Source organism: Protopterus annectens, chromosome 8.part0, assembly GCF_019279795.1.
Source record: "Protopterus annectens isolate FY-2018-M chromosome 8.part0, PAN1.0, whole genome shotgun sequence".
NCBI classification, from domain to species: Eukaryota; Metazoa; Chordata; order Ceratodontiformes; family Protopteridae; genus Protopterus; species Protopterus annectens.
This window is the reverse complement of record NC_056741.1, coordinates 440,979,564-441,051,652: the sequence shown is the minus strand read 5'-3', so window position 1 is coordinate 441,051,652 and position 72,089 is coordinate 440,979,564.

The following is a 72,089-nucleotide window of genomic DNA, read 5'->3' as shown; positions in this document are numbered from 1 at the left end:
ACTTAAAATTGACTTTTTTATTTTCGGCATGATCACATTTGCACGGCGCTGCCCTAAGCTTAAACAGCCATGATCAGCCAAAAAATAAAAAGTTTAATTTAAAAAAAAAATAAACTGTTATTAATGCCAATGGCCTTATATCTTGCCACTGGCATGTGTGTTTGACTGTAATACATGCTTTCCATGAGCTGTCCTGCCTCTGTGTGTTCAGATGCAAAAATTTATTCAGTTACTAACTGAATATATTTCTGCTCTGACACTGTTCCTGCACAGAGTCTGGCCAGCTTCATGGATCGCAAAATCACCTAATTTGTATGTTTTTTACTAGCAGATGAGGTGATTTGCATCGAGCCGCTCGTGCACGTGAAAAAGGCACTTTCCTGTATCACTCGGTGGCCATTTTCCATGCAGGAGCTCCTACACTATTCCCGCATGGAAATCAGCCATTTGTGAATTCTGAGGCTTGTGTTATGAGTCAAATGACTTAACTATTATACCAACATCCAATCATTCACTGTATATATACAGTATACAGTATACAGTGGGTGTAGCCCCCACATAATTGCAATGTAGTCACTATTATATACTTGTGTATCCATTACAAATACATTGAAACATATAACATCAGTAAAAACTAGTTGCAAAATGTGGGGGGATATGCCCCCCACCCCCCAACTTTATATTCTCACTCCAGGGTTGCACTGTAGTGGGGCAGGGGCTATACTCCATTTTCGACCAAATGGAATATGTCCAGATGAGCTTTCAATCAAATGAGCTTTCAGTGAAGTGGGCAGGCTGAAATCATTTTCAACCAAATGGAATTCGACCAAAAGCAATAGACCTATATATATATATATATATATATATATATATATATATATATATATATATATATATATATATCTATATAAACCAAACAGCTGAACTAAAAATGAAAATACCAAGCAGCAGCAACCAGATGAAAAACAGCACGGACTGTTTATTCCAAATAAAAGTGAGCGCTTTCGTCTGCAATAATATACAGCCTTCCTCAGACAAAGTACAAAGCCCCAGCATTACACTGGACTTAAATAATACATCAATCCACTTCAGCTGACTCAAACAATTAACAAATTAAACAAATTAGTAAATTAGCAAACATCTAAAACTTTACAAGATTCATATTACCCCTACACATTTCATATATAATTATATAACTATATAAAAATTAGTATAAATATCATATAAAATAGAATAGAATAAAACACATTGATTTAAATTTAATATATGACATTTAAGAACCTCTCAACATGTATATAAGTATAAATATATATGTGTGTGTATGTTATACTTATATTTAAATTTAAATTTAAATGTAGATATGACTGTAAAAAACCACCAACCATATAATTTAATAACCTTGCTAAGAAGGCATTATTGCCTACTAATTTATCTACGTAAGGCTTTTAACTTTAAAATACACTTAATGAAGGCAACATCATTTAGCCCGGGTGGAAACTGTGCAGATGTTCTAACTTGCCAGAACAGCTCCTGCTCTTCTAAATGTAGCTGCCAGGGTCCACCTCTAATCTCATTATTTACCTGATGTATAACAGAAAATAGGAAACTATGTTCTGGATATTCAAGAATATGCCTAGCTAATGCGTTTGTCAAGTCATTCCTTCCTATGGCATATAAATGTTCATAAATTCGCTTTCTCAGTTTCCTCTCTGTTTTGCCAATGTAAAAGGAAGGACATTTTTCACAAACAGCGACATAAACCACCCCACTTGACTCACAGTTAAAGTTTCCTTGGATGGAAATATTTAATTTATTAATATTGATTTTACTACAAGCTAAAACATATTTACACTGGCTACACATTCCACATTTTCACATACCAAATATTTTTTGTTTACTAGGATTCCTACTTTTTTCCACAATTGCCTTTAAGTTGGGACCCCTTCTATATGTAAACGTTGGATGCGTTCCCAAAGTTTTAGCTAATGCTCTATCTTCCAAAATGATATTCCAATTTTTGGTCAATATATCCCTAATCACCTGGAAGTCAATGCTATACGTGAACAAAAAAGCAATATTGTTTGATACCAAATCATTATTATTGTTTGTGCCCAACTTAGTCGACCTATCCAATAATGCACCTCTCAACAATGGCCTAAAGTGACCATTTTGTCTTTTGGTCTGCACTTCCTCTTGTAACTGTTTTATTAGATTATATGGATAGCCTCTACATAGGAACATTTTGCCTATATTATCACATTCTCTAAGAAAGTCAGCCTCCTCTGATATCATCTTGGCAGCCCTAACAAGCTGTCCTTTAACCACACTTCTTTTTTGATGGATAGGGTGACAACTTGAAAAGTGAAGGTAACTATTAGAATGAGTTGGTTTTCTATGGATGGAAGATTTAAACTTGTTGTTAACCCTATCCTTAGATATAGTTACATCTAAGAAATGCATTTCTTCCATACTCATAGAATATGTCAACTCCAAAAAGTCAGTCATCATTGAAATGCTGTCTATGAAGTCAGAAATTAGATCTGGTGAACCATTCCAAATAAAACACATATCATCTTGGTATCTTGTATACCAAGAGACATGTTGTTGATATAATTCATTATTAAACAAAAATTCATGTTCCCAGGATGCCATTACGCTATTAGCAAAACTACATCCGCATGGTGACCCCATGGCAATTCCAGTTTTTTGTAAATAAAATTGATTCTTAAACATTAAAAAATTATTTGATAAAACAATATCCAGGAGGGTCTCCACAACATACATCTGTGCAGAAATAGCATTTTTAGTAATCATAAAATTCCTGGTCCAATCTATACCAAGTTGGTGTGGAATTACCATGTATAGGTCTTTTACATCTACTACCAGAAACACATACTCTGAATTATATCCAATTTTACTAAAATTTTCCAAGTAGTCCCAGGAATCTTTACATATCTGGGGTTCCCCTTGTAACATTGGCTTAAGTATCCCTTCCACAAACTTTGCACAAGCATAAGTAATAGATCCTCTCCCATCAACTATAGGCCAAAATGGGGGATCTACTAAATTTTTATGAATTTTTGGTGTGCCAAATATAGTGGGAATTTTTGGAGCTGGCATGGATAGAAAGTGAAAGATGTTACAATCAATACTTCCTTCCAAAAATAAATCATCCAAGACACCCCTAATTTTCCTATAGGCTCCATTTATCTCATTAAGACTGGAAATCAAGTATATATCAGACTGCAGGTGATTTATCATCTTTTTATCATATAAATATTCGTCCATGAACACCAGCCCCCCTCCCTTGTCTGGTTTCATGACTCTAGCCTTACAGTCAGATAACAAAGCAATAAATTCCAGTTCATTCCAAGAGATGTTACTTATTTTTTTGTTGTTACTTACAGCAGAACGATTATTAATAAGCTTACATCTTAAATCAATTTCACAAACTTTTTCAAATAAATTCAAAATGCAATTCAATGGCGGATTGAACACACTTGATACTCTCAAAGTGTTACAAAGGGCAGGTGTATTGCCTAAAGAAACTGCTAAGTTCAGTTTCCTAACAAATAATTTTAGGTCTATGATAGTTTTAACCAAATCGCCCCTTCTGTCAGGGACAAAAGACAGCCCTTTCGAAAAAAATTCAACAACTGGTTGGTCAACAGTCAAAACCGTGTAGTTGTAAATTTTAAAATCACAGTTTTGGCTTGTAAGAACTGTAGGTCCCATTATTGGAGGAAGCATCATCTCCTCAGTTGATTCCGTCTCTTCCTCCTCTGTGGTTGACCCCCGTAGTTGGACCTGGTGTTGTTGTTCATATGTCTGTTGTTGTCCCTGAAAAAATCCTGATTACTGTCATTTTGTTCATGTGTATAGTTCAGATTTTGGTTATTCGTATTATTGTTACCACTGTTAGTGTTGGAGTTATTGTTGGTTTGGTTGCGAATACGTTCGCTCCTACCAACTACTGTTTGCTCTTGATTTTTTAATGTTATCAGTAGGGGTAACTACCTCATTATCAGCCTCTCTATTAAATGGATCAATGTATTTTATTCTATTCTATTTTATATGATATTTATACTAATTTTTATATAGTTATATAATTATATATGAAATGTGTATGGGTAATATGAATCTTGTAAAGTTTTAGATGTTTGCTAATTTACTAATTTGTTTAAGTTGTTAATTGTTTGGGTCAGCTGAAGTGGATTGATGTATTATTTAAGCCCAGTGTAATGCTGGGGCTTTGTACTTTGTCTGAGGAAGGCTGTATATTATTGCAGCCGAAAGTGCTCACTTTTATTTGGAATAAACAGTCCGTGCCGTTTTTCATCTGGTTGCTGCTGCTTGGTATTTTCATTTTTAGTTCAGCTGTTTGGTTTTTCATTTGTTGGTTTCACTTCGATATGCCTAGCAGCAACGCTATGCCTTGCATGGAGAATGGGCATAATAGGACTGCTACACCATCGCTTTTCTCGCAGGATGAAGAGCGAGACACTTGTTCATCTAATATAATCAACGCTACTAGTAAAGCGGATGAAGGAAAAGAGATGGGTAACCTTACTACCCTGATTAATCTTCTACTAACAAGAGTAGAGGATTTATCACAAAAAGTGGAGGCTAATGCCTCCAGGATTGCTTCTAGAGACCCCGATGATGTTAGGGGGGATTCTGTTGTAGCTGCACTTCCTGTAACACGTCAAGGAAATCCGTTGCCACTTCAGCTCAGTAATAGAGCACCTGAACATCCCATTATTAATGCTAGCGTTCGTAGGGCTAGTGGGGAAGTTATACATGAACAAGGACATCAGTCGCCAAGGATTTTAAACAAAGGCAATACTATAACCACCATACCTTCTATGGCATCCTTTTTGAGTAAGAAAGATTTTTTTGGAGTTTAAGTTAACCATAATGGAAACATAGTAGACCAAGAAAGAGCGGTGAGTAACTTTGTGGACAAACTTAATTTGTTTGATCAAAAACTGTTTAGATGCAAGAAACTGCAACTAGAAGTCACCTATTTGCAAGAATGTATATCCAAAAAAGTGGTTCCTAAGGGACTACGTCAATGGTGCTATCCTGCAGGGTTAGTGAACAATTCAGTATTTCACAAAGAGCTGTTAGCCCTTTTTGATACACAGGGCTTCAACTTTCTGTCATCTTTAATTAATTTCTATAACTGTGAAATTACAATACTTATAGATGAACTTGAAGTACTTGAGACTGGATTAACGCAAGATAGTGACTTTCCACGGTATAAATATGATTATTTAAGGATTTTTTCTAGTATAGAGGCATCTATGAGTAAAATGGCTAGTAATAAAAAACGTAAAATGGACAGAGACCTCTATGACTATAAAAATAACAAAGCCTACCCCCTTCCACCATCAATAGGGAATAATTCATTTAATAGAGAGGCAGATAATCAGGTAGTTACCCCTACTGATAACATTGAAAATCAAGAGCAAACTGTAGTTCGTAGGAGCGAACGTATTCACAACCAAACCAACAATAACTCCAACACTAACAGCGGTAACAATAATACCAATAACCAAAATCTGAACTATACACATGAACAAAATGACAGTAATCAGGATTTTTTCAGGGACAACAACAGACATATGAACAACAACACCAGGTCCAACTACGGGGGTCAACCACAGAGGAGGAAGAGACGGAATCAACGGAGGAGATGATGCTTCCTCCAATAATGGGACCTACAGTTCTTACAAGCCAAAACTGTGATTTTAAAATTTACAACTACACAGTTTTGACTGTTGACCAACCAGTTGTTGAATTTTTTTCGAAAGGGCTGTCTTTTGTTCCTGACAGAAGGGGCGATTTGGTTAAAACTATCATAGACCTAAAATTATTTGTTAGGAAACTGAACTTAGCAGTTTCTTTAGGCAATACACCTGCCCTTTGTAACACTTTGAGAGTATCAAGTGTGTTCAATCCGCCATTGAATTGCATTTTGAATTTATTTGAAAAAGTTTGTGAAATTGATTTAAGATCTAAGCTTATTAATAATCATTTTGCTGTAAGTAACAACAAAAAAATAAGTAACATCTCTAGGAATGAACTGGAATTTATTGCTTTGTTATCTGACTGTAAGGTTAGAGTCATGAAACCAGACAAGGGAGGGGGGCTGGTGTTCATGGACAAATATTTATATGATAAAACGATGTTAAATCACCTGTAATCTGATATATACTCGATTTCCAGTCTTAATGAGATAAATGGAGCCTATAGGAAAATTAGGGGTGTCTTGGATGATTTATTTTTGGAAGGAAGTATTGATTGTAACATCTTTCACTTTCTATCCATGCCAGCTCCAAAAATTCCCACTATATTTGGCACACCAAAAATTCATAAAAATTTAGTAGATCCCCCATTTCGGCCTATAGTTGATGGGAGAGGATCTATTACTTATGCTTGTGTGAAGTTTGTGGATGGGTTACTTAAGCCGATGTTACAAGGGGAACCCCAGATATGCAAAGATTCCTGGGACTACTTGGAAAATTTTAGTAAAATTGGATATAATTCAGAGTATGTGTTTCTGGTAGTAAATGTAAAATACCTGTACACGGTAATTCCACACCAACTTGGTATAGATTGGACCAGGAATTTTATGCTTACTAAAAATGCTACTTCTGCACAGATGTATGTTGTGGAGACCTTCCTGGATATTGTTTTATCAAGTATTTTTTTAATGTTTAAGAATCAATTTTATTTACAAAAAACTGGAATTGCCATGGGGTCACCATGCGGATGTAGTTTTGCTAATAGCGTAATGGCATCCTGGGAACATGAATTTTTGTTTAATAATGAATTATATCAACAACATGTCTCTTGGTATACAAGATACCAAGATGATATGTGTTTTATTTGGAATGGTTCACCAGATCTAATTTCTGACTTCATAGACAGCATTTCAATGATGACTGACTTTTTGGAGTTTACATATTCTATGAGTATGGAAGAAATGCATTTCTTAGATGTAACTATATCTAAGGATAGGGTTAACAACAAGTTTAAATCTTCCATCCATAGAAAACCAACTCATTCTAATAGTTACCTTCACTTTTCAAGTTGTCACCCTATCCATCAAAAAAGAAGTGTGGTTAAAGGACAGCTTGTTAGGGCTGCCAGGATGATATCAGAGGAGGCTGACTTTCTTAGAGAATGTGATAATATAGGCAAAATGTTCCTATGTAGAGGCTATCCATATAATCTAATAAAACAGTTACAAGAGGAAGTGCAGACCAAAAGACAAAATGGTCACTTTAGGCCATTGTTGGGAGGTGCATTATTGGATAGGTCAAATAAGTTGGGCACAAACAATAATAATGATTTGGTATCAAACAATGTTGCTTTTTTGTTCACGTATAGCATTGACTTCCAGGTGATTAGGGATATATTGACCAAAAACTGAAACATCATTTTGGAAGATAGTGTATTAGCTAAAACTTTAGGCATGCATCCGAAGTTTACATATAGAAGGGGTCCCAACTTAAAGGCAATTGTGGAAAAAAGTAGGAATCCTAGTAAACAAAAAATATTTGGTATGCGAAAATGTGGAATGTGTAGCCAGTGTAAATATGTGTTAGCTTGTAGTAAAATCAATATTAATAAATTAAATATTTCCATTCAAGGAAGCTTTAACTGTGAGTCAAGTGGGGTGGTTTATGTCGCTGTTTGTGAAAAATGTCCTTCCTTTTACATTGGCAAAACAGAGAGGAAACTGAGAAAGCGAATTTATGAACATTTATATGCCATAGGAAGGAATGACTTGACAAACGCATTAGCTAGGCATATTCTTGAATATCCAGAACATAGTTTCCTATTTTCTGTTATACATCAGGTAAATAATGAGATTAGAGGTGGGCCCTGGCAGCTACATTTAGAAGAGCAGGAGCTGTTCTGGCAAGTTAGAACATCTGCCCAGTTTCCACCAGGGCTAAATGATGTTGCCTCCATTAAGTGTATTTTAAAGTTAAAAGCCTTACGTAGATAAATTAGTAGGCAATAATGCCTTCTTAGCAAGGTTATTGAATTATATGGTTGGTGTTTTTTTACAGTCATATCTAAATTTAAATTTAAATTTAAATATAAGTATAATATACACACACATATATATTTATACTTATATGCATGTTGAGTGGTTCTTAAATGTCATATATTAAATTGAAATCAATGTGTTTTATTCTATTCTATTTTATATGATATTTATACTAATTCTTTATATAGTTATATAATTATATACGAAATGTGTAGGGGTAATATGAATCTTGTATAATTTTAGATGTTTGCTAATTTACTAATTTGTTTAATTTGTTAATTGTTTGGGTCAGCTGAAGTGGATTGATGTATTATTTAAGGCCAGTGTAATGCTGGGGCTTTGTACTTTGTCTGAGGAAGGCTGTATATTAATGCAGCCGAAAGCGCTCACTTTTATTTGGAATAAACAGTCCGTGCTGTTTACTATCTCCCAATTTATGTCTTCTCATTATTTATTTCGGAACCTTCTTCTATGTCCTCTTTATTTTTTTCTTCTATTTTGACTACTTCTAAAATGTCTTCTCTGTTCATTTTCTTCTTTCTTTTTCTTTTTCCTTACTCTTTCATGTTTGCAATCCATACATAAATGTCCAATTCTATTACATGTATAACATTTCAATTCACATTTTTTGCATCATGTCCTGTTCCCCCACACATATAACATTCTCTTTGTCACAGTTACTTATCAAATGTCCTGCTTTTCCACAACAAACAAAAAACATGTTTTGTTTATCCTCTCCACATTTTTCATGCTTGGTATATGTATTATTTTGTCTCTTTCTATTTTTAACACACATTATAATCCAAGCCACCAGTCCATAAACCTCTTCTATCAAAAACATTTGCAATGTCAAGTACTTCTTTACATAAAGTTTTCAAATGTCCTTTCAAAGTCTGTTTTTCTACCTGTGTTTAAAATTGTACATTAATTTTCTTTTTTTTTATTTCCCTATTAAATGCTTGTATCACATATAGATTCCACGGGTTGCAGTTTTTCTTTTTTTTTCATATTCTCCAAGAACATTTTCCATTGATAAATCACTCTCAGATATAATGCCACAAAATGTCTCTTTGTTAATAAAAAGAAATGTTCTTACCTCACGTGCTTTTACATACTAAGAAATTACTAAATTGTCTCACACTTCATACCTATCCATCTCTTTGTCTTCTTTACTTTGAAGCCTTACCACATACTTCCATTTTTCATTTTCTTCTTTCTTCTTTTCTGCTACTCCCCTTCTGACTTTATTTACTTTCTCTGCATATGTTTTCTTTTCCATCTCACCACTATCTTCAAGATTGTTTCTGTATCATTCTTTTGTATTTGCTCTATGATATACCCCCCAGGAAATATTTTCTTCATTTTCTGGCTCACTCAGCATCACTATTTCTTCAAGTAAATCATCCTGCAACACTCCTTACTGGGGGGTTGTAATTATACATCCATCATTTGCTGACTCATCTCCATCAAACATGATTCTTTGAAACATCTCCTCAGAATTCTGCCCACCTTCTCTGGTCTCAATATTTGCTTTCTCCTCCATTTCTCTCACCTCTCCATCATTCCTTTCCCTCTCCATCTGCCTCCCTGTTTCTCCAGACAGCCTGTGCACCTGGAATGGAAATTGGAAGTGCTCCTCCAAAATGGGTCACACTTACAACAATCATGAGTAGAAAAAGTTGCCAGGTGTCCTGGCCAAATTTCCACTAGTTAGTATGAACACCACCTCAGGTATCTCCTGAAAAGAGGCCACCTGGCTTAGTGGAACTAACCTGGTCAGCAAAAAGTAAAATAAATAAATTATGGTTTCCACTGTTATTTCATCATATCGTTGTGCTGTTTTTTATTGAAACAGAATGATTACATGAGTATGGTTTATGTATCTCAATGGTCCTGCTTCTGTAAAGTGCTCTGGGAGATTTTTTCTCCCAGAATCCACTTTAGGCCCTGTTTATATGAGTCATGCTAGATGCAAGGAAGTCATTTTGTAACTTCCATGTAAATAGAATGGCAGTATTCTGAGTCAAAGGCATCTTGGACATGTTCTGAAACCTGTTTTAATTTTCACTTTGCTTGAATTACTCTACTTTGTGTTCTCATAGCATCTGCTACCTCTTTCACAGTAGCTGTAAATGCTCAACAAACTAAACTCGCTGAACTGTATGTTTTAAGACTTCTAGTTTTTTTTTTTTTAATTCAAGTGCTGACAGACCCTCTTCCATATTATTCCTGAGGTGTCAAAACTGTTATTGTAATCCAGGAGCTGTTAACTGGCCACTCTTACTTCTACTTCAAAGAACTTTTAACAGACATTTAAACTTGAGTTGCTATTCAATAGTGTCTGCAGTAGGAATATGTGTGTTTTATATTGTGTTGTCAAAATGTGCCATGTTTGTTTAAATATTTTCCTTGCAATGCAGCACAGAACAAAATAAGTCTGACTTTATGTTCTTGAATTTGGGTTAATGATATTTTTTTCTTTCTAATGAGTCAAACATGTCTTTGTGCCTTGATATTTTTCTACCTCTGTGGTATTGGTAGCTTCATCTTTGACTTGGTAGACTGCTGCACACCAACACTTCATCCAAACCATAACCCTTAAGCATGACAAATTAGTAGGTTTTTCTTCTGTGTTGTGGACATTGCTATGACTGACAGAATTATGGCATTTACTGTTATTTTGTAGGGAAATGGTCTTTCGTTTTTAACAATGGATTATGGGTGAGTTGTTATCAAGTATCATGTACTTTATTTGTATATTTTCTCACATGTCCTATGTGTCCCACCAGCTACCTACTGTATCCCTCTTTTTTTTCTGGAACATTGTCTTCAGCTTTTGCATTCTACTACCTTTATTCACCATAGCTTGCTGTAAGTCAGAGATGCTGATTGATGTGTCATAGACATTTCTTTCCTGCAGTGCTGTTAGAGTTAATCTGACCCATTAAACATTTAGCCTTAATAATATTAATTGCATGCAGGTCAAAATTTCATTTAGGGATTTCAGCTGGACTCAGCAGACTGAGTGGAAAATCACAGAGTCAAGAGGTCATGTGGTCCTGGATGAAAGTAAACTTTTTCTATATGTACATTTATTTTGTGATCTGGATTCTTGGTTACCTCCCTAGGCATACCCAATGTGGTGCCAATGTCACGAAGTTTCACTTTATTCTCAAAATGTGTTAATTTATCTGAAGCCTGTACTTGAGATCAATTTCTTCTACAGTCATATAACTAGATGTTCCTCAGTTCCTATCAGAATAAATAGCTGTCTTTCTAATTAAATATATTATATACCAGTGAGGAGATGATGAAAGCCATCCAAGACCTCCTTACAGACTTCTTTCTGCTTCACCATGAGTACTAGCACAGGTCCAGCCTTCAGCATCCATATCACTACTGTGATTCTCCATCAGAGCATGCCTAAATGCTGGAGGTATCCTCCATCACAGCTTAAATATATCACATCTTAATGCTATTAATACTGCTAATAAAACAGGCATAAAGAAAATATGGGCAAAGCAACACATTCTAGTTGTACTTTCCATTTCTAAATCAAGGTTCAACCCACATAGCCTCCTCTATTCATGGCTGCTTCATCAGTTTATAAAGTCCAATAAATACAGATCAGCACTTCACATTTGGTAGGTAACAGAAGTTGAAAAACTCTTCATCATCTGTTCAGACAGGATCTTCTGTATTTTCAGAAAGAAATCTTTATCAGAACTGGTTACATTTCTCCACTTGCGACCACTTTCATGCAAAAGAAACCTTAGTGGCAATATCATTGCATAGCAATAAATCACAATAAAAGAGGTGTGTTGGGAGATTATGCATCTTTTGATTTATGATTTATTTTCTCATTAACTGTTAGAACAGTCTCTTAAATGTAGGGAGATTACACTTCTCTTGTGTTATGATGTATTTTCTTTTATTTTCTCATTAACTGTCAAAGCAGTCTCAAGCTGTTATCTTCTCTGCTAAATGAACACTGACTCTAAGGTAACATGCTGAAGTATTTTTGTTTTTTATGACAGGCCATGACCTGATCTTCTAAAATTTCACATACGCGCACACACACACACACACACACACACACACACACACACACACACACACACACACACACACACACACACACACACACACACACACACACACACACACACACACACACACACACACTCTGTATCTGGCTCTGTGGTGTAATTGTTACTGAGCATCTGAGATACAGATTTTTTCCACAAAGGCATTTTCAAGTGTCTCTCTTTAGTCAATAAGAGATGTTCTTCCTTTTCTAAGCACAAGGTTTATTTCAGTAAGTTCATAGCTCCCAATGAAGGTTTCTTACTAACTTGAACATCTGAATAACTTCAAAATATATGTCTGTTCAATAAGTTATTACATTGTGTCTATGTTCCAGTATCTAACGCAGTATTAATTATTTTTTTCTGCTGTGTCTGACCTAGTCAAGATTAGGGGATCTAATAGGTGAACGGCACCACTGTGAAGGTGACCAAGTAGATGCCAGACCAAACAACTGAATCTATGACCGTGTTTGAGGCGACCTCGCTTAGCTGAAATATCTTCTCAAGTGAATACCCCTTTTTATGATTATCAGTGGTAATAAACTGAATCAATGTTTATGTGTAGCAGTAGTACTAAACTTAGCAATCCCACAGGGCTCGTTCCTGGGCCCTCTCCTGTTTGGCATTAACTTCTCAGAAGTCCAGGCCAACACAGAAGACTCTGGCTGACCACATTTGGTGATGACAGCAAGCTAGGAGTCATTATCAACTCCCCAAGTGATACAGACATCCTACAAAAGGGCTTCTCTGAGACCAATGACTGGTGTCGGAACCAAGGCCTGAAGCTTAACGCCAAAAAATGCATTATCATCTGCTTTGGAAAAAACTCATTTCCCAAGAATTACCACATTGATGGGAGCCCACTGAACACTGAAGGGGCCATAAGAGATCGGGGCACCCAGGTCGACACCCACCTCATCTCGATCACCACATTGCCACTGTGGTCAGAAAGTCCTTCTACATGGCACATCTTATAACCAAAGGTTTCGCATTCAGAAAGACAGAGGTCATCATCCCTCTCTACTCATCCCTCATTAGACCAATCATCGAATATAACGCCCTGTTTGGCATGTACCTGACCAGACACCTACAACAGCTGGAGAGGCCACAAAAGTACCTCACAAAAAGGATCCTCGGCCTTAAACACATGTCCTACATGGACAGACTCAAGAAACTTCAGCTGTTCTCAGTCTCTTATCATCTACTTAGAGGTGATCTCTGCTTATCTTACAAAGCTATGTCTGACCCAGCCCTACTTGGATGCTACACCTAAAGAAATCCCAATCCCCCTCACCACACACTCCAGAGATCACAACCTCATTACCACAATTAACAGAACATGCTGGATGGACCAGTTCATCTCCCAAAGACTGCCCATACTCTGGAATAAGCTTTCCATTAATGTCAAGCAGAGCACCTCACTGGCCTTCTTCCATCGGGTGGCACTGTGCCTAGGCAATTTTATTGGGCTAGGCTTGTAAAGGCTCCAGGGCCATTAGCCTGGTACACACTTATGAACCTATGAACCTAAACCATTACAACTGAGAGGAATTCCTTAGTCAGAATGAATAACTTGCCATTGACCTCAATGCTGAAATCACAAGAATCAAATAATGGGGATGTTACAGCATTAATGCAATAAGGAATTCACTGAATTTGTATCATTGTTGGCTTTGTGTCACTGATGGGTAAATACACATGGCTTTGGTTTGATTAGGGGTTCAGGTGCTGAGGAAGCTTTCAGAAGGTATGTAAGTCAGCTGCCACTTCCCACTTTTTCATCCTGGGAGAGTAATAGCAGTTTGGTTCACAACAGGACTGATGCCTAGCAGAGGTTGGGTTTACCAGCAAGTAGCATACAAGGCTGAACATGTAAGCCCACAAAACAGCCTACAGGCTGCATGTGAGGAATATGCATTTTATCAGGGGCAGGCAAAGTACTGAACTCAGTTTGTGTGGGATCTCTGTACGTCCAAGTTACTGAGATGATGGTGGCTAGGGCAAGTAAGAGAAATATGGTGGCTGCCTGACTGACATTCCATATTAGAGTGCAGATGTACAGCAGGCAGTGTAGACAAAAAGATGGAAACATGCTTTCATCATTGGGTGGATGGTATATGAGAAGGAATCACCTGATCTTGTTCCTAAGAAATGTTTAGATGAGTTTGTCGAGATGCTGAATCTTAAGCTACTTTCAGAATACACCTAATTCAACTGCAATACACTTTGTGTCATTTACACTGACACATGTAGTTCCTGCTCAGCATATTACTTTGGGAAAACCCAGTCTAAAGTAAAGAAGACAATACAGAAACATTATTATTATTATTATTATTATTATTATTATTATTATTATTATTATTATCATCATCATTACATTTTATTTATTATTTATTTATTTTATTTTATATTTGTTGACCGGGCTAGTCTAACTGGATATATGTCCATTTTCAGTAGAGGCCCGGGGAGATAAGCTCCAAGACAGATAAATGAAAAACTTAGTAAACAATAAACAAAAATGACTAAATAAAAACATTCATAATAAGCAATGCAGATTCTAGGTTACAACAGAAAAAAATGACTAAATAGCAACATTCATTATATACAATGCACATTCCAGGTTACAACAGAAAATTCTGTGAAGACAAAAAAGGAGTACTTATAGTGCAAGAATGCATATACTATACAACATACAGGTATAATACATAAAAAGAATGACTAAAGTCAAAAGAGAAGACAGGTTAATTATATAAAAATAAAGAAATTCTTCAGTAGGAAGTATTTACAGAGATTGGACACAGTGTAGTTTAGGAGGGAATCTGTATTTATAGTTAAAAGGAATATATAACAGTTCATGAGTAATCTGGGATAGGCAGAGCTAAGGTTAAATAGATGGATAGATGCCTAGTCAGGTTTAGCACAGGGGCACAGCCAGTGTGTTCTAAGGTAGAGTTTCAGTCTGTTTTTGAAGAGTGATAAAGAGGGAAGAGAGGAAATGTCACTGGGGAGAAGATTCCATGTTTTCCCGACAGCATTGGAGAAGAGAGATTCCCCAGCCTTGTTGTTAGGTTTAGAGGTGTATAGAAGATTTTGTGTGAGGAACATAAGGATTTCAGATTTGTATATGGGGTGATGAGGGTAGATAGAATAGGAGTACTGGAAGGTTTATAAAGAGTTTTATGGGCAATGGTTAATTGATGGAATTTAATCACATTTTGTAGTTCCAGCCATCCAAGCTGCTTTATATTTATGCAATGGTGGGTTCTGTAAGGGTTTCCTGTTGCAAATCTAGCGATGTTATTGTAGGAAGTGTCTAGTTTCCTGAGGTTATTTTTAGATAGGTTAGTAAAAATGGGTGAGGCATAGAGGAGTGTTGAGATTAGATGAGTGTGGGCTATGGTTGTTCTAGCTGTGGGGGAAAGGTAGGGTTTAATCCTACAGAGGGAGTCAAGTTTTTTGTTGACAGTTTTTATAGTACTGTTGATATGGATGTCAAAGTTCAGATTGTTATCAATGGTGATACTTAATAGTTTGGTGGTTGGGTCTGGTGATATAATGGTACCATTGGTGGATGTAACTGAGAAATCAAACGGAAAGGACTTGTGAGTAGGATTGAAGAGGAAAAGTTTAGTTTTTTTGAGGTTCAAAAGAAGGCAACGCTGTGTGGACCCTTGTTCAACTGTGTTAAATGCCTTCTGGGTAACAGAGAGAAGTTCAGATGTGGATTTGGCTGAGCATATAAATGTGGAGTTAGCATATTGTATGCATGTGGCTTGGGGGGGTGGCTAGATGGAGGTCATTAATAAATATTGAGAAGAGGAGAGGTCCTAGTATAGACCCTTGAGGGACACCTAGGGTAACTGGTTGGAGGGTAGAAAGAGTCTTATGCAAAAGTACTGCCTGTTGTCTTTTATCTAGGTAGGACTGGAACCATTTTATGGAAGGTGCATCTAATGATAGGGATTCAAGTATGTTGATGAGAATCTGATGATTAACCATGTCAAATGCTTTGGACAGGTCAATAAATAGTGCTGAGTAAAGGTTATTAAGGTTGCAGTTTTTGTTTATGCAATCTGTAAAGGAAAGGAGGGCAGTGGTAGTGCTGTGTGTGGGTCTGAAACCATGTTGACAGCTGAAAAGTAAGTTATTTTGGGTTAAGTGGTCAAGTAATTGCCTGTGGATGCATTTCTCCATGATCTTTGACAAAGGTGAAAGAAGGGCAATGGGGCGGTAGTTGGAGAGTTAAATGGAGTGTCCACCTTTATGTAGGGGGATAATATGAGAGACTTTCCATAAGCTAGGTATGTGACCTTCAGTAATAGTCCTATTGATCAGAATGGAAATGGGATATGCTATAGCTTTGGCTGATAGCTGTAGAAAACAGCAGGTAGTTAGTCTGCTGAGGGAGAGCATGGTTTTAGTTTTTGTATGAGGGTTAGAATATATGTAGTTGGGACAGGTTGCAAAGGAAAAGGAGGGGGTGAGGTAGAGTTATAGAAAGGTAAAGAGAAGCTATTAGGTGATAGCTGACTAGCTAGTGTTTGGATAGTATTAGAAAAGAAGGTATTGAATGTTTTGGCTGTATCCATGGGATTATTATGGTCAGTATTTTGAGGGTTAGGTGTGGTGGATTGACCTGGGTGGAGTAATTGGTTAATGCTAGTCCAGAATTTTTGGGGGTTGTTTTGGTGAGTTTGTTGAAATTGTAGGTAGTAATTTCTTTTATCAGAGAGTATAGCTTTCTTAGTATCATTTCTTAACTGTCTAAAGGTTTGTTGGTCAACAGGATTTTTAGTCATTCTCCATTTGGCCCAATATTTATTTCTAAGGTGCATTTTGTGTTTGGTTACTTTTGAAAGCCATGGGGCAGACTTGGTTTTAATTCTAATTAATCTGGTTGGAACATGCTGGTTGAGAATGGCAAGGAAGTTAGAGTTAAAGTAACTGATGGCTTCTTCTAAAGGGAGGTGTTTTAAGGGAGACCAATTGCAAGCTCTTAGTTCTTTTTTGAATAGCTCAGGGTTAAAGTTCTTTTTGGATCTGATATTTCTGATAGATGTTGGATTGGGAGTATGGGTTTTATGCCTGATAATATAGGTAAGTGAGTGGTCACTTATATCATCAGGGAGAGTTCCAGAATCATAATTATGAGGGTGATGGTTTATGAGAATCCAGTCTAATATGCTTGCTTTCTGGTTAGCTTTATTGATCCTTGTGGGGGATGTAATGGTTTGAGAAAAGCCATATAGGTTAATGTGGGTTGTGAGGAGGTTGCTACAATAGCAGTTCCAATCAATGTTTATATCTCCTAGGATTATGGTTTCTTGGGCAGGTGTTGGGATAGCCAGCAAAGAATATTTTCCATGGTGGCTATGTTATTACCAGCAGGAAGATACATGCAGATGATATAGATGGATTTGGCATTGTTAATATGAAGTTTGGAGATGAGAATTTCTGCATTGGAATCAAGAGGTATTTTACAGTCATAGGTGATTAACTGTAAATCTGATTTAAATAGAATAGCTACCACTCCTCCCTTCTTGGCTACTCAGTCGAGTCTTAGTATGTTATATCCAGGTGTAAGGATTTCATTGTCTTTGGTAGCAGGTTTTAACCAAGTTTCTGTTAAGCAGAGGATATCAAAGGAATATACTTCTACTAGAGCTTGGAGTTGATACTTTGTTGTTTATGCTACATATATTAAGATGGGCTACTTGGAGGGAGTTGGATGTTTTACTAAGGGAATCAACAGGGTAGTGATTTTGGCTATTGAGAGTACTAGGAGTTTTTGTTGGGCCTGGGTTAGGGTGGATGTCACCATCTTTTAATGAGAGTAGTAATCTTATATAGCTTGGGTTAGGGAATTTGTTGTATAGAAATAGATTTTTCCTGAGATTAAGTGTGTTATATTTAATATGTAGTATTCTATTATACTTTGCAAGTCGGTAGTTGGGTAAAGATGTTATATTAGCATGGTTAAAAGGGAGTGGTAGAGATAGAACATCGGTTTCCTTATTAGGATAGTGATGGTTTGGAAGTAGTGGGTATTCATAGGAGGTGAGTAAGTAGGCAAAGGTTAGAGGAAGAAGTAGTAATAGTGTGAATAAAAGTAGGACATATACTGGGGTGGGTGGTTTATACATTGTACAAATGAATGTGTGTAGGTAGAATTTGGAAGTATAAAGGGTGAGGATGGAGAAGTGTGAAGGTTGTGGTACGATAGAAGGGAGTGTTAAGAGAAGGTAGATATGAGAGAAGATAAAAAGTGGTAAAGTGTTCAGGGAGTAATGGGAAGAGGAAGAGGTGTGTCTAGTAATTTCTAAAAGTAATTGGAAGATGTGTGGTTAAGTAAGTATGAGAGTAGGACCCCTGGGGTGGGTGGGAATTGGGGGTAGGGAAGGGAGCAAAGTGAGCCCACAGGGTAAACAGAGCGGGTTGAGACAGCTACAGATGCAGTTATAAAAAAAAAGCAATCAGCAGGACTGACTCCAGAAGGTAAGTTTGAAAAGACAGATGTGGGAAAAGGACAGTGAGAATTGAGCCTAGAAGAGGTGGATGTGGACAGTAGAAGTAGATGGTAAAGTGAGAAGACTGAAAAGCAGTTAAGGAACAGCAGGAGAAATTAATGCAAGTATCTGGGCATAAGAGATAAGAAAGAGAAAATGGGTGGGGTAAGGGAGCCACCTAGTGGACAGGTCTGATATTGCAAGGCTGATAAGAGAGGGAGTTAGAGTACAATAAGGAAAAGGTTGCTAGACAAAGGGAGTTTTAAAAAGAGGATGGGGGAGAGAGTGTGTGAGGTACAGCGGGGGGTAGAGGCTACTGGCTGTCCTAGCTCAGGACTTTCTCTAATCCTGTAGTATAGGTATAATAGTAGAAAGTCTTTCTGGCAGGAATTATTCCACAAACATACTTTAACTGGTGTCTTTGAGAGAGGGATTGTAGGGTTGTTATTCAGTGAGGTGAGCCACCGATAATTGGAGAGGGTCCTTTATGCTCCTATAGACTAGTGCAGGAAGCACAAGATGAGCAGGTAACTTAAGGAGGCAAGAGAGAGAAGGTAGGGATGAGAAACAGTAGTTATCACATAGCAAGGTAAGCGTGCTCATAAATTAAACTAATCAATCAGATACACATACATTTATAGCAAGTTACATTTCCAAAAACCCAAACTTTACAAAGTGGGCTAATCATTCACAGAAACAATATCAATAGATAGCAAGTATGCTTTTCCAAAACCTTGTTAGCAACAATGTATTACTCTATAGTGCTATAGTTCAGTACACTTTTGTAGTAGCAGTGAAATTAAATGTAGCAATTAAAACATTTCGACCTACTTATCTGCAGTATTAGTAAATCATGTTAAACAATTTCTATAAGTACTATGCTAGAAATGCAGCATTAGTAAAACATGTTAAGCATTTACTTCAAATACTATGCTAACACATACGCGGTACAAGGTTGGTCTGTGGGGAGAAGTCAAGCATCAGGGTAATAAACTATTTAGTGTTGCACAAAAGCCTTAACTATATTACATTGTCTAAAGATATGGAAATGTTCTATTGTTTGTGATAAGGAATTTTCTTTTTTAATTTTAGATAAAGTTTCACGTGCTGTGATTGGAGGGGATTGGGAAACAAACTTGCTATGCAAAGAGTTGCTTTGGCAGATTTTGCTGAGCAAAGGTGTTGCACCTGGGTTGAATGGTTACATTTCCACTGCACCACTGCTCAGCAAACAAAATAACAGGCTGACAATGATTGACAGCCTTTCCACCCTCCTTTCTTCCTTTATAATTTTGATTTACTAGGGAATGATATTATTCTGAAGATATTCATACTCTTGTGAATGAAATAGCTAAATAAATTGTTGACCTTGATCCTGTGAGGTTTTGGGAGACCTTATATGGTGACTCATTTCTTCATTTGCTATCATAAACTTATGACAACAGAACTGAATTGCACCATTGTAATAGGTAATATTTGGTCTATAGGCTACAAGTCCAGTCCCAAGCAAAAGACGTTATCAAAACTATGGTAAGTTTCATATTTAACACTAATCTTCTGGTAGCACTAAAAAAAGAATGAACCCAAGAGACGTACATTATTTATTGTCATGAGTTAAAATTTACATTTTCAGTCTCAGTCAGATCAGTAAGCAAAAATGAAAAGATTGCGTTAGACATGTACCCTTGAAGTCCAAACCCAGCCAGGCAAAAATGTGATCCATAGCCTTCACCACTAACAGTGGAAGAGGCAAGACACCAGTCTTGTAAATATAAATCTAAAACCATCAGCTGTGTGCCAATGAATAAAAAAGAAAAAAAAGTAAATCAAGCATGTAGAGACAGGTATTCTGAAGAGTGGCAAGTGAAATGTTTAAACAACTCAGCCAATCTACAGACCAAACCTGTAGAAATAAAAAACATGTAGCACCCAGTGAAAGTTCAGTCAGACAAAAAACATACAGCAAATCTTTAATGCAAATATTGTCAGCCAGCTGACATCATCTAATTTTGTTTTATTTGTTGACCATGTACGTGGGTTGGTTTTAGGATCCTTTTTGGCCATGGCCAGGGTACAGTGGGAGAAATATAGTTAACTTCAGGAACACAGTATTGAGGAGCATTAGCACAAATGTTTGAAGTTACTTATTACAGGTATAGTACAATGCAATGCTAGTACTTACTTAAATAGCTACAATGCGCGCAGAAGATGTACATATATTATACACACAGTATAGGTTAGGTTAAAGAGTTAAGACTACAATAAGAGTTGTTACTCTGTATAACAAACAGCTGATACCATGTGACCTAAAACTTACTCACACTCGGTTACTATAAACTAAATGTAAGGTACCCTGAAATGTAAAGTCTTAGAGTGGTATTCATAATCATATACTGCTTGAGTGTGCCAGATGAATCTGTGAACAATTGTGTTTCTCTGATATGCTACTGCATGATCTGTACACCAGCAGTGTTTTCAGCATGTTTGAAGCCAACAAAGACCTGCCAAGGCAAACTGCGAAGAGATGTAAGGAGGTTAAAATTAATTAAGGTTTGCAGGTAATATGAGCACATGTACATACAGACTAAACAAATTTGGATGTCTTCTGTAATTTAATACATTTTCAAAGTTAGTCAACCAAGTATGGCTTTGTATGAATATCACAAAGCTTTACTGAAAAAACTGCACATACCCCTCCCTCCAAGAGAATAAATGCCATTTTCCAAGCAACCATCAGCATGGTTCTGAAGAATTCCTTTATACCCTGGACGAAAGTGCTTAGCAAAGGTACATTGGGATGCTGGTTTGCATTCTTCATTCCTGTTTTTGTTTACCCTTTACCAAGCAGCATGACTCTTCAAGTGTCCACTGATTGACATTAGTTTATTTCATTTATATGGTTGGAAAGAAGTTGATAGTAAAGTTGGAAAAAGGAGGAAGAGAAGACAAGGGAAACATAGTAGATAACAAAAGAAGGTTGTGCTGGAGGAGGTGTGAGAAGAGGGTATATTAATATTTTTGATGGGGATAGACCACCTCTTTTAGAAATATATAAGGAAAGAGGAGGAAGGATATAGGAAAGCAAGGGCAGCTATGATAGGCAGGGAAGCAATAAGTGTTTCTGTCCAAACAATAAATAAATGAATAAATAAAAAAGACAGACAAGACAGTCAAGGGTGGAAGATCGCACACTAGGCAGGGTACACAAATTAAGGAAAGACAGATGATGGACAACTGTTGATTGGTGTGGATGTAGAACAATTCAGACCAAGTGGGTATGAAGCAATAGGGTAGGTGAACAGATGATGGAGGATGGGGACACATGGGACTGGAACACCCCTAGACCAGTATCGAGAATTTCAATGAGAGACCTATCCAGGGGTGCCCAGTGCTTTGAATGTCAAAGTGAAGGAATTCAATGAAGCACAGGTAAATGGCGGGAGTAACTATGACTCTCTTAGGGTAGCCAAATGGCTCGTCATCTAATTAGTGACATGCATGAATGGATGAAAAATATTCTTACAGTCCCTATCTACTATCTAAAGAAACCACAGCCAAGGGAATGGGCTTGACAGAATCAGCAGGGAAAGAAGACCCTATTGAGCTTAACTCTAGTCTGGACAGACAGTCCTTGATGTTCAGTGGGTTGGCCTCCAGATGCTTGATGTCCAGAGCCTGACAGTTCGGCAAGTTTTCTTTTTGCAGCAGGGGGCACTGGCATGGATACCACTGCCTTTCCATTACCCTTTCAACTATAGCCTCTACCACAGCATCCAGCTGATGCAGCTTGTGCTAGTGACTACAATGACCTGAACTGTCCAGAGGGCAGGAACCACCACTTCTCTCTGATGAGCGAGACCTGATCTCTCCCTCACTGTAGTGGACAGGTGCCCTGGGATATTCTGGACCTGAAGATCATGAAATATTGTAAACTGACTGAGAAGTTAGTAAATTAAAGGAGAGGCATGTACCCAACAGTATCACATTACAAAGCTGGTGGTAAAGCAGTATCAGTATAGAAAACTACCCATCTTACAACTACTGAATTGCACTACTAAAAACAAAAGAAACATGCTAACTGAATGACTCTAAGCATTTTTGCTCAACTTCTGCCTTCTGCTGGGTAAGCTGTTGGGACTGCCTTCCCTGGAAGTCATCAAAGTGGTGACAGTATTGTTTCCCAGTTCTAGAGACTCCTGTTTCAAATTGATTAATTGATCTAACAGTTCCACCCAATTTTTTATTTTTTAAATGGGCAACCTAAGGTCCATATGGCCTATCACTGTACATGATGTAGTACAGAAAGAGAAAGATTTTATTCTCCTTGGCACACCAGCTTGGGGTACTTCTCTGAGCATGCAAATAGGCTATCTTTGCTTTTTAAAGTCAAGAAGCAAAATGGTGGCTATTGTGTGACAGTGAGACTGGCAGAGTATGAATCAAGCCTAGAGCAAAGTAATTATATGCAGCTCAGGTGAAATAGAGCCAAGCACATGCACAAGTCAGACAGGTGCACGTTCATGAACCACATAGCACTTGTCCATGACTGTGTAAGCTTGCTTATAAATTCAGAAAGAGGTGCATATCTGTGCAATAATGTGATTCATAGAGCAGTGTGCAAAAATGTCTCATTTACATAAGAACTTTGTAAACGTAGTTAATTTTGCTGAAACATTGTGCACATTGCCATTTATGTGCAACTGGTTACCATGTTCCTATGGAGATCATTGGAAAGCTGAAATAAAAGCCAAAAAATGAAATTCAAGTTACAGAGTATAATTGCTTTGCAATTAAGGAATTGTAACCAATTCTTCCTTAGATGAGACAGTTAATATTCTGAACATTTCCTTGCATTACTACTACTAGCAACTGACGTTAAGTCAACAATTCCAACATCAGGTTCAAAAGTTCAAACCTTAGCCACAAACGCCACCAGACATTATTAATGGCCTCTCTCCACTTACATGATGACCAATATATCTTTTCTCCAAATCACAGATCCACTTTATTTTTAAACTTATTGGTACTATCTACTACTCTGATTTCCAGAGGTAATGAGCTCCAGTGTTCTCCTACTCTATATTGAAAGTATTTATTGCCTAATTTTCTATGTTCACCTTAATATCCACTAAAAGATTATTTTTAGTATATTTCCCATGCTGAAGAAAATTAATCCCCATTATACAAATGAGGTCAAGATGGTTTAAACATTTATAAATCCATATAATATCTCCCATGAATGTTCTATATTAAATGGAAAGAAACACCAAATATTTCACATTGGTGTACACCCAACGGTCTCCCAAAAGTAAAGCCCATAAGGCAAACATATACTTTATTTAATACTTTTGTTGTTAGGGATTTCATTGTGCAACACACAGAGGCCTACCTCACCAGGTTAGACAAAAAGAAGATAATGGTTAGTTGCCTATCTGGAGCCAGGATCTGCAATATCACGCACTCACTCATGTCAATGCACCCCAGTTACCAATATAAGTCTATGTGGTTGTAAATAACCAAAGACATACCTCACTGGACTATATGAAAATACACCTAATGGATCTCTTGGAATGTGTGCCATAGACAGGTATGAGCTTTGCATTAAACAGAATTCTACCTTCACCAATGATGACACCACCATATGAACATAAAATGATTGATTTTAATAACTGGCTTAGTTTCTGGTGTCACTCCAGGGGACCCAATAGCTGTCAACATTGGACGACATGGTCAGCAGACCACATTGCTTTGCCAAGGATGGGCTGTGCCTAACTGCCCTAGGATTTTGGATACTGGATAAAACTTTATCCATACCCTTAGAGCCTTTTTAGGCAATAATAAAAGGACAAAACTGCCAACATAGTGAAAAAGTCTCCAAGCAACCTTAAGGTGATACTGCTTAATGCTAGGAGCCTAAACAAAAAACTTCACTTCCTTCAAAGAATCCTCATTCCAGAGAATGTAGATATCTGTGCCATGACATAGACTTTGTTTAAAGCTATATAAAGTACATTAGCAGTGCAAAGCTCCAGTGACTTCCATACATTTGGACCAACAACAGCACAGACTAGGGCTAAAGGTGGAGGTGTGTTGATCTATGTTAGCAACAAACATGTCACCATGTTGATTAAACAGTATATTATCATGGAGTTCATCCATGTCCAAGTAACCAGAGGTAAGGTCCCTCACCATATCATGGCTAGCTAGAGGTCACTATCTATGCCCTAAGAGACTCATGACTCTTACCTAAATGGACTAGAGGTGCTCACCATCCAAATAAGCACCCTATTCATGGGTCACTTTAACTACCCCACTATAGATTGGGAAACTTATACTACTGCATCAATCTCACAGGCACAACTTCTCCTGGACTTCATTAAGACAAACAGCCTAGAGCAGATAGCACATGCCCTGAGGATGAAACATACTGGATCTGGTTCTCACAAATATGGGAGAGCTCTGGATCCCCTCCCCACCCTCAATGTCATGTCCCTCACCAGTGAGGTGAATTACAAAGTTTTCTCCTTTAAAGTAAAAATCACCCTGGAAAACCTTGCTAAGCCAGTAACAGGAACTTTTTTAACGCAAACTATATCTTATTAAGTAACAGTTTCTCAAAATTCATGGTTCTCCCAACCCTGAGAACACAATTACTTATGCAGAATTGTTCACAGAGTCTCTGTACAAACATGTGAATGGCTGCATAGAGGTTTTCACACTTACCAGAAGTATACTCAAAACAAACACTAAAAACAAATCCCACTAGTGGAATCCTCACCTAAAAAGGGTATATAATAAAAGCAGAAAACTCATTGCCAAAATCAGGAAGAGTAACTCTCTTAAAAACAAGTGCTCTTTTTTGCAACTAAACAAGAAACAACGAAGTCTAATTAAGTTAAACAAGGCCAGCTACAAGGTCAGGGTAGCCTCACAGACTAAGGACAATCACAAGGCTTTCTTCAGCTATGACCAGAACTTGAAAGGTAACACACAAAGGTGCGTTGAACTGGTGGTAAATAGTACTAGCTTTACTGATGAGGGTGACAAAGCAAATCTACTGTCTGATAAATTCAAGTTAAACTTCATCCCCTACTACCCCCATCTTCACCAAGTAAATCCCTTCCAACATACTTCTCACTACTATTAGCAGAGACCATCACTCGCTAAAGACAAAAACACATCCTATATAGGTTCCAACAGTATCACCAGTTGCCTTCTGAACTATCTAACATACAAACTATCAGGACCACTTCAGACAGTCTCCAATTACAGAATACAACAAGAGACAAACATTCTGCACAGCAGGGTCATGCTGAACAGCTCACCAGAATCATTCAAGAAGAAGAAACTGTATTTAAGCAAACTGAACAGTCACACAATGACAGTCTGTGTCTGAGACAGGGTGGTGCTGAAGCACTTCTCAGCAGCAACATGTGGATTATGAACTGGTCTCTTTAGCTAAAATGTAAGTGATTGAAAGCAAAATGGGGAGAGGAGACACTTGAAGACAGGGTGGTTAATTATTAAACAGTACTTACTCTATATAAAAATAGTTATGGAGGTATCAATTGATTTATTCTGCATGTACCCATTTGGTGTCTATGTGGTATCCCACCCTGCAGGGAAGTGGCAGTATAGAGAACATGTGTGCCAAATGTGTGAATCATGGACACTTTATGATGCTGGGCCAATTGCATAGGTGATAAAGAAGCATAGATCATGTACTACCTTGTAGATTATAGAATGATAGCCCTTACTGATATGGTACTGCTTCCTCTGAGGACCAGGTAGGGCCTGATAGTCACACAGGTACACTCTAGTGCATTAAGCACTTCAGGAAAACATAGTAGGCTGTTGGAGGCATATATGAGGGTAACCCACTCCTGTGGTAACTGTAGAAAATAGATATGCTAATCGACATAGGCTAGAATAACATTGATTAACAGATACAGTATCCTCAAGGCTGAAGCCTATGAGATACTTAATGTGTCCCCAGTCTGTCTCTGAAAGGTCTCCATGGCATGTTTGGTGAGGGTTATTCTTATCTTGGTATCAACAGGAATAGGAAGGTTAAGCATTCCCCAGTTCCAGTTTGTGGGCTATACAAGTTTACCAAGTCCCTGATAATGTCTCTGCCCACACAAAAGCAAAATTGCATTGCATTAACCATTGCTGATTATGACTCCACCTTGGGCACCAAGTACCACGCCACTCACTGGATTGCAGTAGTACAGAAAAAGGCATCTCAAAAACAAAACTTGCAGACACACCAAGTACCTTCACTGATTGCAAAGTGACTAGAAATAAGTACTTGCCTTTTTATAATCTATGTGCATACAGTTATCTCTGTGATGGCTCACACACTGCACATATGTGCAGCACACATTACTGCATCTTCCTTTATCTGCCTATGTCTGTAACTTGCCCAAGTGCACACTGGCTATGATTACCACACTTAGTTTCTCTCTCCTTCTCTTATTAGTTTATATATAATTGGCACACAGAAACACACACACACACACACACACACACACACACACACACACACACACACACACACACACACACACACACACACACACACACACACACACACACACACACACACACACACACACTTGTATCTGCCACACAATGCTTCATCTTCGTTCTGATGAAGTCTCACCTGAAAGGTGAAAGCACTTACCGATTAAACTTGTTTTGCTTTATTTTTAAGTTGCAGTTTATTTATAAGTTTTTTCTACAACTAGCTTAGCTTTAAGTTTTGGTTTGCATTCTATTTACTACTGTTTGAATGTTTTGGATGGTTTAGGTCCACCAACAGGAAGGGACATCTGAATATGTTTTCTGTATCAAGAGCACTGTCTGAGTATCTAATCCTAAAGCAGTCCAGCTTAGATCAGCACTGACAAATGATTGTATGACTGTCTATGTAGACTGCATATCTGCAGTCAATACTCCCTCCCTCTGTTGCTAATAATTGGTTGATCTCACTAGCAAGAATTAAACTTTGAAAGGTGCAAAACTGAAGTTTTGGGACTGCAGTAGATGTCATTGGCTTGCATGAGAAGTGACAAGAGGAATGAGATAAACTGATGTGCATAAAATTTACTAAAGTATCAAATCAACTTATATTGGAACAATCAGCCCAAACTACAATACAAACACTGAATGAAAAAATGAAAATGTGTATTTAACTTTAACTCATTTAATGCTGGCTTGTTCTCTCTGAGTTCTGACAGTTCATTTCTTGATACAAATACAATCTAGTGGTTCTAGGACCTGTCAGTGGTATGCTTATATAATCCTTAATATAAAGGTAGCAAGCACTCCAGTTTCTTGAAATAGTTTTTTTGAAATAAAGCTATAGGAACTCTCACAAGTATGAGGCACCCACACCTAACATAAACCTAATACATTTACAGCTGACACATTAACCATAACTGGAATATGTAAATAATTAAATGAAGCAGGTTGTTCATTTTGGTAAAATAAATGCACACCTTGGGAATACTGGCACAAGTTTCAGGTGAATGCCATTGTGTTAACTGCAACAAGTATGTTTCACTACTAAGCATCTTACTGCTGTCATAAAAGGGTGTCTCATATATGACAGATGGTTAACATAAATGCCAAAAAATGCTAACACACATAAAACAGCGAAAAGGGGGTTAGACAGTTGGACAAAAATGTATTTTGTCTTAGCATATATTCCTCAGTAAACACAAATACTAAAACTATGTCCTGTTCTGAGATGTTTGCACTTATTTGATATCATGAACCCCTATCACTGACTATGCATCACAGATTTCTATCTGATTCTCATTCTATATATCTGAACCACATGGAATGATTTAAGGATTTTTACTGCCATTAAATAAAGTAGTATACTATAAACTAGTCACAATATGTATAATTTTTACAATGTTTCCTTGTGCAAGGAGGAAAAAAAAGATACCCAATACTAACTGTAATTTACAGGAGGATTTAAAAAGGTCACCAAAATATGTGCAAATGTTTTATTTTGGACTTAATGCAGAAAAGTACAAGGTTAGATATTTTAGCCACAGAAATCTAATGGTTATTTCTTTTAAATTCTAGATCTGGTGGAGGAGTGTGTGTGCGTGTGCGTGCGTGTGTGCATGTGTGCGTGTGTGTGTGCGTGTGTGCGTGTGCGTGTGTGTGTGTGTGTGTGTGTGTGTGTGTGTGTGTGATTTTTTTTATTTATGTAGAAGTTACTATTATAAAATAGTGGTCTCTACAAAGGATAACAATAATCATTTCACTGAACATTCACACCAGTTGGATAGCCTCTAAGCCTGAAATTTTCAAACTGATCAACTTTTAAGAACATATGGCATACTAAAGACATTGCACACAAAAATGCAATTTGTGAGGAAGGTACACACACAAAAGGCTGTCTGCTCTAAGTTAAGAGGAAATGAGCTGTCATGATATGTGTTTTAAACTAAATGTAGCCTCACTTCTTTTCTGCATGCAATCTCTCTCATTTCTGCAAGTGCTGATTGAAGATGAGTCAGTGAGATGTCTAGATGTAAACGCAGCAGAAAAGAGGTAGACAGTTTCTTGTCAATCTTTATTAAGCCAAAAGGACATATTAAGAAATTGCTTATCAAAAGATCTGTTTTTAATCTGTTACAGTTTCATAACTTTGACTTTGCTAACTATTTCGTTCTTTTCACCCTGTAGACATGAACAAGTTGGAATATATAATGTTTTTTCTCCACTTGCTTTCATCACTGAAAACATTGTTAGCAAGGAGGATGATGTTGTACTGTAAATTGTTTAAGCTTTCCTATAGATTCTTGAAAGGAAGTATGTTATAGTGGGCTTGGTTATTTACAGATATTACTTGTCATTGCATATTGGCAGTTCCACACCACTTCTTATGTACAGATGTCACATTAGCATGATTCATGAAAGTGAACTGTGTAAATGGTACCCCACCAGCAGATAGGTGATCGTGGTGTCAGTAGCAGACAACGTTACTGCACAGAGATTCAGATGGGGATATGGGTTTTAAATTGCAATGGCTCATTAGAGGTGACATATCTACCTCTCAGTACTGCAGCAACAGGACTTTGTTTATACAAATGATAATTTCACACACAGGAGCAGAGGAGTTGATGGTAACTTCTTCAGTGTACTGAAAACCAATGAGATGCTACATTTGCCATACATTCTTCTTTATGTCAGCTCCCAATAACAGCCAAAGGATATTTCTGCAGCAAAGTTTCAGTTTTGGTTTGTCAGACAAACTTGAGCTAGATGCTACTCCAAGAAAAATGACCATCAGGGACAGGGACTATCTAACCAGTCTGGCTTGCACAGCTTTAGAAGCTCTTGCTTGATATGATGACATATTCTGCCCTACATTTTAATTATGTGAACCATCTGACTGTCAATGAACTACATGTTACTCATAGACTTGTTTGCCATTCAGTTATTTATCTGCACAGTTCTGTCTTACACTGTCTTGTTACAGTCTTAGGTTCATACGTTTATAGGTTGGTACTAGGCTATTGGCTCTAGGACCTATGCAAGCCTAGCCATAACAATTCCCTGGATATTACTTCCCACAATATTTACTTCTCTGGACCCCTGTCTAGCAGGGTGACTGACATGATCCCCGTAGTGAATTTCCTATCTCCCATCCAATCATCAAGGTTCCTTTCGAATAGGGCCAATGAGGCTTTCTACTTGACATGTATGGGCAGTCTATTCCTGAGTATGGGGAGTCTCTGGGTCAGAAACCTATCCCTCCAGCATGTTTTGTTCATTGTGATGATGATGTTTAGATTCCTGGAATGTGCGGCTCTGAGGGATTGGGATTTCTTTAAGTGGAGCATGTCCAACAGCTCAGGGTTTGACATGGCCTTGAATGTTAAGCAGAGATTGCCTCTGCGTAGATGATATGCCACAGAGTATAGCTGGAGTTTTTTTAGTCAGTCAGCATATGGAATCTGCTTTAGGCCTGCGATTCTTTTAGTGAGGTATTTCTGTGGCCTTTCCAGCTGTTGCAGATGTCTTGTGAGGTACATACCAAATGGGGCATTATACTCTATAATAGGTCTAATAAGGGATGAGTACAATGGGACAATGACCTCCTTTTATCTGGATGAAAAGCCCTTAGTGATGAGGTGTGCCACATAGAAGGATTTCCTGACTGTTGTGGTGATGTGGTTATCAAAATTGAGACCACTGTCCACCTATGTCTCTAAGTCTCTCATCATACTTTCAATGTTTAGTGTCCTGCCACCTATGCGGTAATTCATGGGAACATGTTTTTTTTCCAAAGGGGATAACTATACATTTCTTGGCATTAAGCTTGAGCCCATGGCTGTGGCACCAGGCATCTGTTTCTGTAAGGCCCTTTTGTAGAATATCCACATCATTTGGAGATTCAATAATGGCTCCCAGTTTGCAGTCATCTGCAAACTTTGTTAGCCAGAGTCCCTTAGTGTTGGCCTATACTTCAGAGAAGTAGATGCCAAACAAGAGTGGTCCCAGGTCTGAACCCTGAGGTAGTCCACTTGTCACTTGTCTGGAGCTGGATTTGGAGTCGGCTACTTTTACAGTGTGGGTTCTGCCAGTTGGCAACCCATCGAGTGACGTAGGGATTTATGCCCAGCTTAGTAAGTTTATCTATGATTCCAGAGTGGGGGATGGTGTCGAAGGCCTTGGCAAGGTCCAGATAGGCTGTGTGGACCGCCTTATCCTTGTCCACAGCTCCGGAGACTGATTCGAAGAAGTCAATCAGATTCAGGAGGCAAGATTGGCCCTTCACAAACCCAAACTGGGGGGGGGGGGTCCAGTGTTTGAAGGGTGCCAATGTCTTTGTTTATAAGTTCCATGATAATGCGTTCCATGCCCTTGCAGATCAGGCTTGTCAGACTGATGGGAGAGTAGTTCCCGGGATCCAAGGTGGATCCTCCCTTGTGGAGTGGGATAACTGTAGCTGTGCACCACTCAGTGGGCACAAAGCCTGAGGTGAGGCTATGATTAAACATGACACTTAGGTGAGGTGCCAGTTCATTTTGTAGTTCATGTAGTACACAGCCTGGGATGTCATCTGGTCCCATGGATGCTGTATTCTTAGCTTTGGAGACTGTGGTTTCTACCTGTGTGGCTGTGATTACCAGAATTTGGCAATCTTTTGGTATTGAGATGGGCTCTTTAGGGGGTGAGAGGGGGTTAAGTTGGCACTAAATCGATCTGCCAGGATATTGGCAATATCCTTGGGATCAGTATATTTAATGCCATTCTGTTGTAGCTCAGAGCAGATCTGAGCATTGCCATTTAGATTCTTGACATAACTATAGAATGCCTTGTGGTTGCCTTTGGAATCTTTGGCAATTTTATTTTCGTAACTAGCCTTTGAGAATTTTATGAGGGATCTCAGCTTCTTACTGAGGCTGGTGAGGGAGTTTTTTGCATCCTGGGATTTTCCTCTTTTCTGCAACAGTTTCTTCCTTCTGTTGTATAGTTTGTTTATAGCAGGGGACCACCAGATTGGCTTCCTTTTTTTGGAGAAGAGCATCTTGGTTCTATTTGGGATGGCACAATTCATGCACGAGTGGATGTGCTCGTACAGTGCCTTAGTGTAGGATTCTACAATCGAACTTCCAGATCCCGTCTGCATGGGTGTCATGAAGTTTGTCACTTCTGACTTCAGTAGCATGAAGTTGGCTTTGGAGAATTTTTTAAGGAGGTTTCCTTACTGGGGGTGGGGGTGGGATGTGGATGTCAAGGGTGATTTGCTTATGGTCAGACCTGACCAATGAGGGGGTGACCACTGGTGTGGAGCATCTATCTCCCATGTTGGTAATGACCAGGTCTAGGATATTGGTGCCCCTGGTGGGACAATGGATTAGTTGATCCAGGGCGTTGGAATTCCAAGAACCATTGGGAAAAGGAGTTGGTACCCGAGTAGTTTTCCCAGTTAATGGCAGGGTAGTTGAAATCACCCATTTTTAGGGTGTTTGGTTGTATCTTAATATTTTCCAGTATGTTTAGAAAGGTGTAGTGAGAATCTTGGGCATGGTGGGGGATCTGTAGCAAGCTACAATTTGGATTGCAGTCTTACCTAGTGTTAGTTGCACCTGGAGAATTTCAGATGCATTGTGTTGGGCAACTAGCCTAGGGGTGTGAATATCCTTGGTGAATATGGACACTCCTCCACCTTTAGTGTTTCGGTCTTGGTTTTGTGGCTGAAAAGTGTGGTAAGAATTGTAGCCTGGTATTGCAGGGTGCTCTCTAGAGCCTTGAACCAGGTCTCAGTTACTGCACAGATATCAATGTTCTCCATTTTTAGGAGTGCCTCGAGAGAGTGCACTTTGAGGTTTAGACTTCTAGCATTGAGCAGCATTACCTTCAGATTTTGCATGCTTGTATCTGTTACGGTGGTGGTTTTATCCTTTGAACCTTGCCTAAAAAAGGGACTATAGTGTTGGCAAGAGCTTTAGCAAGTAACATGAATTCCAGGGGTGACAGATGCAGACCATCTCTGGCAAAGCATCGTGGTTTGTCGATCATGTCTTCCCAGGCAGACAAATACTGGATACCCTTTGAATGACACCAGAAGCTTAGCCAATTGTTGAAGTCAATCATTTTGTCCTTATACTGTGGTATCATTCTGGGCGAAGGCAGGATGCTACTCAGGGCTAGGGTCATACCTTCCTGGGTCACATGATCCAAGAGATCTTCAAAGTCTCTTTCCATGTAGTCCAGGGAGGTACGTCTCAAGTAATTCACTCCAGCATGGACAATGACAGAGTCGTATTTGTACTTGTTGTAGAGTGACTTGAGTGCATGCGTTATGTGGTGGATCTTGGCACCCGACATGCAGCTGACTGTAATTTTCTCCTTGTTCAGCCTGGTGAGTGGGACATCAGTGTGCTTGACTATAGAGTCACCTATGACTTAAGTGTTGGGTACATTGTCTTGCCTTAGGGGAGGGGCTGTTGTTGGGTGGCACACTGGTGTTGTGAGCCATGTGTCACTTTGGTTGTGACTGGTGTTTGTTTGCGTTTCAGCTTCAGAGGTCCTTGTTGCTTGGGCATGTTAATGTTAAGGGCCTCCTCATATGTGGGTTTAGTGTTGCTATGTGTGGGTGTTGATAGTGTGGGTTTTGAAGGGCTATGAGTTGCCTGAGGTGTAATGCAGGGGTTAACCTTCTCCTCTTGACTGTTTAGCACAATCTTGGCTGAAGAGAGCTTTACTTCCAGTTTTGCTATGTAAGTGCATCTCTCGCAGGTTGCAGTGTTGGGTGGTAGGAGGAGAGGATTGTCTGTGTACATGAGGCAGTTGCCGCATTGCCCCAGTATGCCCAGATTCATCAGGTGGACAGGAGAAATCACCGGAAGCTGACCCTTGGACATGCCTGTTTAGGTGCTTTTTTGTAAAGTTTAAGAGCTGTTTTCCCTTACCTTTGCAAGATACTTTGCAATTATCAGCTGTTTAGTGCCTATGATTAACTTCTCCTTATTGACAAGGAGAGGTGAGTGCTTGCATCAGTTTCAGGCTTCCTAGTGCTTTCCAGCAGGTTCTTGAGCAAGTGCTAGTCACAGGGGTTCAGATTTTAGTGCTACTATGGAGAAACCAGCTAGTTCTAAGGGAAAATTTGAAGAATAGACTTTCTGGCACCTGGAATAGTTTAACTGTAGCCTCTCAGTGCTGCACAATGTGAAAAATGTGCAAACACATGCATTTTTAAGCCAGAAAGTTGAAAGGGATAGAAATCAGCCCAAAAAGGCTAATAAAATTACAATTTCAGAGTTGGAAACCACTCCTCTAGTGTTAGATAGGCAGTACAATGCTCACCAGTCTAATCCCACTGGTAAGCAGTAGGACTTCCTTCTACCACAGCAAGGTCTGGATAGCTCTGAACACAGAAAATAAAGTCCTGAGACAAGCAATGCCTGGGATATGGACTGGCTAGGAAAGGTGGGAAATGAGCAAACAAGATAGTATTTTTTTGTTGAAACAGGCTAAACAATGCAATAATACAGTAAATAAACACAGAAAAGGCTAACACACTTGCGTGTGTAGTCCTAAACAGTAAATGCAATTAAAACTCTACTAAATTAAAACTTTTTATTTAAATGAAGCAAGGCAAGAGCACAACTGAAAAACGATTTAAGAGGCAGTAATACAGCAGAATAAGTAGCTAGTCTACATATACAGAGAAGTCTATATACACAGAAAAGCAGCTAAAACACACAAACAATTCAGATGCAGTGCGACCTAGAGCACTTGAGTTGTAGCAATATTAAGGCAATTACAGTTATAATAAATACTCTAAAATATACTCTATATTTCCAAAATGTTTGAGAAGCACAGTCAGAATACAAGGAGATTCAGGCATTTTTTTTTTGAAAGGGAAAAATGAGAAACAGAAGGCCTTATCAAATCTTTTCTCTGTATTAGGTAGAATGAGCTAATGACACTAGACTGGGAGGAGTGTCCCAGATCAGATTTACAATACAAAAGCTATTAGCCTACAGACAGTAAGCACTACAGAAAGCCACAAAATGAGAGTTTTTAAACACAAAAAGGAGCAATGAGACTTTACAGAATGCTTTTTACTGCAAACAAACCAGTTACCCGTGCAGATTAGTTAATAGCAATAAAATCCACTAAAAGACTATGCAGCAGGCGATAAAAAGTGCTATATATAAATTGCTAGAAACAATAATCAGTATAAATAATCCAAAAAAGGATACTTATATATCTCAGCTCAGAGTTGTAGTCAACAACTTTACTCCACTCTGCTCAGTGTGTATAGACAGAAATCCTCTGAAAGTTAAGACTTAAATACCAGAAGATACAATCTTAGACAACTTTTTTTTTTACAAAAACACAAAAGAACCAGTCCCCACTAGCCAGCAGCCAAATAACACAATCTAGCCAAGGTAAAGAAAGTGGAACAGCAACTCTCATTGACAAATTCTGTGTATAGCATATCACTGCTATATATTGTAATGAGGGGCCAGTTATATGAGCATTCCAGCTAATCACAATATTGCAGCAACACTGCTGTATGCGAGGAGGGAATATTAATATGAACGCAGGTTTTGCAACCTATTGCAACAAAGTTAGTTCCTTTTCCTTTTTAAGTTGCATTCATATTCATTCTGCTGCTTAGCTAATCTGTAAACTATTCAAAATATCATCAGTGGATGAGGATCAGTGTGGTGCTGCATGGTTCTGGTCCTGTAAGTTATGTGGGTAGACTAGCCAGTACCATTTGTCACTGCGGTTCTGCATCACATACTTCGTTGGTAGTAGCTATTTGCATAGCTGCTCCACACATGAAGTACAGCAGCTACACATTGAATAAGAGTATAATCAGCAATTTTGAAATCATTTGGGTTTTTTTGGCACATGCCTAATAATGCATACAATTGTTGTATAAAGTATTCTGATTATAAATCCAATTTTAAAATATGCTGGATTCAAACTTGATTGATAATACCTAAGAACAGGAAAATTGGTAGGTTATACTGATTTAGACCTGCTCAGCATTTGTTCTTCCATGTCAGAATCATTGCCACTTCATTTTTGAAACTCACAATAATACCCAACTTATTTGTTTAATAAGAATCATTTTTCTAGTTATACATCACCATTTTGTATACACTGCTCACATGCTTACTGCCACCCTTTCTTTAGTAGTGCAATCAACCTTTTCTATGGTTTAAATGCTCTTTATTTCACCATATGATTTTCTGGGTCTGACACTGTGCGTCTTTGCTAAAGATCAAGTCCTCTCATAAACTGAAAGAAGCAATAATTTTTCATCCATATCGTATTCATCTCTACGGTGCAAATAAAGCTGCATAACTTTAAGTAATTAATATTATTTCATAATTTGCCACACTTCAAAATGGCTTAAAGGAGAACTGCACCTACAGACTGAAAAAAACATGTTTATTTCATCATGTCTTGATGTTTCTTACATTTTAACATCACTTTTGGACTCTATGAACTTTTTTAATATTTTTAAATGCAATTCCAGAGTCTTCCCCCATGGGGTCCGGCATTTTGATTTTTTTAGTCTATCTCTATGTATCCCACAATGCAGTGTTTGGCTTCAAAGTATTACATCATAGCCCCTAAACTCCTGTCAGTGCATTGACTTTACATGTGTTTTCACATATACCCTGCTTTATTTTAGTCAATCAGGTTTAACTGCCATCTCTTGCTTTTCAGTGACTACTTAAAAGACAAACAGGGAGAATCACACAGAACAATATTCTCAGTGCCTGTTAAATCTTTTCCTTTCTAAAGTGGCAAAAGTAATTTGAGCTGATTGCTGCTGTGATTGATAGCTCACAATGGGAGTCTAAGTTCAAAGAAATAACAAAAAAGTATACAGAGTCCAAAATTGGTCTTAAAACATTATGAAATAAACATGTTTCTTCAGTGTATGGGTACAGTACTCTTTTAATGAGGCTGCCATACTAATGTGATTTACTGTTTCTGGACTTCTTCACACTTTTATCTTCCCTGCCCTTTTTCTACTCTGACCTTAGTAATGGCTACTCCTTTTCAATAACACATAAGTATCATTGTCAGTATTTTTTCAGTTTACTCCAGCTGACTTTAACATGGTGGTGGTCAGAGCAACATCCTTGTAGCCAAGCATTTATTTGTGTGTTAATTCTGTGAGTGTAGTAGCCATTGGTGGTCATTTTTAGCCATGACTCTGGCCACAAAGGTAAAGATACAGCAATCTATGGAAAATTTTATGTAGCCAATCAACTATCATGTTTGGAACAAGTAAACCCATACAAACATGAGGCAAATATCCAACAATTTACACAAACAGTGAACATAGGTGAACTTTGAATAGCATGATGTTATTGCTTTACACTTATCAGTTTCACATTCACTCCAGAATCAAGCTGTAGAAATAAAACCATCAACCCATCATTTCAACTTTTCCTTTTTTTAAACTCTTCTGTGAATTCTGTAAGATTACAGTATTGCAAGTATCCAGGTTAATCCACTCCACTTCTTTCATATTGATTTGTTTAAACTGGGCACAGTTCTGTACTGCCTTTAGAGCAGTTAAATATATTCCCGGCTCTGCATAAAGCCCTCCAGATAAAACCAATCCCAAATCTGTACCATGCTGCAAACATATTCCACTTAATTCAGAATTAGCTGTCCACTGATATCTTTGATATCACGGCCATCACTGAATCTTGGCTGAAGAATGATGATTCTAATTTCTGTCTTTTTAAATTTGTTCTCACAAAACTAACACTTACATTATCAGTCACATCTATGGCAAATGCATTTTACTACCTCTTTGTAACTAAACCCCTTATATTATTCTAATGCATTACCACCCATCTAATTTATTGCATGTGCACTCATTGTCTTAAGAAACTTCATGCCAGTCAAGGTAACAGTGATATACACTTGAGTCACAGATGTATAATGTTAATCAGTTCTTTCAAACATGGTCCAGCAACAACTCCATGCATACTCTGTTACAGACTTAACAAAATGTACTAAATTGTACTAAATCAAAGTAGAAAGGTTAGGCGATGAAACAGGAGGAGTTTACAAAGTAAGCCGATAGTAGGATTTTGGAAGCAGCTCCTTGAGGAGAATAGCAACAATCATACAGAATATTGTATTCAATAAAGTAGCAGAACATTTTCTAAGAAAATGGTCAACACAGGAATGGATAAAGGAGATTGTTTGTTTGCAGTTTGGATTACATGTTTAAGACTACTTTCCCTATAAGGGATTAATAGAATATAGGCAAAGAGAAAGAGTTAAGGGAGTGCTAAGTGAAAGACTAAATCTGGTAGAAAATTTAATTGAGTCTATGTTAGAAAAATATGTATTAGTAATATGCTTAGTGCATTTGTTTTAAAAGGGTTAACACATTTATTCTATTTCACACTGCATAAATCTGTACAAACTGCAGAAGCATTCCAATCCTGTAATGTCATGAAACATGCGCAGTTATGATCTTTGCTTATGCTTTGGAAATTTACAGGGAAGCATTATTTCCTGTTAAAGTCATGAGGATAATAATAGATATTTCACTTCTAACTAACGTCATGAGACTTAAACAAAGTGTTACTGATTTTCTGCTTATGCTCTGAGAAAATACACAGCTGCTGAAAGCTACTGATAATGAAAGACAACGGCTGCTTGTGAATATGAACTGCAATCAGCATTTACTTGTACCTAAGCTAGAAAAGTACCTTGAAATGTAAGATATGTATTAGAACTGCACAATAGAAGCCTGTAGCGGGCTAAAGCCCCCAAGGTCAGGTTGTTTTTCTCAAATGTTTTTTTATAAATCCTGTCATGTCAGCAGGAAATCCAAGTAACATTTTCTATGTAACATTTTCTATGTAACACATAGTGAGTTTCAAATCTGAATATGTCAGCAGAAAATCTGAGTAACATCTGCTGTAGAACAATACAGAAAGTTGTGTTCAATTACGTCAACCACAGAAAGTAACATTTTGTAGAACAGTATAACAAAAGCATACTTCCTGTTAGTAATTAGGCAAAATCCTGTATTTGCATGTTTTTTGTCTCCTTGCAGCAAGTAATTAAATGCCATATCTGAACCTTACGTGAATTGGTCTTTGAAATTTTTTCCTTTGACAGATTGGTCCTTCGGACCGGAAATCCTCACTTCGCTTCGGATCAGACGGGCTAGGTGGCTTGAAACCGTACAGGGAAGAAACCACATCGGTTCTTCTTATTTGAAAAGCCCTCCGACTGAATTGTCGTGCAAAAGAGGCCAGCCACTTTCTGATCTGTGACTGAAGGCCGGGTTTTCAGAAACCAGGTGATCAATAATGAAGGCTCAGGTAAGGTGAATCTACTTTTTTCTGTTTTAGATCAGGGACTAGATTTGTATTGTTTTTGTCAAGACTGTATTTTTACAAGTCAGGGACAGAAAAGATTACTGTCTTGTCATAGATCAGGGGAACAGAGTAGGTAGGCAGTCATTCTGAAGAGACTATAACAAAATCCATGGTACCACGTTAAAAATAAGAGAGGTTATGTAACAATTAAAAGGGTAGAACAAAATGGGTAATAATTGCACAAAAAGACCCCAAAATCCACCATTAACCGAAGACGCAAAATACATGCAGTCGCAGTGCTCTGATAATATTAAATACTATTCAAAATGGGTTAATAAGTATGAATTTGACGGTAAATTAGAAAAATCCTTGCTTATCAAACTTGTCAAACAGCTCAAAACTGATTCCAAAGGTCGGGTAAAAAAGCAACGCCAATTAGGAATTCCTCAGGCACACAGGTGGATTGAGGAGGTAAACGGTAGGGAATAAAAGAATAATAATTCAAAAGCAATGTTTTTAGATAAGGAGGACAATAACTTAGTAATAGCATTGGCCCCTCCACCTCTCTTACCAGAATATGAAGCAAGTGAACAGGTTAGTCCACCCCATGATATCACTGAAAATGGGGACATTACAAGAGCAAAACCGTTTATTAGAGATCCCATCAAGACCAGGTCTCGAGCAAGGGCAGATAACTCAAAAGAAGGCATTGAGCTATATCAAATGGTTAGGAATTCACGATCTATGAGTGAAGAAGAAATATGCCCACTTATAGAAGTAACTAATCCTCAGGCAGGATAAGAAGGTCAGGACCCAACTATTCTAGTGTATAGACCCTGGACTCCAGAAGATATCTGGAAGGCCACTGAGGGAATTCCCCATCCAAAAGTTAATTTTAGAAAGTTCTCAGAAGATTTACAAGGAATGCGGCTGAGTTATAATTTAAACGGAGAAGAGGTAGAAAAAGTACTTAGACAAATTGTGGGGCCAGATTGGCACATGATTAGTGGCAACTGGAATCCCCGTGATGCTGCACACAGGCCCCTCCCACATAGCAGCGCAGAAATAGACAACATAATAAAAGGTCTAACAGACTGTATCTCTGAAAAATGGAAGCCTAGGGCAGATTGGACTTGCATTAATCAATGTATCCAGCAAGAAGGTGAAACTGTTGACAGATATTATGCCAGACTATTAGAATGTTTTAATAACCACTGTGGAATGCAGATTCCTGAAGATCAGACATAAGATTCCCCATAGGAACAGCAGTTAAAAAATGCATTTTTAAAAGGCAGTATTGCACCCATAAGCAGTTTTATTACAAAACACATGGTAGATCATCGTACAAGCAGGTTACAGTCATTACTTGAATATGCTAGGCATGCCAAAAGGCATTTTAATAGCAAAAAGAAAAAGAAAGCCCAAGTATTTTCTGTAGAAGATGGAGCAGAAGTTTATGTAGTACAGTCCAGGAAAAAGGGCAAGAAAAATGCCCAGGGAAACAAACAATCTGATCAGCAATCAGAGGACTTTGAAGGGCAAAAGAAAAGGGGTGAATGTTTCAAATGCAGTAAAAAGGGACACTTGGCAAGGGATTGCAAGAAAAACAAGAAGGCAACCACGGAAGACAAGGAGGGTGATGACTGACTATATGATAGTCAGGAATTACTAGAAGGGAATAGCAGAGAAAGGACAAATGAAAATGTGATAGAGGGAGTAGAGGATGTGATACAAGAGATAGAGGAAGTGCAGGAAGTTATGGATAGTGAAGAAAATGAAATATTGGATTTAGCTTTATTGAGCTTGGAGCTCTATTTAGCAGACACAAAACCAGAAGTTACACTCCTGGTAGAAGGGAGGGAAGTCAAATTCTTGTGTGACTCAGGGGCATCACAAACCCTGATACATCCCTCCAAACTGCCAGAAAACTCAGAGTCACCTGATTACATACTAGTAAAAGCAGCTAATGTACAGCTGTATCGGGAGCCCCTCTCCTATAATATTGTAATAACTGATCCTGTTTCGGGATTGACTCAGAAAAGCAAAATTGTTGTTTCTGCAAAATGCCCAGTAAACCTCTTGGGCAGAGACCTTATGCAACTATTTGGTATAGCAGTAGTCCCAACCATGCAGGGTATGGAAGCACAGTGACAAATTGATACCTTTGCAGTGTAATCGGAGGGTGAAGTGTTTTATTGGTACAGTCAGGACTTGGTTACAATGAATATAGCCATCAGTAAGTTCCCCTCCCTTGACATTGACAAACAACACCTGTTGCACTGTACTCTGTATTACTGTAACACACCAGGACCTGATAAGGAATATGAGCAAGAATTGTTTAAAAATCGTGCAAACAGATTGAGATTATGTAATCTGTACTGGGACACAGAAGGGAACAGTGTAGTTAGCTGTTCATTGCCCCAGGAGTTCTTTGCCCTCTATAAATCTAATCGATTACCACGTTAGTTTAACCAAGGACAGAAACATCGAATGGGCATACTTAGGAGAAAAAGTTACGAGGTGGAAAAAGCAGACAGAATTAGGACTGTCAGAACAAGAGATACAAATACAGAGGCTGAATTGGATAACTCAGACCTACCCAGCTGTACACTTGCAGTCTAGCAAGGACAGCTGATTAGCACTCCTATTAAAGGAGGAAGAGAATGATTTACAGAATATACCAGAAACTCTCTGGTCAACAGGAAAGTCAGATGTAGGACTTATTCGTACAGCGGGACCAGTTACTATCACGCCAAAGTCAGCATTTAGACCGCAGAAAAGACAGTATCCCTTAAGAAAAGATGCAGAGGTAGGAATCAAACCTATTATAGCAGCTTTACTTAAGGAAGGGGTGCTGGTAGAATCTCCCGATTCACCATGTAACACACCCTTATTTCCTGTTAAGAAAGCAAATGGAGAATGGCGTATGGTCCAAGATTTACAATCTGTAAATGACGCAGTGATACCAAGGGCACCTACAGTGCCAGACCTACACACCCAGTTGAATGATTTAAAACCTGAACAGAAATATTTTTCTGTGGTAGATATCAGCAATACGTTTTTTTCGATACCGATACACCCTGACAGCCGGTATTGGTTTGCATTTACATTTCAGGGGAAAAGGTATACATATACGCAACTACCACAGGGATATTGTGAAAGTACAACAATCTTCTCACAAGAAATGGTGAGCAACTTGGCAGGATTTATCCCACCAAGAGGCAGTCAGATTTTACTTTATGTTGATGACATCCTGCTGGCGGCCCCCACCCAGCAAGATTGCAAAGAAGATACCATAGCGCTATTATGATTTTTAGCCGCTGAAGGACATAAGGTAAACAAAAATAAACTACAGCTTTGGGAAAAACAAGTTAAATACCTAGGATATGTAATATCCAAGAGGGTAGAACATTAGATGAGGACAGGAAAGTAGCAATTTTACAAGCGCCAAAACCCACTACCAAGAAGGAAATTATGTCCTTGGGTACAACTAATTTTTGCCAGAACTGGATTCCAAACTATGACTTGGAATATGCACCGCTGACTGACCTGATATATAAAAAGGCTATGGCAGCACAGGATTTGTTACAATGGACACCAGAAGCAGAATCTGCTTTCTGCAAACTGAAACAGTTAATAGCGTCCTCATTAGTTCTGGGATTACCAAACTACCATAAACGTTTTTTCCAAACTGTAGATTGTAAGCAAGGTTATATGACATCAGTGTTAACACAACAGCACGGGGACAAGCAATGCCCCATTGCTTATTATTCATCACAACTAGACCCAGTGGCACAGTGTTTACCTCACTGTGTACAAGCAGTAGTTGCAGCTGCAATGGCAGTACAGGCTTCGGCCTCAGTACTTTTATTCCACCCTCTCACTTTGAGAGTGCCTCATGCAGTCACGATCATTTTACTGCAAGAGAAGGTAGCATATCTTTCCCCTGCTAGGCATCTTTCCTGTATGACTATATTGTTGAGCCAACCTCATATGACAACTGAATGATGCATGACTTTGAACCCTTCTACCTTGCTCCCAACCCCTGCAGATGGCACACCACACTGCTGCCTGCAGGTGATTGAGCAAAAGACACTGCCTAGAAAATATCTCATGGATGTCCCCTTGGATGATGCCGAGGTGACATACTACATGAACAGCTTGTGCAAAAGAGGTCCTGCAGGACAGAACCTAGTAGGATATGCAGTAGTTTCTGATACTGAGATTATAGAAGCAAAATCTTTACCACACAACTTATCTGCACAGGCAGCAGAATTGATTGCCTTGACACGGGCATGTACCTTAGCAAAGGGTAAATGTGTAAACATCTTTACTGATAGCCAGTACGCTTTTTCTACTGTACATGTTTTTGCGCAACAGTGGAAAAATCGAGGAATGATAGCATCTACTGGCAAACCAATCAATCATGCACAGTTTATTTTAGATCTTTTAGAATCTATTCAGTTAACTCAGAAAGTAGCTATTTGTAAATGCACAGCTCATACCAAGCAACAAGATAGGATTTCAAAAGGTAATGCGAGAGCTGATACAGCTGCAAAACAAGCAGCTTCAGAAGTATTTCTTTTAAATGAAGAACTACAACCCTCTGAGATTTTAGACTTAGAAATGTTAAAGACAATGCAGACACTTATTACGCAAGCTGAAAAACAAAGATGGGTAAAACGGGGAGCAATTCTCAAAAAGGGGCTGTACATCTCCAAAGAAGGGAAACTGATATCACCATCTAATTTGTTTAGATATGCAGCTTTGTTGAGCCATGGGCAATGCCATGTCTCAGCAGGGGGGATGGTACAGCTGGTGAACCGAGTGTTCATGACATATGGATTCACCAACTATTCTAAAAAATTTTGTTTGATGTGCCATATTTGTAACAAACATCATGCACAAGGGGCGTTAAAGCCCAAGCAAGGGAGTTTCCCTACACCACCATATCCATTTCATACTATCTGTATGGATTTCATAGAATTAAACAAATGTGAAAATAAGAAGTATTGTCTTGTCATTGTAGATATGTTTTCCAGATGGGTGGAAGCCTTTCCGACCAAAAATCCAGATGCGCCTACAGTAGTGAAAATCCTTGTTAAAGAAATCATCCCTAGATTTGGTATTCTGGAAAGGATCTACAGTGACAACGGTACACACTTTGTAAACCAAGCCATACAACAGTTAAGTAAACATTTTTGTATTTCTTTAAAGAATCATTGCGCATACCATCCTGAATCTGCAGGTTTAGCTGAGAGGCATAATGGGATTTTAAAGAAAAAACTAAGGAAATTAATAGCAGAAACAGAAAAGAATTGGATGTACTGTCTGCCCCTGGCACTGTTGAGCATGAGAACTGTTCCAAATGCAAAAGGATTAACTCCTTTTGAAAAACTATTTGGAAGGGCTTATTATATACCTCAGTGGAAACCTCTCATGCCTACAGACCAGGAAGAAGACTGTACACTAGCAGAGTATATGAGAAATTTGTTGAATTCTAAACATCTGTTGCCGTCAAATTCTGTTTTAGATAAAGAACAAACAGAGACATTGGAAGTGGCAGTGGCCCCTGGGAAGTGGATCTGGGTGAAAACAATCAAAATGAGAAACTGGACGACACCAAAGTGGGAAGGTCCATACCAGGTGCTCCCGTCGACACCTACTGCAGTCAAAATCACAGAGCGAGCCTCGTGGATCGACCTGATGCACTGCAAACTAGTTAAGAACTTTGAACTGGACAAGAATCTTGTCACATGTCAAGAGCGAAAATGATAGAATCCAGAGAAATCCAAATAAAACTACTCGGAAGAGTTGGAGAAAACAGGAATGCAGAACAACCATTTCCTCAGAAGTATTGCATAATCATCCTGTTAACTGTACTGGTGACAATGATCTTTTTATTGTGGCCATTTCTTTTCCCAGCCACACAAACTGAACTGAATAAACGTGAAGCGTTGGTCATAGATTGGCACCCAAACTTCAACACTTACCAGGCCATCAAATATGTGTATGATGAGACTTTCAATGTTTCAAATTGCTGGACTTGTACAGCTTTGCCGACAGCATACGGGAGATTATTATTGACTTCAGTCCCCCTAGGAGTAAACGAGACCTGGGAAAACTTGGTTACATCAACTATTACATCACAAGATAAAATAGCATTGCACTTGTTTGTCCCACAAAAAGGGACTGTGTGTTTTTATAAAAATGATACTGTTCAGGTGGGTTGGAGCAATTGCAATGTGACTGTTCCTTATAGATGCTACACTAAAGCCAATAATGCAGGTTCTTATTGTAATACAAACTATGATTCATTTTTTGAATTGATGCACAAAACAATTGATGAAGTAAAAAATGATTATGTTCTTTATAAACAACTGTCTATTATTGATAGAAAAATGTTTCCTGCAGGACAAGTGTATATTCATAGTAAAGTTACTACTAAAGTAGAGGATTGTTATTTTGTATGTGGTAGGAAAGCATACAAGTGGTTACCTGAGAATTGGTCCGGCAGTTGTTTTTTGGGCTACCTGGTTCCAGCCATACGACACACAGCAGTCTTACCTCGAGGAAAAATTTGGAATGTCTGAGAAGTCGTCAAGAAACCCGTCAAGAAACCTGTAAATCCAGTGGGGCAAATCCATGCACGCTGGAAAAACTATCATTCTAAAGGCGATAAACTGACACACATGGACTTGAGTGACAGTGTTATATCGTGGGCAGGCATATCACCAGCATATGGAGCAGTGAAATCGATTTGGGAGCTGAGAAAACTGTCTAAACTTCTCGAAGTAATGAGCAATGTAACTTTTTCAGCTCTAGAGTTGGTGACTGATGAACTGAATGCCATGAGAACTGTAGTGCTTCAAAGCCGCATGGCTCTCGACTTCACCCTAGCGGCGAGAGGCAGTACTTGCGCTTTAATCCAGGAGGAGTGCTGTTCGTATATTCCTGACCATAAACACGAGATAGACAATCACCTTGAGGTAATTCAGCAAGTGTCGGACATGACCAAACCAGGACCAAACCCAATGACGGACTTTTTCCAGAGATTGGGGGGTGGGGTAATATCTTAATGAACATCCTGATTGCCATTTGTGTAGGAATGATCCTACTGGGAGTATGTGTTTGCTGTAGCATCCCCTGCATGAAAAGACTGATTAAAGATGTTATGGACATGTCAGTTTCAGAAACCTTATATCAAGGTGCTGAGTTTGAAGAACTGTTGAAAAACTGAAAATGCTTTCATAAGTTTAAACTGAATGACTCTCTTAACTGCAAATCCTGAGTAGGAAGAGGTTAGGGGAAGAAAAACTGTTTATGCTTATTTTGAAAGTAGAATAAAGTATTAAAAGGGGTGAAATGTTAGAAAAATATGTATTAGTAATATGCTTAGTGCATTTGTTTTAAAAGGGTTAACACATTTATTCTATTTCACACTGCATAAATCTGTACAAACTGCAGAAGCATTCCAATTCTGTAATATCATGAACCATGCACAGTTATGATCTTTGCTTATGCTTTGGAAATTTACAGGGAAGCATTAGTTCCTGTTAAAGTCATGAGAATAATAATAGATGTTTTACTTCTAACTAACGTCATGAGACTTAAACAAAGAGTTATTGATTTTCTGCTTATGCTCTAAGAAAATACACAGCTGCTGAAAGCTATTGATAATGAAAGACAACGGCTGCTTGATAATATGAACTGCAATCAGCATTTACTTGTACCTAAGCTAGAAAAGTACTTTGAAATGTAACATATGTATTAGAACTGTATAATAGAAGCATGTAGCAGGCTAAAGCCCCCAAGGTCAGGTTGTTTTTCTCAAATGTTTTTCATAAATCCTGTCATGTCAGTAGGAAATCCAAGTAACATTTTCTATGTAACACATAGTGAGCTTCAAATCTGAATATGTCAGCAGAAAATCTGAGTAACATCTGCTGTAGAACAATACAGAAAGTTGTATTCAATTACGTCAACCATAGAAAGTAACATTTTGTAGAACAATATAAGAAAAGCATACTTCCTGTTAGTAATTAGGCAAAATCCTGTATTTGCATGTTTTTTGTCTCCTTGCAGCAAGTAATTAAATGCCATATCTGAACCTTATGTGAATTGATCTTTGAAGTTTTTTCCTTTGACAGTCTAGAATAGAAGTTGTTATTAAAATAGGGTTAATTAGTAGGGCATATAAAATGTTGCTTGCTAGACATAATCAATAACAGGAGGTTAGAAAAGACTGTGAAGACAGGAAGGAAGGGCAATATACTATTGGAGGACATCTGCATGGCTCCTAAGTATGCATGAAGGTCCAAAAAGTTTATAATTTTGGTTTCAATGTGTTTGCATATATATTTTATACCCCAAGCAGACTTCAGAGAATTTTTCCTTAGAAAGATAGCAAATGATGGAAGTTTGATGGCAAAGAGAAAGGTAATCAGAAATGCATTTTTTTGGGAATATAAACAGTTGGTACATTTAAAAGCTCCCTAGAGAGTACTTTATCAGAAACATTAGGGGAGCAAATGTCTGTAACTAAAGAAATGATTCTTTTGAGCTTCAGTACTAGACTTGAATTGCCTAGACATAGTAAGGCCTTACTACATTTAATGTTATTGGCTGCCAGAAAAGCAATTATTCGAAAATGGAAATCAAAATCTAAACAAACTGCAGTTGAAGTAATGGATATTATAAAACAGATGAACAAAATGGAGATGAGATCTTTAGAAAGGGGAAGGGGTAAACTATATAAAAATGGAATTTTTGGGAACAAGACATGGAGAATGATGTTTAGTAGGAGGAGTGAGGTTTAATGGAAGGTGTGAACTGAGCATTTTGTGTAATGTTGAATGATAATTGTTAAAAAGAAAATGTCTATGCAGTAGTCAATTTAAGGTGGAATGAAAGGGGCAATTGCCCCAGGTGCAAAGTGTTAGAGGGTGCAGTTTGATTGGCCATCCTTCATCCCAATCTATCTTAGTGCAATGTCAGCTTTTTAAAAAAACAGTATTGCATTTATGGTCAAACCTGAGTCCTCTAGCTCTCTGTGTGTGGTCTACAGTGTCAGTGTAAAAAAATTTTTTTTAACTAGAACCTCAGTAATGTAGCATTCTATAAAGGATATAAACTGTAGCAAGCTGTTTTCTACAGTTTAAAATATTTTTTAATTAAACCTGAATGCTTTGACACTCTGTACATAGTATAAACTGTAGCAACTGCAACTGTTTGCTACATTTGAAACAAGCAGTGTGCTAAAGTTTAAAGGTAAAAAAATAAACCTGAGCACTACATTTGTAGCAAGCGGTTTACTACAGTTTAAAAGAAACTTTTTTATTATTATTAATTTTTTTTTTATGACAATGTAAGGAAGGATGGAAAATCATTATTAACATTAGATGTACCTTTATCACTATTTGGTTCATTAGTATTCATAGTGGGTTGATTAGCACCACAGTTGTCCTTGGGTTTGGAGGTCTGGAAATGGGTTAAACACTCGCTGGCTGCCTTCTCCGAGTAGCTTGCATATCATCCCAACTAGAAAGGACATCCATCTTCTGCAATGTCTTCATAATATTGAAAAAGTAAACTTAACTAATGCACTTGCAAAGCATGTTAACTTAAATCCAGGACACATTTTCATTTTTTTTTATTGTTGAACAGGTTGTTCCCACTGTGACAACACATCTCTCTTCTTTATTAAATTTAAAGGTTTATAATAGATGAGTTAGGAATTTTTTTTAAGTTTTTTATGTTTGTGTTTCGTATTTCAGTATGGGTTTATACTGAACATATTAACATACATATATATTTATATTTAAAAATTTAGAGTTGTGTTCCTTTAAGAAACAGTACAATTTTTTTTGGCAGAAAAAGGTCATGTGATTTGAAAGGTTTTAAATATGGCTTTTTAAGTATGTTGTAAAACTACCAAGTAATGAGCAGGAGTGAGAGTGAGAAAATAACAGAAGATAACAATCCAAGATATAAAATCCACGTAGTTTATTGCAGACAAGAACAAACGGATAAGCGCTTTCACTGTATCAGCTTCTTCAGATCCATGAAACAAACCTCCTAGCGCAAACTAGTTATATATTAAAAGCACACTGAGACAATTAAATAATTAACCTATCAAGAAGATGATCCAATACAAACCTCTATTTAAAGGCATAGCAAACTGCAAAGGACAGAAAAAGAACAGAAAAAAGCTCACTACAAGAATATAAATGCATAAAATAACTTAAAACATCCGTAAAATGACTTTAAACACTCCATAGAATACATAAAAGATTTTCCAAAACACATAAACTAATACATGAAAAGATTTTATATAAATACATAAAAAACTTTGAGACATAAGGACATAATGTAGGCATATGCATATAAGTAATTACAAATAGTCACTTTACATGCCTGCACTGCCTTAGGCTAGGTTTTATGGATGCCCTTTCATTTAAACCCAGTCCCCTATCAGCCCTTAAAAGTGTTATCCAGTCACTCTCTTTTCCTTCAGTGTATATCCTAACATCACCACCCCTCTGATTTGGGGTGATGACCTCTAACACTCTAAACAAAAACTTGTGGTCATGACCATGCGTGACCACGTGTTTAGCTAAAGCATTATGCAACGTACCCTTCCTAATGTGGTAATTATGCTCTCTCATTCTATCTGAGTGGGCGGTTGGTCTTACCCAAGTAGAAAGAGGAACACAACTGACACACTGCCAAATAGACGACATGTACGGTCATACAATTCGCCTCCACTTTAGTATAAAAAACTCTTCTCAAATCTGGATGAAAAAACTCCACATTGCTGTCAATAAAAGGGCAAAAGTTGCAGTGACCACAGGGTCTGGTACATCCTACCTTTTTAGGATGTCTATAATGTCTTGGATAGCACAACATCCTTTTCAAGTTGTTCTCATTCCTAAAAATAAAACGTGGAGTTTCACCTACTATCTACCTAAGGTCATCATTGACCTGCAGGACACCCCAAAACTTACTGACAATCTCCCTGATTTCAAACTGATCTGATGAAAAAGTTGTGGAGAACTTAACACAATGATCAATCTTTTTATCCCCAGCAACACTAGGATATATGGGTCCAAAATAAGGAGTGGCTACAGTCAAACATAGATTGTGTACTTCATCCAGATGGTGGTTGACCTCGTTCACATTATACCCCCTTTCTGTTAACCTCCTTGTCAGGTTTTCTAATTCATTGGTAAACCCTATATCCATAGGGTTTAACCTTGAGGCCCTAATTGCCTGTCCTTTCATAATATTCCTAAATATGAACGGTAGATGCATACTCGTTCTCATAAGTAATGAATTACAGTGACAGGTCTTACGAAAAACCCCTGTGTTGATAATATCATCTGGTAACCTTTCAACAAACAGATCCAAAAATTCAATCTTATGCTCAGAGAAATGCATAGTAAACTTGAGGAAGGTAGTTAGATTGTTCATCATTGTATACATAGATTGCAACTGTGCCAATGTCCCTTTCCATAAAACAAAAAGGTCATCCACAAACCACCGATAAAATACTTCATGCTCCCTGAACAATGTTTGACAAAACAACACATGTTCCTCCCAATGGGCTAGAAATATGTTAGCATAGCTGTTCGCACAAGGTGTGCCCATGGCTACGCCATCACATTGCCTGTAAATAACATCTCTGAACATAAATAAGTTATTTTCAAGAACCAGTTCTAGAAAATGTGTTATCAAGTCAATCTTAACATCCAAGTAGTCACTATGCTCCTTTAAATATTCTGAAACATAGGTAAGTCCTAGCCCATTTGGTATAACTGTAAAAAGGGACTGCACATCAAAGGTTACAAATATACAGTCCGCAACAGTTCCTTGTTGTTTAATACATTCATAGAGGTCTATTAAGAACTGCTTAGAGTCTCGTAATACAAAAGTATTATTATTCAAAACTTGCCTTAAATGTTTTTCTATAAAGACAGATAGATGCTCAGTTACCCACCCACAACCAGAAACAATTGGTCTCATGGGTGGGTCTTTAGGGTCTTTATGTATCTTGGGTAGCCCATGTATCACAGGAATAACAGGCGCCCTGATGCAAAGGTATTCATATAACTCCTTCCCTATTAAATTACTCTTAAAAATATCCAAAAGTGTATAGCCAACATACCTAATAATATTATTAACATCATCCACTGTAATCACTTCATAAAACTTACCAAGCAACATCATTTCCATGGTTGTGTTATATTGCGAAGTATCCAAAACAACAATCCTACCACCCATGTCTGCTGGCCTTATAATGATGGTGGAGTCATCTTGTAATTTCTTTAAGCTTAACCTCTCCTTATTGGTAAGGTTATCAGACCTCATAGGTCTCCTATCTCTCTTGCTGTCGTAAAAGCTATATAATTCATCTTCCGTTAGTTTTAAAAAAGCCTCAACCAAAGGATGATTGGTGGGCACAAACTCACTCAAATTCTTAAATATGAACTCCCTATTATCAGCTGATTCATTACTGGAACCCTTAAACATATATTTTAATATAACATTTCTGCAAAACAATTTGAGGTCTGTAATAGTATCTGTTAACCTACTCTGTGACTTTGGAATAAAATTCAACCCTTTACTCAACAGCCTAATGTCGTCAATACTAAGTATCACTTGAGATATATTGTGAACTAATGTTTGTTGGTTCACATCTTTTTCAGGGTCTAATGGGATAAGGGTTCCCCTGAAGACTTTCTTTTCTGTCTGCCACAACTCATGGAGCGTGACCTCCGTGGGCCTTTCTCCAGGCATGTAGGTAGAGGAAAAGACAAATCAGGGCTAATATTACTACTTGAATCTACTTGCTCTACCCTTATCTTTGGTCTCACCACAACTTCAGATTTGCCAGCCAAAGATGTGGGTTTATCCTTATTAATGCACACTTCAGGATATAGATTAGTGCCTGGCTGCATACTAGGATGTATAATATGTATGACATCATTAGAATCATTATAATCATGCACAAAGGCTTCATTGACAAGTGATTCCCCTCTAATCAGGGGACCACCAACATCTTTTCCTGTAGTGTTCTCTATACAAACTTCAGACCTTCAGATACAGCATAGAAAAAATGTTTTTAAATAACAATTCAGCACTGCCTAGCAAACATTTGACAAATTTAGCATACATTACACATATTTGCTGCAGCTCCCAAGCCTGTTAGAAAAATCAGAAAAAAAGTTTTTGTTCTTGTAATTAAAACATTATACCTAAAAATCACAATTCTTTTTCCCAAGGTGCAACCTTTACAGCACAAGTTATTGCATAAGCCTCTATCCTAGCTCACATTTGAACCAGTTCAGAAAATTGTTTCTCTTACTGTACATTGTGTCTTACTCTGTCATGACCAACCAAGAGTCATTTTGTGTGGATTCATAATGAATTTGTCATTGAAAAGGTGGTTATAAATTCATGATAATAAATAATGTCACAGGTAAATAAAACTGCTTTAACCTTTAGTGAGAAAAAGGATTATACTAGCACTAGAGTACCTTAAGTGAGCAAACAATTAAATGTTCTTATCATAGAGATCTAAACATTCCCCATCTGATGCATATCTTCATGCTTAAATAGCATTCAAGAGATTTTACAATCATATATAATTAGGAGTACAAGCACACCACTCAGTATAAGACTGGATATGTTAATAAGTTAGGATTTACAAGCTTTTGCAACATCATGGCAGTCAATTAGTCACTAAAACTCCTGAGTATAATCTTTGAACAGGGGTTTAAAATGTCATGTGATCTTGGGGTCACATTCCCTACTACTGTGTATAGTTGCAGCCTTTGGAGCAGTCCATATTTGAAGCTGGAAAACTAGTCTTGTGAGTCCCCCATAGCTGTAATTGTTCTGCTCATTGATCATCTTCCACAATTGTTCTACTAATTAGCCAATGTCTTCCCTGGGCTTCTGGAAAAAGCCATTAGTGGCTTGTTGGTTTTTGAATGCATGCACACTGTCTAATGCTTCTTGTGACTATACAAATATTTCACACAGGATGAAAATAAAAGCTCAAAAATGTTTTGATACTGCATATTAAATTAATTTCTTTATGTGGGATTCATGCAAGATCTCCATGAATTGATTTCATTAACTGCACATCTGAATATCAAAAGATATTTTAAGAGGATTCTTTTCCCCACTACTTCTCAGACTTTGATCCACTTCCAAAGCTGAGGCAAATGTTGTTTTGTTCAATGCCAAGATTTATATCAAACTAGTGTTTTCATTTCACCCAAAATCTATCTCTGAGACCAGTGATGAAACTTGATATGCTCATTCAAGACCAGTATAGTTTACCTGGAATCAGCTTAGTCTAACATGTGTGATGCAGTCTAACCCTTTTCTCCTTCTGAAACTCTAGCTCCACACAAAATTTTTCCTCTTGGCTGTGTCCTTCACCTCAATTAACTTGAAGCCAGTCATCTTTACCTGCAAACTAACAACTTGCTTTGTCACTGTCCCATTCTTCTGCCTGCATTGTTAAAACAACATTAGCTTGGCTACATAGTTTCACACTGATATGTATACATCTCTTTTATCCATCTTAGTCATAAATTCCTTAAATTTGAATCTGACATTTCAATCCCTAGTTACTATACTTTCTAATAAAACATCTACAGCTTCACTTAATATAGTTACTTTCCAACTTTGTAAGAGTTGCTTTTATCACTCCATTCACTATGTGGTAAGTTAATATTCCCCAAATTATGTCCATTGCATAGACCACTATTAGCATTTTTACACATTTCTTATCAATGTATATCACATATACCAAGCAGGGGTGTAGCTAGGATTTTCAAATTTGTACTCACAGCTCTCAAACTGCTACCCCCCTCCCCAGCCACCTACGGCCATTCTCGTAATTCATGGTTTGCTCTTTTAGTGTCGATGAAGAGGCATTCGCTGTAATGCCTCTTCAGTAATATAATATAGATTCACTCAAACTCGGATCCTTGAATTGAAAATTAACCTGAAAGTCAGTTCTTTGAAAAATGCAGCATGGTACTTGGGGTAGAGGATTCATGCTTTTGTTTTCTGTAACTATGGTACAGGTTTTGAGCTTGAGTAAATTACTAACCACCTGCTACCCCTAACTAGGGTGTTTTGTTCACACACACACACACACACACACACACACACACACACACACACACACACACACACCCCACCTCCCTCTTAGTGCAAGAAATATGGACAAAGCCCAAAATAAACAGGGACAGATATTAAATAATGCTCTTGTGAACTTAGAAAGTTGCTAGAATAACAGGATTTGTGCTAGTATGAGAAAGTTGCTAGAATAACAGAATTTGTGCTAGTATGAATTTTTCTGAAGGACATGGTCTGAAACTCAAATGTCTGTCATTATTTAGCAACTTCAGCCTAAAATGATTTTCTAGAAAATCACAAAATGTATGAGGAAGAGACAAAAAATCTGGGGCAAAAATCTGGACATTCTGCAAAATTTGGACAGTTGAGAGGTATGCTACCTACCTACCTCACACACACACACACACACACACACACACACACACACGCACGCACGCACGCACGCACGCATGCATGCACACACACACACACACACACACACACACACACACACACACACACACACACACACACACACACACACACATAAATAAATATCTCTCAACCTCTTAGATCAACAAACCCATAAATAAAACTGAGACAAAGGCCCAAAAATAAGGACTTTTTTTTAAATATTGCACTTATAAACTTAGAAAGATAATAGAATAATAGTAGGTCTTGCATTAGTACGAATTTTCTGAAAGGTATGAAATCTGAAACTCAGATGTCTGCCATTATTTTCTAACTTCAGTCTTTAATGATTTGCCACTAATTTTCCAGAAAACAGCAATTTTATGAAAAATGGACCAAAAATGTGATGCAAAAATATAAAATTGCCAGACAATACAGCTGGGAACCTGTCAAAGAAGGGACACCATTTTAATATGAGCACTGTTAACTTGAGCAGTTGACAAAATAAGAGAATCTACATGCACTTCTAAAATAAAAGTAATGTATAACTCTGATCATTACAGTTATTTGTAATTGTAAACCCTCCATGTTTTCTTCCAAAATTGCTATTTTGCAGAAGGATTATTAGGGGGAGATATGCCTGCCTGACTGTATTACATTATATTCCTTGTACAATACAGTGTAGTTGTTAGAGACCGTTTTAAATTTATTGTTTTGAACATTTTTCCAGTAAACAATGAAACAAAATGCATGCACCAATAATGATAAAACAGCCCAATTCAGAACATTTCCATCATAAAAGTCTACTCAAACTTCTACAGTCCACCAGTATCAGTAAATATGCACAATCTCTGAACTAGTAAAAGCCACCTACATAATTCCACATTAAAGAAATCTGTAACAAATGAAGAGGCTGCTGCTAGCAAACAACTTTATATTCCATGGTTTCATGGACAAATAAAGTGCCTGTTGCCCTTGAGGAATAAATTGCCTATGTTATATTAAAAAAAATGATACACTAGTAATATTGCAATAAGGAATGGATGGCAAACTGATAACAGGTTCATAGTTACTACTAGATATCTTTGCCAAAAAGGACTACAGCATCCACCCCCTTTACAACACAGTACAGTATCAGCAATGCATCTACCTTCTGTGGGAGAAGAACCCACAGCCTTCTGCATCAAAAGCAAGTACACTACCTGTTGTGCTATTAACAGTACAAGCAGACTCAGCATAAGCAGCACTAAACTTTAGTTCCCCTGCAGCTCTCAGCTCCTTGTAAAATGTACTCAGTACTCAGCTGTATCTCTGAACTTTGCAGCACAAGAAATCTGGAAAAAGCCAACATTTATTGGGAGGGACAAAAGCCCAAAATCCAGAGACACATTTTAAACATTGCTTGTATAATTTTGAAAAGTTGCTAGAATAAAATGCTGTGTTACCACCATGCATGTCTTGAATCCAGAACCATATGTACTACAGTCAGTGCAACATACCACTATGCTAAATCAGCAGTTTGAAAAATAGGAAGACTGAAACTTAATGGTTATCATTTAGATAGCTCTCAACCTCTTAGCACAAAAAACCTGGACAAACAAAGCCAATAATGAGAGAATACAAATTCAGTTCTCACTTCACACCTTAGCACAAAAAACCTGGACAAACAACAAAAACAATAATGGGGGAAATACAACTTCAGTTCTCACTTCTCACCATAGTTCACAACTCTTAGAAAAACAAATCTGAACAAAGTTCAGAAATGGTGGTGGTTAGGGACTTTAGGCTCTTTTTACCCTGAAGCAAAGATACAGGGTTTGAGCCTGCACACCTATAGCCAGCAGGTGTATTATGTGTGGGGGGGGCATTTTCACACACACACACACACCCCTGATTGCTTTTGCGATCACCTCACCACAATGATAATCCATTCCAATTGCCTTGCCCTTCACATAATCCAATACATCAAGCTAATATCTCTTGCTCACAGCCAGCCAGTTAAAGTTATCCACATTTCCCACAATGACAATCCATTCCATTCACGTGATTGCCTTTCACATAATCCAATACATTCAAACTAACATTTCCCACTCTCAGGCAGCGGGCATAAGCTATGCACATTTCCTGCTTGATGCCAGCTAGCCGGACATGACGTGATGATGTGAAGCTCAATTCCAAATGGCTGGTATGTGGCCATGAAATGTAACTTAAAGGAAAAAGCTACCCCTTCTTATAAAGAAGTTGTACTGAAATCAGTACAGTGCATATGCCTCCCGACATCCCTAATACCAAGTGTGCTACAATTCAAGCAATGTTAACTGAATACTTTGATCAAAAATTTCACTTTATCATTCATTTATTTCAATTATTTTCGAAAATTAGAGAAAACACCTTTCTTCTTGAAGCACCATAAGAAAGCTAAGCTGCATGTATTTTTGATTTCTGTCTATTTGTATCCTTCTCTGTATCTTGCATACTGAAGACATTATAATCTTCAGTGCAGACCAGGACTAAAGTGCAGTCCCTTTATAATTTTAGCAGAACTTCCTTCAGGTAACATCCTAAAAAGTTAAACAAAAGCTGGATCTATGGTTTTGGTGTCTTTGTAGAACTAATTTTCTTCCACCTGATGAGCATGCCTATGGAGTACACTGCATCTGCAGCAAAAATATCTAGGCCTTTTAAATTTCTGTAAGTCTGACTTTGACTTCTCAGATGGCTTGGTGGTAATTTGCTGTGGCTATGATGTGTAGTGTTGTGGGTTCAAGACTTGCAAGGGCTGATCCTTTCCGACTCCCAATCCAGCTCCAGACAAGTGGAATACATCAGGGTTCAGTTCTTGTTTGGCATCTACTTCGCTGAAGTACAGGCCAACACTAAGGGACTCTGGCTAACAAAGTTTGCATATGACTGCAAACTGGGAATCATTATTGATTCCCCAAATGATGCAGATATTCTACAGAAGAGCCTTACAGAAGCAGATGCTTGGTGCCAGAGCCATAGGCTCAAGCTCAATGCCAAAAATGTATAGTTATCCCCTTTGGGAAAAAAATGTACCTGAGAATTACCACATAGGTGGTAGTCCACTAAACACTGAAAGTGTGATAAGAGACTTAGGGACACAGGTGGACAGTGATCTCACCTCCGATAACCACATCACCACAACAGTCAGGAAATCCTTGTATGTGGCACACCTCATCACTAAGGGCTTTTCTTCAAGAAAAAAGGAGGTCATTGTCCCACTATACTCATCCCTCATTAGACCCATTATAAAATACAATGCCCCATTTGGTATGTACCTCTCATGACATCTGCAACAACTGGAAAGGCCACAGAAATACCTCACTAAAAGAATCACTGGCCTAAAGCAGAATGCCCTATGCTGACCATCTAAAAAAACTCCAGCTATACTCTGTCATATATCGTCTAGTCAGAGGAGATCTCTGCTTAATATACAAGGCCATGTCAAACCCAGAGCTGTTGGACATGCTACACTTAAAGAAATCCTTCAGAGCCACATGCTCCAGGGATCTAAACCTTGTCATCACAATGAACAAAACATGCTGGAGGGATAAGTTCCTGACCCAGAGACTCCCCAGACTCTAGAACAGACTGCCCATACACGTCAAGCAGAGCACCTCTTTGGCCCTCTTCAAAAGGAATCTTGACGATTGGATGGGAGATAGGAAATTCACCCCGGGGATCACGTCAGTTGCCCTGCTAGACTGTGGTCCAGGGAAGTAAATATTGTGGGAAGAAATAGCCAGGGAATTGTTATGGCTAGGCTTATATAGGCCCTAGGGCCAATAGCCTAGTACCAACCTATGAACCTATACCTAACACCCTTGTATTGGCAGTATCCAATCAACTTAGAGTTACCTACAGTAATATGAATCATCTGTAACTTAAATCTAGATCAGCTGCTGTAAACATTTCATATTTCATATTTCTCAACTGGAATACAGCTTTCCAATATGAATTATTGCATTTGTCAACCACACATTCATCATTTCTTATTCAGCCCACTTTGGACATTGCTGTCTTTATATCAGTTTTGTTGTCACTACTCTTTTCCCTGTGCATTAATAAATTTCTGTCTGAACATGTCCATCTTAACATTCTAGTTTAAGAATTTGACATGGTAATTTATATAACCAGCACTTCAGACTCAGAAAAAAAGCAAACCTACAAGAAGATCTTTTAAATGTAGATAACTGACTGACATCTAGGAAGCTCATCCTTAATTCCATAAAAACTAAAGCCATGTTTTTGCGACTTCTGAAATACATATTCCCATTACCTACTGATTGGATTGTCCTTGACAATAATCAAAAGCACTTTGGAATAATTTAAATATTTAAATGCCTAGGTCTAGAGTCAGACCAAAAATTTCCCTTCCAGTGTCACTTAGAGCAAACTCAAATTCAAGATTCAATGATTTTTTTTCTGTTAATGGAAAATATTTCAATTCCTTTCACCACCAGTTAGGACAGGCATTAGAACAAGTATTCTGAAACCTCCATTGCTTCATATAAAATATAAATTCCATGCAAATTTCATCATGCAAAATTTACTTTTGCCGGATTCTCATCCTTCAGAGTGATCATCACTGTTCACTTCTCAGAATGGCTGACTGACTACTGATCCTTCAAAGTGTCAAAGTGCAGACCTCCTTATATGAATACTCCTTTTCAAGTTTCATATAAAGAACCTGAGGCACAGCAGATTCTTTAGAATTACTTTATTAAAACCTACCATATGTTTTAGTCACAAATAAACTTCATCAGTGGTACAACACTGTGACAACAATGTAGACTTATGTATTAAACCTGATTAAAATAATCAATAAATGCAATCAATTAATTAAATGTACTGGTTCTCTTTACAAAATGAGAATCAGTGAAAGCAACTCAATAATACTTAAATAAATAAAAGTTATGGTAATTTCTTATTCATCCCAACAATGGGATAAAGCATGAATTTTTATGTGCTCTACTCAGTTTGTAGTATATTTGGGAAAAGGCTGGCACAGGGTATTCTACAAATGCAAGACTCAGAGATACCTATGTGGACATATTTGGTAAAACAATAATGATATAAAAATCAAAATATTAGGAATGTCTTATGTAAATGTGTTTCCTAAGGGGATTTTTTATGTATTACCACACAGATGAACAATTTTAGAGGGGAAGACATGTTGACTGAACTTAACGTTGTGAAAAAAAAACATCCTGATATGCCCCTTTGGGTATTAGTGGAATATTTTCACTGATTCCAGTTTTGAAAAGAAAACTGGTATGCACATTATCTTTGTCCCAAAGCAATTCAGAAGAAGTTGCTGTGCTCCAGATTCCTTAACTGATTATTTGTTTACTGGGAATTTGTGGTGTACTTTGATATGGCATTGACCATTTTGTAGCACTTTTGTTGTAATGACAACTCCTTCTGAAACTATTACAGTTAATTTCATTTTAATTTCTTAAACCAAGACTTACTTTTAGAGAAAGAACCTATGGTCTGAGAAAAAGAACCTGCAGTCTGCCCTATTAGATAGACAATGTTCCATCTCTGATAACCCTCTAACTAGGCACTGCTGCAGTAGCCTTAAGTTTTCAGTTTTCAGACCCAAAATGAGGAAATCTATTCCACAACCTATCAAAAATATAACCTACTCTGAATTTGAAGCTAACATCAAAGCCCACCTGCAAAAAACAGCAGGGTGTACGTACTTCAGAAAACAAACAGTCACTGAAACATTGATATACATAATATCAAATAATTCAGCTTCTGGAATGTAATATCCATATATGGTAACTCCTTTGGCTGTACTCAACCTGCTCACAGTATACATTCCTCACATGAATATAATTGAACATTACTGTATACATTTCAATATTTTCCATGCACCTCCCTTAACTCTGACAAATGTATTAATCTAGCTTACCCTTCCCAACTCATCCCCACTCTAAATCATTTCCAGGAGTTCCCTCTGTGAACTCCTTTTCTTGTCTTTGATGCATATTAAGTTATTAAACCAGCGTTTATGATTACCTTTTTTAATTCTGTCACATAGCTCTCTCACATACTCTGAAGTTTCTGGAATTCTGCCCATTACTTCCTTTCCTATCATTTGATCCTCATAGTCCTCATTATTCTGGACTTTGATACACTCAGCCTCTCTCGTAGGCACACTTGCCTTATCTTCTGCTTCATGGAGCTTCATGGAGTCTTTGTTTAAAATGTGATAGTTCATTTGTGTTTACTTTGTTTATAGGAGTGCTTTAAATACATGGTTTGTCTTGCATGCTTTCGGATCATTGCATTTGATGCAGTTGATTGCTGTTGTTTAGTTGTTATTTTTTTGGAAATTAACCTGAAGTAGGTACAGATGGATCAGAGTTCTACACCAGTTAACAAATTTAAATCAATACATAAAACAGATAAGGTGACAAGCAAGCTAAAATCTCAATACATTCTATCAGGGTGCATCTTTTAATTAATCCAGTAGGTTCCATATTTTATTCTACATTTTGTAGTTGCTTTACAAATCCCAAATGTGAGCTTTATACCATATTTTTCAAGGCATAACAAACACAAGAGTCCTGAGTTACAGAAGCTTCAATAGTTTGAATAGTTTGAAAAAAACTGCTTTTGGGCAAAATGCTAATCAAAACACTGACTCCAGTATAAATGTATAAACCTTAGTATCAACCATGTTATCAAGATGTTTTCTAAATATATATAATGATTCAGACTGACTAATTAGTAAAGGGAGTTTATTCCACATACATAACATAAAACGTAATAGAGACTTTGATCTAGCAACAGTTCTACACCTTCCAGTTTTAAATGAATAGTTACACCCCCTCGTAATTTTCATAGAATCTGTAAGCTCAATGTTTAGTAATAATCAATGATCCTCAGACCTTAATCCCCAATATGCTAATACTAGACACAACTTTCCATGCATAAACCTGTAACTTATGGAAAAAAGACCTAAACTTCCCATCTAGCTTGTTATGGAAGATTTTTCAACTCAGAAATTCTCTTTGTAAATTTCCTGAGTGTTCCTTCTAAAATGAGGAAATCCCCTTTGGTTTATGCACCTTTCTGTGTTGAAGGGAAGCCTTCTAGCTTATCAGTGGGAGTGGTAAGCACTAGGTAGTCTATCTATCACAAGATGAGTGGTTTCTGGTCCAGACATTGTAGTATATTGGCTTGGCCTTTTTTTTCCCATCCCTTTCAACTTTCTTGTTTAAAAGCCTGTGCTTGTGCACTGTGCAGCAACGCTCAGCTGAGGTAAACTATTACCAGTGCCAGAAAGTCTGCTTTTCAATTTTCCCCTTAGAACGTACTTATTCTTTTACATCTTGTACTTCAATTAGTGTAATCAGCTAGCATTTAACAGGCTTTTGTAGCATTTATTGTAGTTCACTTAGTTGCTATCAGCACTAGCTTTTCCTATGCAATAACAACACCAGTACTTATTAGTTATGACTGCCCCTCTTGGTATGATTGTAGGGCAATTTCCTGTGCTTTCTCCTGCTAACCCGGTGCACTTGGACATTCTGAGACTGTGTGGCAACTGTCTAATGTACACATACAATCCTCTCCTCTTACCTCCCAGCAGTCATACCTGCGAGAGATGCACTTATATCACCAAACTGGAAGCAGTGCACGCTCTAACCAAGACCGGAGTAGCTGGTCAAGAGGAGGAGATCAACACCTGCAACTCAATACATAGAGCACACAGCCCTCCGAAACACCAACCATCACAACCCACACATAGAAATACGAACATACCAATGTTCATGTAGGCTCTCAATAAAAATTTACCCAAACAACAGAGACCCCTGAGACAGCAACACACTCAACCACCACAACACAACACCAACCCAGAGCACATAGCTCACCACCACAATGTGCCGCTCAACCCAAGCCCTTAAGGCAAAACACTTTGCCCAATGTACTAATCATTGGAGACTCAATTGTGAGGCACAATGATGTCCCACTCACTAGGCTGAACAAGGAGAAGGTGACAGTCAGTTGTATATCAGATGCCAGGATCCACCACATAACACATGCACTCAGGTAACTCCATAACAAGTACAAATATGGCTCAGTCATTGTCCATGTGGGTGTGAATGACCTCAGATGTACCTCCCTGGTCTACATGAAAAGAGATGTGAAGGAACTCTCGGATTATGTGGCCCGGGCAGGTGCAGTATTCTATCATCACCCAGAATGATACCACAGTACGAGCAGAAAATGATGGACTTCAACAATTGGCTAAGTTTCTGGTGTCATTCTAAGAGATACAGTATCTGTCTGCCTGGGATGACATGATCTACCGACTTCAATGCTTTGCCAGAGATGGCCTGCATCTGTCACCCCTGGGATTCTGGGTACTGGCTAAGGCTCTTGCCACCCCTATAGTGCCTTTTTAGGCAGTTTTCCAAAGACCAAAATTCCACCATAACAGCTAAAAACAAATGCCCTCTGAGGGTCATGCTGCTCAATGCTAGAAGTCTAAATCTCAAGATGCACTTGCTCGAAGCTCTCCTCAAAACAGAGAATGTTGACATCTGTGCTGTAATGAAGACCTGGTTTAAAGAGGCAGAAAGCACCCGTGCTATTCCAGGCTACAACTCATTCCATATCTTTTGGTCCCAGAATATGGCAGGAAGCTCCAAAGGTGGTGGTATCTCCATATTCTTAAAGGATATGCACACCTCTAGACTGGTAGCCCAGCATAATGCATCTGAGATACTTCAGGTACAACTAACACTGGTAAGACAGTAATACAAGTTATAGCCTGCTAGAGAACCCAAACATGTCCCTAGACTCTCACTTCAACTTCCTAAGCACCCTGGACTCTATCAAGGTCCATCCCAATACTTTCAAATTGGGTGACTTCAACTACCCCTCCATCAACTGGGAAAACTGTTCAAGTACCAATGTACAGGCCCAATGCTTTCTGGAATTTATCAGTTCCAATATCCTGGACCAGCTCATTCTGACCCCCAATAGAGGAAGCAACATCCTCAACCTGATTATCTCCAACATGGGAGACCACTGCTCCATACCTATAGTCAATTCCTCCCTGGTTATATCTGACCACAAACTGATCAACATGGAAATCTCCATCGCATGTACACCCCCTGCTAAGGTGACCACCCTGAAAAAATTCTCTAAAGCCAACTTTGGGCTCCTATAAACAGAGGTGGCTAACTTCTCAGCACCCATGGCAATGAAAAATAGCTGCATAACTGCCGAATCATAAACCAATACACTGTACAAGCATGTACACTAATGGATGGACCTTGCCATATCAAATAGAACTAAGACGCTCTCCTCCAAAAAAAGGAAGCCAGTCTGGTGATCCTCAGCCATCAATAAACTCTACAACAGAAGGAAGAAATTGTTGCAGAAAAAAATGAAGTCACAAGACTAGAAAACCTCCCTTATCAGTCTCAACAAAAAACTGAGATCCCTTATCAAATCCTCTAAAGCCAGCTATGAAGGCAGAATTGTGGTTGACACCAAAAACAACCACAAAGCCTTCTATAGCTATATCAAAAACCTCAAAGGCAATACCCAGATTTGTTTTGTGCTTGGCTTGTAAAGGCTCCAGGGCCATTAGCCTAGTACACACATATGAACCTATGAAAATGGTATATTATATTCAATAACTGGTGGAACATATGCAATATATAATTCTTTAAATAATTCTGTATTCCTTGAAAAAAAGTTCTTAAAATTAATGCTAGAGCTTTGAGCCTTTTGGTTTTAATTACTTGGACACATGATGTAAATTTAAAATGATTGCAAATTCTAATGCCCAAATCCTTATATTTTGACAAACTCAATAAAACTTTGGTTCTTAATTTAACCTTGACATCCAAAGTAGGTTTGCCAGAGCAAAGGACCCCACATTTATCTTTATTAATATTTAGCCAGTCATAATTTAATGAAAAAGGTACTTCATGCAAGTACAGATTAAATTCTTCTGTATCCCTTGATGGTGTCATAACGTGTCCAGATTAAATAGCATCAGTGTATTTTGCCATCTAGATAGAGGAATTCTTTGGAATCTGAGAAAAAATATATGAAATAACTTTGGGCCCAGTACTGAGCCTTGTGGCCCTCCTTTAAGCATGTCAGCCCAGTTAGATAGATCATTCTTAATTCTAACTTGCTGCTTCCCCTTGCTCGGCCAGTTTGAGACCCAACATATGATATGTGGATTTATCAGATTTTATGCATTGCATCAATAATTATATAATGTAGTATACAATCAAAAGCCTTAAAAGATGTATATATATATATATATATATATATATATATATATATATATATATATATATATATATATACCACAACAACAGATAAGTCCTGATCCAAGGCCAAACTAACAGGGCCATAAAAAGTTGTCAAATTAGTAAATGTTGATCTATTATAGGTTAAATCTTGTTGAGACAGATCCATCAGACAATCCTTTAAATCAGTAATCAAGGCAGATAGTAAACATCTCTCAAAACTCTCATCCACCAAGGGAGTTAGACTATTTGGCTTATAATTGGAAATATTATCTACTGAACCACCCTTGTGAATAGGTATAACTCTGTACACTTCAAGGGACATAGCTATGAAATCACATTGTATTAATGAGGGAGTCAATATTTGTAGAAACATATTTAGAGAAAGTAAATCAAAATCATTGTGATAAGTTGTCAGGACGCAGAGAACTGTCCTGTCTTATGTGGCCAACAATTTTCTTGCAAAGTCCAAACTAAAAAATGGACATTTATAGATATCATCATCTAAGGTATTCCTAGCATAACAACCAAAACAAAATCACCCAAAAACAGGGTAAAAAAACATAAAAATAAAAATGCAAACAGCCACTGAAGATGACCACAAGTAATACGGTGAACCAAACAATTTTAACTTTAATAACAAAAATGACTGAGCGCTTTCTCCAGTATAATGCTGGCTTCTTCAGAATCATTTTACATTCACAATTAAAACACCTTTATAGTAAATGCCCCATGATAATAGGCTGACATCACATGACATCCGAGGATGATTTTTTATGGGTAACTTATGACCCCAGCTTTTTGTTACATTATTATCGTAATTCCTCTCTGTTTGGATTACTATTGTGTATCTACTCTGTATTAGGCCCTGCCTCACTTGTTTTATGGGAACTGTGTGTTAGTATAGGAAGTGGCCTAAGACGTGTAGACTGGCCTTAGGCCATACTTGCATCTTGGCCTCCCTATACTCGGCACCTTCTCCTTACTACAGTACGGATCAATGTGCCTGCCTATGAGGAAATACCTTGTGCTTCCATGAAACTGTTTAGAATATGTATAGAGATTTAACTATACCTGGTGTTTTTACCCAGACTGCTGCAACTTTCTTATTGTGGATATGCACATGATTTAACTGTTACAATCCTCAATCTGTGTTTTCTATGTAATGAGCATTGCCTAATTGCATATTTTCTTGTATTGTAATGTGGTATGACATAGATCAGTGGATTAGTCTACTGTATCTGTGTATCTGGTTACAGCTTTAGTTTGTCAGTATTGTATTTTACTTACTTGTTGTTATTATCTCCCCCTTTTTTTCTCCTGCTCTAGCTAACTCTCCTGCCTAACCCAGCGTCTGTTTGCCTGGGCTGAATTTCCTCTCCACTATATGAGGGTACTTTCTGCATACAACCCTTGAAAGCTCTGGACCCTGCACTCTTCTACAATCTCACTACCTCAAGCTCTAAGAGAGTATGTTTACTTAATTTGATTATGGTCTCTTCCCATTTTTTATCTTGTGCTGTTTTGGTTTGCTCCCACCTAGTTTCCTAGCAGCAGCCCCCCCCCCATACCCCTTACTCTGTTTAATCTTCCTCTCTTTGTCCTTAGTGTTGTACTTAGCCTGTACTCTCCCTCCCAGTAGTGTTTGTCATTTTTTCTTTCCTACCCCTGAACCTTGTGACTCCTCTCTGTACCTTGACTTCTGTGTCCAGTAGGTATCACTCTGTCCACTCCAAGACCTACAGAACTGGATATTTCCCTTCCATATTCTTCCTACCCTCACCTTCTCACCCCTTTCCTTTCCATCTCTGAAGTGCTCTGTGACCCACTCCCCCTTCCCTTTCTATCTCAAACCTACTCTTTGCTAACTTTCTCTGTTACTTTTTCCTTCCTCTCTCTCTTCTGTGTATCCTCCCGTCTGCTTCCCGGGCTCACTCCGCTCCCTCCCTACCCCAATTCCCACCCACCCCAGGGTCCTAACCTTATACTTCCCTAACCACACCCACTTACTCAAACATCCCTTCCTGTTCTTTAAAACTTAACCCCTCCCTTCCATACAAACTCTTCCACCCACTATTATTCCTCTACTCCTAAAACCTTCCTACTCTCCTATAACTAACTTCTCTCCTCTTCTACACCTTACCTTCTGCTTATATACCTTTAGTCTCTATACCTACACTTTGTATTCTCTCTTCTTACCCCTTCATATCCACACATTACTTCTTTCCTTCCTTCCTCCCTGCACTTTACCTAAAACTTCACCTCTCTCACCCTCTCTTGCTCAATTAATTTATAACTTCCCTTACCTCACCACTCCTACAAATGGCTCCATACACACCCACCATGGTAATATTCTTATCATTATTCTGTACCTCTCTTTATTCTTCTTACCTTCTTACCTTCTTTGAACACCCACTTATTTACCAGCCAGAACTTATAAATAAACATACAGCTATCTTCCACACCTCTCTTACCTCCTTCTTAAATTCCACATCCTCCCCTAGCTATCACCTTCCCAAATTCCATAGGCACTATCATCTTACCTACACCTTTCCCTCTGATAAAAAAATGAAACAACTAACCCCTCTTAAAAGTAATCTCACACCCAGACCTTATACTCCAACCCTACAAGATGGTGATATTCACCATCAAATCCCTCCCCTCAAGTATCTAAGCCGAACCTCAATAACACCCTTCTCATAGGTCATCTAAATATACGAAGTGTAAATAACAAAGTACCCTATTTACATGCCCTGTTAGATATTCACCACTTTGACATTCTGTGCCTCTCAGAGACCTGGCTAAAGCCAGCCACCAAAGACACTGAAATTATACCCCAAGGCTATAATATACATAGGCTTGATCGTTACTAGCTTTAAAGGTGGTGGTGTGGCTATTCTATTTAAGAACCATCTTAGCATCTCCACCCTCCCAGCCTGCCCAACCCAAGATCCTAGTGTTGAAGCCATCATCACTAAACTTCAGTTAAATGCTCAAAAGCCCTTTACATCATCTGTATGTACATACCTCCAGGCAACAACATACCAATCTTAGAAAACTTCCTCAGCTGGACTTCCACAAACTTCCCCAAGAAACTATAATTCTGGAGACTTTAATATAGACTGGAATACTATTAGTAGCAACAATCCCTCCTGTCATATAAACCACCACAACTAGGTTTAATAAACCAAATAAAATCACTTCCTCTTAATGAAGCAGTATCATTCTTTAACTCAACCTTCCTTTCCATTTTGGATAAACATGCCCCTACTACGCCTATTAGCAATTATACAAACCAAAACAATTCTGGTCCTCAATCAACAAACTCCTTTCTCCTGGTTCAGCTCTTTACTCATTAATAGGACTATCCCATACCAGATATATGGAAAATCTCTTCTCACAACATAATTGCCAACTGTCAACATGGCTTTAGGCCCCCCATAGCACCTCCACTGCCCTCCTTTCTTTCATAGATACTATCAACAACTATCGAACCCAATATCTTCTCCTCTTGCAACTTGTTACAATAGCATTGCCCGATTTGCCACCAGCAACCCTTTCAAAACACATCAACTTTGAATCCCTTACAATAATCTTACCTCCTTCGATCTTCTTCCAAACTCATGACTAAATCAGTAAAGTCCCATAACCTAGCTGGTGACTCTCTGTTCACTAATACTATAGGAAGGATATGGAATCATCCTCTTATGCTCTAACCTACTCCTCCTTTCTCTCTCCCCATCCTCCTTATGCTCTAACCTACTCCTCTCCTCTCTCTCCCTCCCCTACTCATACACACATTTCCTTTTTGTAATGCTTTTTACTGAACAACAATTTTTTTTATAGTATGTTCCTTAGATACTTCATGTATATTTATTTTTTGTTTATTCATGTTACTAAATGATAATTCACTTTGTACTTAATTATGTACTCTGTAAATTGTCCCATTGAAATATAGTATGAGTGGGGCCTCTACTGAAAATGGACATATATCCAGCTAGACTAGCCCGGTTAACAAATGTAAAATAAAATAAAATAAATAAAATAACAACCAATGAACATCCTAATCAACGTTTTAAACTTTTTAAATGATCCTAATATTAACTTAGGCAATAAATAATTTCACTTTTCTATCTAAAATTCTTAAAATGCACACACAAAATAATATAATAAAAAATATATACACAATGTTAACTGTTACTAAATATCTAAATCTGATTTGATTTAAATTTCAAAACAGGTTTCAGAGACACACAATCGTTGAGACCAGGGTATCTCAAAGCATTTAATCTAAGTTGCCATTCTGCTTCCAAAACAGCAACTTTGTTGGCCACATCGCCTCTCCCCAATATAGAGACACGGTCCACAACAAAAAACAAAAGCTTATTGAAATGAGAGCATGTGATGGTGTGTAAATAAAGTGCATTGTGCATGTCTTTCTTCCTAATAGATCTAACATGCTCTGATATTCTATCCCTTAATCTTTGAGTGGTCATACGGTTTGGTTCACTGTACTACTTGTGGTCGTCTTCAGTGGCTGTTTGCGTTTTTATTTTTATCCCTAGCATAACAATTGACCCTACTTGTGGAATCACTCACAAGAAAAAATTTATTAAACACCTCAGTCAGTTGTACTCCTTTATTTAATACATTAACTATAAAAGTTTACATGTTTTCACTTTTTCTAGGTTGAATACAGCCTAGTTTGACTACCACATTCTTCCTCATTCTGAGTTGAAATATTGGCCAGGGTAATATGTATGAAAATTCTGAGCTCATTGGATAGTAAGAGCATTTTAAGCACTTCTCTGTTAACTGCTTCTTTAAGCCTTACCAAAAGTATGAGCCGTGTAGCATACAAAGATAAAGGTATGACTACACCCCAGATGGCACAACTTTGATTAGTGGCTCAGGAAGCTGAAGGGGTTAGGTGGGGAAAATGCAAGTGAGTAACCACAGTGATCCATTCATTCTATGGCTTCCCTTAGTCACAAAGCCAAGGAATTGTAGCAGGCTGCAATGCATGTGGTCAAAGTGGTTGCATGCTTCATGTCATATACATTAAATTGGCTTGCATTTTGAGGCACACCCTTTCCCATGTCATAGCCATTGTCTACAAAAGGGACAAACATAGGCTATTGATCTAAGAGTGAAGTCACACAATATGTGGAGCCACAAACTAGGAAACCCTACTCCACTCCTTTGCTTCTGACTTTTACATCCAAGGGGAAGGACTGGTTTGGTAGGGTTCTTGCCCTGGCCAGGGAATGAATGGGACACATTTCACACACTCCAATTAGTAAATTAATGGGTTCATCTCAGCCCTGTCATTGGAAGAAAGAAATGGGTCAAGTAAAGGGTCTAGGAAGAGGATTTTATATGTGACTAAAAAACAAAAATTATCATGAGCAGCTACTTGGCCTAAGTATTTCAGAACAAAACTTTAGATAACAAATTTTCTCATTTTTTGAAATATATATTCTTATGGTGTTTTTAATTTTAAGACAGCTACAAGAAATACTAATGCAATGTGGGTTTGAATGTTCTGCTTAAGTGAAATAAGACCCTGTGCTGTTTCATTAAGAGAAGGTGTTAAAGTACATTTGCACATCAGATAACAGATATTTAATGTATGCCATACTGATGCCTTCTTACCATTTTTATTTAAAGTAGGTAGTCTGCGCCACTAGCCTTTTATCAGCCACAGAGCTGTGAAAAAAGGAAATGATTACAGTGTGTGAGAAAATACACACATGAAACAGGTCAATATATGTAATGACAATACATAGTTCATGGTTCTAAACCACAGAGATAGAAATAAACAATTAAATGATCCCCTTCAGGACACCATCATATGTAGACCAGCAATACTGTACATGTTATCATTTTGTCTGTTTTTGTTACTCTGTACCTTATTTCCTTACATAATTTGCATGGTAAATCTTTCCACCCTAATAATGTTTTAGGCTGTATTTCTTTACAACTTCATTAGAATTTATCATTTAAGTATCTATGGTATGCAGTTCTATTCATATTTCTTCCCTTGATGGCTGACAGATTACCTCAGGATGTAAAGATGAATACTGAGTTCCATGCTACTGAAAATATAGAATAACAGTTCTGCACCATTAGCCTGAAGTTGATTGTACCCACCCTGAAAACACCACTGAAGCTACTAAACATTTTCAGAAGGATTGCCTTTCTACACTGAGATTAATATCTGGTCACATTTCCATTGCTTTGTTCTCTCAGTCCGTAACACTTTATAGACAGTGAGATTGTGAAGCTCGAAAAGTTCATGCAGCAGTTGTAGAGCCATTATTCTTTTTCACTGAATAGGAAGGCATAAACCAACTTTGTAGCTTCAGCCTTAGACACATTTAAATAGTTTCTACATATAATTACTTGTTCCTTCACAGGGATAATTGGATGCAATAAAAGCCATTTCCATGAGCCAAGCCTAGTTTTTTCATACAAGAATATTATACTAGTTCTGCTTTAACAGTAGCACCTAAACTGTCATGGAAGTGCTCTGTTACCTTGAAAATACAATGTTTACCTGATATTCTGGCTGTTATAGCTGTATCATGCACTAATATGACATGTTTAAATCTCCAGCAGGGAGCTTAGGAAAAGAAAAAAATAAACATGAACGAGTCCCTATTTGCAAAGTTTCAGTAGGTTGGATG